The 72,089-nt window shown below is 39.2% G+C and overlaps 1 protein-coding gene across 1 annotated transcript; it reads left to right on the top strand.

Annotated features, from left to right (window-relative positions):
* Window positions 1–56,405: 56,405 nt before the first annotated feature.
* Window positions 56,406–71,796, top strand: DDX18 (DEAD-box helicase 18). Its single transcript, XM_052792692.1, has 14 exons — window positions 56,406–56,589; window positions 56,725–56,907; window positions 57,921–58,064; window positions 58,622–58,757; window positions 59,229–59,329; window positions 59,446–59,645; window positions 59,734–59,848; window positions 61,407–61,546; window positions 62,961–63,122; window positions 64,080–64,232; window positions 64,959–65,072; window positions 65,809–65,865; window positions 66,726–66,903; window positions 67,550–71,796. The coding sequence occupies exons 1-14, from the start codon at window positions 56,472–56,474 to the stop codon at window positions 67,690–67,692; spliced, it is 1,944 nt and encodes a 647-aa protein (XP_052648652.1). The 5' UTR covers window positions 56,406–56,471; the 3' UTR covers window positions 67,693–71,796.
* Window positions 71,797–72,089: the final 293 nt, after the last annotated feature.

Here is a 72,089-nt window from a genome sequence, read left to right as displayed (position 1 = left end):
AGTCTTCAAAGAAATCCCAAAGTCATGTACCAGCATTGCATGCAACTCTCACATGTATGAATATAAGTAAGTATTCAGGCTAAAGCTGTGAAATAAAAAGAAAGCTCCCTCCTTCCCCCCTGACAAAATTTCAAATATTCACAAAAACGGAACAAACAAATATAACCTAGTCTCTGCTGGCAAAAGAACTGCTCTCTCCTTAGTTATCCATCTCTTGCTCATCTTGTTGTTTGATGGAGTCCCCTCTCATCCTTCTTACTCAGATTCTTCTCGGTGGAATTCACCTTTGCCTTCTTGCTGCTATCACTGAATGGCTTCCCTAGCAAATCTCTTTTTGGTTCAGCACAGAAAAAAAATAAACATCATCTTCAGCTCCACAAGCTTGCAATTTAAAGTAACCTCCATGTATCTTGTATTACTTTCTGTATATTCAAAAATTGGCACTTCAAGCACCCTGCATTGTCACAAAGAGGTGCAGAGCAGTGTAAGCTACAGTGCCTCCATTTCACAGAGGTAGAAACACAGATGGACAGCTAAAGCACCTTCCCTATTAAGACCTGCTCTACTCCGTGTGTTCGTCTGTTCTCTCCTTACACCGCTTGAAGACACACATTATAAATTTACATAGTGCAATATAAAACCATTAAAACTATAAAACACAGGTATGTACCATATTTTTAAATGGAAGGCTTGATTTCCATTTTTCTTGTCTAATCAGGACTACTTTTTGCATATTAGAGTTTAATCCTACTTTTCTCAAAGCTAATTCAGTAGTAGGAAGATTAAGCAGTAACTAATGAAGGTGAAAACACACTTTTAACCTAAATGATGTAGTATGTCCAGTAAAACAATCACTCTTGGATGAATGCAAAAGAATTATTCAATAAACTGTATTACAAAGCCAAAAAAAACCCTCTTATAACTACCAAGAAGTTACTTCCTGTTTTATTTTGTGGTTTGGGTTTTTTCTTGTTCCTGAATTTTAATTTTGAGCAATAGCAAGGCAACCCATTTTTCCACCTAATTTATAACTGACAGCGTGACACACCTCTGTAGAAGCCTGCCTACTGAACATTCTCTTGGATTTTATCTTAAGGGGTTTTTTTCCCAAATGAAAGCAAGGCATAGCTAATGGTATAACATAGTTTTAACCAGTTGTCTAAAATTCTGCAATTTGTAGAAGCCTCACTGGATCCCAGAAGACAATAGTAACAGTCCCTCATATTCACTTTCTTTTAAATGAAAAAGCCATAGGAATCCTACTATTCTGCCATGGGATAGTGGAAGGCTTCTATGGTCAGTGCAGTATGCGGTTAGTGGAAAACATTACTTTGGAGTACATTGTCAGCACCCTGCAGGGGGAATTATATGTTCACAGCTGCCACTATGCCTAATTTCTGACATGCTGCATGGAAAGTTTACTCCACTGTGCCTTGAGACTGAACAATGAACAAGAGTGAATTTACATGTGCATATTTTTATTCTGTTTTGTAGAAATTGCAGTGTGATGCAATATTAATGGACACATCCACATACATGTTCAACTGGCTTATAGAAGTGTATAATCTCTTTGAAAACAAACCACAGTAAGTGTTAAAGCAATAGCTAAGGATTCAAGAGATACAGTCATACTTGTCTATCCAACGATGCACTAGATTTTCAACAGGAATCTAAGGAATTAAAAAGCTATTGCAGATGGGTTTGATTCTTGCCACTTTCTGTGCCTCAGTTCTGCTTCAATAAAATGAATATAATGTGACATCCTTCGTCTCCAGGACCTACAGAGAATTGCGATATCTCCATGGCTGCAATGGTATCTTCCTAGGTAGAGAGAAAGAAAATGTTTCATATCTAGCAAAGAGACCTCAATCCATTAAGACCTCTGCACACTCCCACATGAAACTCTTCTAATATCTCCCTTCCTTGGTTGTCATAGCAAAGGGCACAAGTTCAGTTTGGACAAACTGGACCTAAGTAGAATGAGGGGGTGGGAAGCTGAGGTGTGAATCAGTGGTGGTGAAAATTAATACTGAAGCATTGCAAAGTCAGCTAGTAAAACCAGTGATATTTCACTGTTCCCTTATGGATGCAATCAGTGCACAGCAAGGCCAAGCTTTGCTTACCCCTTGAAATAAGGAACTGTTGCACGTGCCTAAACAAGGTCTATAAATTACACAAAGGTTTCAGAAATGAAGAAAACTACCTGCAACTTACTGCTTGCACTCCCAAGGAACATAGCACAGAGAACCACGTGTTATGTAGCCACCTGCATGCTAACTTTCCTGTGTAGAAAAGCCATAACTAGCACTTCTAAAGGAAGTGCAGCAAGGACAAGCATTAAACACCCACAAAGACTTGGATTCAGTCATAGTACACAGACAGGGGGTTTTTGCACCTAAAAGGAATACTGAATCCCTGTATAAGAAAAGGACTAGGACTGAGTTTCTATAACCTAGATGCATATGGTAATGCAAAATTGGCTGACTGGGCCCAGTAGACAGTCTTGCTCCATTTGTAAGGAAGTGCGGATTATTTTGCTTCCCTTTTTTCTATCTGAAGATAGGACAGCCCTAAGACCCATGCTGGGATGAAATAATCACAGAAACTTTCTTCTCTGAAATTCAGAAAGATTATTTTTTTTTAAAAAAAGAGTTCTCAGGTATTTTGCTTGTCTGAAAAGTAAATAAATATGATTGAAAGCAAAGAAACGCATACTTTTGCACTTAATTACTATTTGTACAATACCCACTTATGACACATTTGTCATTAGGAAATTAAATTAGTTGTTCAACCTCACCAGTGAAATTCTACACTTGTGCATTCTGTGATTATAGCAATTTCAAATTAATGACATACTGATTCCTGGTTATTAACAATTTAACAGTTATGTGATTAGCATTTTCAATTAAGTAATAGAATTCATGAAGCTGATTAAGGCAGCAGCACTCTCCACTGTGCATGTGCTGTATCTACAAGCTTGAGTAATCACCTGCAACACTTAGGGAGGAGTTACAGGTTAAGGAATTAGCCTCTGGGCCACTTGCCTCATGTTGGTGATTTAAACCATATACTAGAATTTTAGTGAGGACTTTTTAAATTTGCCACAGACTTATAATTTATGGATCCCTAGTTATTACACGTAGATGCACGTCAAGCACAAAAAAAGCTACAGATACAGCAATTAAAAGAAAGGATTCATAATATGAATATCACTGCTTAGCCAAAATTTTAAATCCCTTAAATCCAAATAGCCTCAGGGGGCTGGATCTAGTCGGTTTGTTGTATTATGGCAAGCCTACAGTATCATGTTTCATGTTACATATTCTTTGTTAGTTCATTAAGGGATAAAATACACTGTGCCTCCTACAATAAATCTGGGGAATTAATCCTTACTTCTTATGAGCTTGAATGATGGTAACTTCTCTTCAAACATCATAGTAAAATTCCCAAGAGCGAATATGTCTTGTTTCAATACTGAGGACTCAATTTCTAGGACTTCACAAATCCGCGATCCCTAATGTATGTACTATGAATTCATATATTTTCTTACTACTCTCATACCGTATCAAAGCAAATTTTTTTGTGACATGTATGCCATGAACTTCCACTGGGCTATGGGAAGTCAATTTGATGATGTCAATCAGCCATTTTTATGGATAGCCAAAAACAAGCAAAGAAATACTAGCTCTGCTTCCTACACTAGACAGAGACTGATGACTAGAGCATATGCTGCATTGAAAAAACCCTGTAGGACTTTCAGAGAGGATCTGTAATCAAATAGGTCATTAGAGGCTAGATACTTATTTTAGACTTCATCAGTGATCTTTCTGTGCTTACATCAGATTTTACTTACCCATTATTTGCACTACTAGAGCCAGTACAGGTGAGGTCCGTTCACATGATATGACCATTTCAACATAAATACCAGGAATATTCACAGAGATATTGATCTTTGATTTAGCCCTGCCCCCATGTGGTCTCTCATGTACTTTTCTTTTATTAGAAGTACCACTACGAAATACTTAGTAAAGTCAAGATATTTCTTGCCACCTTCTTTTAATATATTCAGTTTTCCCCACCCATTTGTTCTACAGTTTCAGCTTGGTCTACCTACCACCTCCACGACTTCCCATTTCTCATTCTGTTTCAAGTCTTTCTAACTATGACTGGCAATTTCTAAGTAGATCCACGCAAATATTCCCATGATTTGTCTATGATGTATGACTGAGTCACTGCATTTTGATAACTCTCAGATTTGGATGAGCAGTGTTATCTGAGATAGCACTACAATTCAGAGGAAATGTAGCACAGTCAAAACACTGGACTGGAACAAGAAGTGGGACAAATTCTCAGGTCTGTTTCTGTGGATGAGCCCTGCTCTCAGGAATCTCCTTCCTCCGCCATGTACAAACAATATAAAGAAGTAGAGCCACAGTAATCCCACTAGCCTAGGAAATTCTGAATAATACTGGCCTGTAAAATTGAAAGTCTCCCACTTCGTACATTCTGTTGTCCTGACCTGCAGATTTTCACCAAAATCCAAATGGTGTTTGAAGTCATAGCATGAAACAGATGGGCACACTGTCCAGCATCAAGGCACTGTCTCTCCATGCACTCAGAGATCTTGCCAGATGGCACACTCCCAGCTTCATGCTTTTCTACCACATGAGACTCCACGTGGAAATGAAGAGAGGAAGGTTGCAAGATCTGTTTATACAAGCACAGAACAGAGACATACTTGTCCAAGGGATCCACAGCTGAGAAGAGAAAGGAAGTTATATGTAGATGAGAAATAATGCAAGTAAACACCATTTGTCTGTCTTACATTCCAGCATACAGACACATCCACCAATGAAATTAAGAGCAATTTACAGTGAAATAGAACAATTATTGACACATATGTCAAGAAGAATTATTCGTATTTGACACTCAAGGTTAGACTATGCAAAGGTTGCTCTTGTAGTGGAATTTATAGACCCTGAATCAGAACTTTCAAGTTACAGGTGGACATCTTCAGAAGACATGAAAGGCAAATGGGACAAGGGAGGACTCCTTATATAAGTCTGGAGAGGCTCTATGTTATGAAACTTGTTCTATACTCTAGTAGATTAGCCCCCTGTGTATAAAAGAATATTGTACCTGGACAAAACTGTTGTTCTCTGAAAAACTGTACATCTTTGATACATACTGCCAAGTTACAACCAATATCTGATGCTACTTTCTTCCCCAGCTGTTACACCAGATGTTTCCAGATAATGCCCATCCTTGGCTGACTATTACTACACGTCTTGATGGCACAAACACTTTTGAGAAGGTCTGACCTAAGAGAAGACTCTCCAAATACGGTATAGCATGAGGTCCCCTACTGTTTCTGCATTCAGAAACAACAATGTGAGAGGAACCTCAGGGCTGCAGATGCAGCTCTTTGAAGGCTAAGGCTGCATTTTCTTAAAATTGTCGCCCGGTGTGGATACAAACAGGAATAAACTTCAGATGAAATGGTTCAAGCTTGGCAAAATTCAGAGAATACGAGAATATGGTTTTGCAGCTAGAAACAGAGGGCAACACTACTAATAAGGGGTGTTTCCAGGCTGGTTCCAAATACAACTTAGAACACGTATTAATACCACATGTTTTCTTTTGTGTTCATTAGATGGCAGGAAATTAGAGAATGAAATAAACTTTGATGTTCTAAATTCTCTTTTTCACCTCATTTTTCAGGTTTGTATCAGCTGAAACTTTGGTGTCTTTTCTTAATAGTATGGTGTAGGAAGCACCGTTAATAGTTAGCAACATCTTATTTTGCCCCAAATTTTCCACCTGCCAGCAGCAAGTGAATTGGAACTGTGAATTTTGTTTTATCAGAGAATGGTTTTTTGTGTTTGCAGAATAGATGACTGGTTAGACTGAAGTTTAACAAAGAGGGATCCTGCTGATATACCCTAGTTGTGTTCTTTTCTTCACAAACTCATCAGGCAAAATATTGTATGATCTTACTCAACTCCAGTTCACTGCAACTCCTGAAGTTCAGTGCAGTTTCCCTACATTCAAAGACTGCATTCAGGCTTCTCTAACCCATTTTAAAGGGTTTTGATGTCATCACCTCTGAAGACACCATTCTTGCTATATCCTAGTCATATACCAACTGTACTTCTAAATAATGGTACAATGTGCTCATCAAAACAATTTATTTTTCTCAGAATATGCAGAATCTTTTTCCAGACACCCACCTGCAAACCACATTCCTGCCTTCTGTCCCATCCTCTTGACATCAATCAGCTCTAAAACTAAAAACCTAGAGATAAAAATGCTGCCTGTGAAGTTGGCCGACCTCCTACTCTGATCACTAAACAGAGGTCAATCTTTCCTTTTTACTTTCCTTTTTCCTGATAGCTCTGTAGTCCCATGCCCATGGATCTCTTTGGTGGTAGGATTCCACCTTCCCTGATTCTGCTTTATATCTTTGTAGAAAGATTCTACCCCCCATCCTCTGCTCCAGCTACTTCACACTGCTCTATCTCCAGTGGGCTCTTACAGTCAAGGATCCATGCATAAGCTTCTCTTCAGGGTCCATTTCTTCAGGAACATGGAGAATTCTTGATGGCTTGAAACAAGCAAAGCAGAAAATTTTCCCATATGGAATATATTCCTTTTCCCTTAAAGAAGTAGGCTATGTAATGCCCCTATATAACCCTAGTACCAGTCAGAAACAGTTATAAATAAGTACTTATGACTACAGATGCTGACTTCTGATGATAAACTACTTAATCATGAGCTAATGGCTCTCTTTCTTACAGTTAGTTATTCCAGTGCCAGAGTCTGCTGGCTCAAGTTGCCCTATATGCCCTTGTGTTAATTACTTTGACTAACTACAGGAATGACTTATTAAATTTACTGATTGCACTGTCCATAAACCAATATTTTCTAATTCTTCTACGTCAATAACCAGAGTACTGCTCTCTTTAGCACTGATAATTTTTCGTTGGCTTATATTGCCTTTGTTCAAATTCAGTAAAATTTCCCTTTGTTTACAGGGCCAGCACAGCACACTAAGATTCAGTAAGGTGTGCACATGTTTTCTTATAGCCCTCTCCAAGAGGCAATTTTTCTTCCAACTCCAAGGTTTTAACATTTGGCAATCAGTAAAATAGACAAATATTAGATAACTTTAATATTTAGATATACAGGACCTTATTCCATTTACATCTGCCAATGCCACTGAACCATTCTTACAATTTGCAGACATACTGTAACAGTTCAGGCATTATTAACAGTGCCATTTTCAATTTCTTTCAGGAACAAGTTAATGTTGTTATCATCACTGGGTATCAGTACCCCCACCCTGATCTGTCAATTGTGAAAGGAAGAACACTAGTGAAGAAGTCAGACACGTCCTCAGCATTACTAATTTTAATGCCAGTATATCTATTAGTCTGCCTATGTGTATCAGGAAAGAAATTCTTTCAGTCTGCTTCTTCTATATTATTTTTTCCATCCTCTCCCATCACTAACTAATTTCTAAAATTCCTGCTTATTCTCTTCAATTTACCACAGGTTATTGCATTTTAGTCTTCCAAGACCACAAATTTATACATCCTCTTTGCTTAGTGTGTCTCGAAGCAGACTAAAAATGTCACCCTTCTGCCAGGTGCATTAAACTTTGGTCTCTCAGGTCCAGAGTTGGTGACTACCTTTCTCCACTTTTAATTAGTATAATTACTTATCTCTGTGCTTCACCAGTTACTGCTGGCAGAATCCAGAGGAGGGAGTGGTACAGTATTGCTTCTATTACTACAAGGTAACAAAGGCAAGGTTTCACATTTATTTGAGAGACAATCTGAAATGGAACAGAACTCTAATTTCTGGTGTCTCTAATGCATTATCTTCCCTACATGTAATTCCCTTTAGCTCTTAAGATAGTCATCTTGAGTAAGAGTCTGTGTGGTAGCACAGCATAGACTGCTCAGTACAGGAGGATTAAGGGGTCATTAAACACCTTGGTACCCAGTTCTGGAGGGAACACAGCTTAATTAGGATAAGGACCCAAGGCTTTCTAAGGTACAGTAACTTCCCCAGATTGTTTTACAGCATTGCAGTATTGCCTAGAATTTCAGCAGAGCTCCAGTCCTCTCTCTAATACCCTTTGCAGTTCAATTCCCCCCATGCAGCATGCCACATGAGCTTTCAGAAGGCAGCACCTCATCGTACCTAAGTTGACAGAACATTTCCATGGCCAAATGACAGATTCTTAAGAGTCATTTACCTTTATTTGGAGTAAGGAATGTAAAGAAAAGGCAAAAAGTGAGGATTTCAGACCTTTCTCTGTATGATAAAAATGACAATACATTTTAAAAAGTTGTAAGGTTGTCTGTATTGAAAATATTTATACTGCATTTCAAACATGGGAGCCATTGTAGAAGAATAAAACCCAAGAGCAATTTACTACATTGCAGTTTTGTCACTGAGCTGCTATATTAGTAGGCACTGGAATATTATAGCTACGGTGTATCATCATGCAGCACAGAGTTTTGTGAGTTCATGGTGTTCTGGAAGTAAGCCAGGCAATAAAATAATGAGGGATTTGGATTTGAGTCAGAAATAAATTATCCTGAATATTAAAGAAGAAAGAGAGAAAGAAAGAAAGAAAAAGAAATATAATTGACCATGCCAGAATAAAAATCACAATGTTTTAGAAATTACTGGTCATTTGTCTAATACTGCAGCTAGAAAGACATTGAAGAACCTAAAACCAAATGGCCTTATTTTCAGAGATTCTGAGCATTCATTCATGCAGCTGGAGTGGTTTCTGCTCAGTTTATATGCTATTTCTTTCCTTGTAAAAGAAATAATTTCCCACACTACTGTCTGTCACCTCTCACAGTGTTATGACTACAAGCAGTCAAAACCTTATGATGAAACAGATTTCTGCTGGAAAAGAACAATTAGTTTAAAAAAAAAGCATATTTCATGGTGAAGGCTCAGGTTTTGCAAATTTTATAAAGCTTTTCTTCTGCAAACCTAGATCAGGCTTTTCAATTTTGGAGTAGATCCAACTCGTAAGCATTTATAATGCTTCACCCAAGGAACCAGAAGCCTTGTGAATCCCACTGTGAATCAAAGAATTCAGGGTCAAGGCAGTGCTTGGCATTTAATATGTCTAGTTCCTCTGTCACAAAACTGTGATCTTGAAAATTACAAGCTTTCCATTCTAAGATGGTGATATTAAACAAAATTTCAAAATTTCAGGCCTACCAAAATTTGTATTTGCAATTATGTAGTCACAAGATCCCGTTACTCAGTTTCACTGCTACTTTTTGGAGAGAGAGGTTTCAGCCAGAATGAGAAGAATCACATAGCTTTTGGTTATAATCTCTTGGAGATCACAGGGAACACATTTCATTTCACAAAATGAAATTTGCAGGGTATCAGTTATAAGCCTTTTTGTTCATGATTCTGGATTTCAACTCTGGACCAGACATAAAAAAGAACCCAAACCCCAAATTGTGGAAAGGAAGTTAAGACTCACAGCCGGCTTTAGACAGCAAGATCCTCAAGGACCACAGTTCCTTTATATTTCTGTAGAGCTCCTTGGGACCTCTTACTTGGATGCATAAAAATAACCATTAATATGTCAGAGCAGAGTTAGAGGACTCCCAAGACACATGTGTAAGCTGATTTGTAAGGAGCAGAAGATGTCTTCTGTATCTATTTTTCCTTTAAAGAGAAATCAACTTTTTAACAATCCACATTCAAAATAGTAAATTATGTGTTATGGAAATTATTGATTGATACATACTCCATTCATATTCCTTAAGTAAGCCCTTTCACTCAATTCCACTTCAAGAATGGGGAAAAAACTTTTCTTCATTTAAGCTATAAAGGATTGAGCAATGTTAGGACCACCTATGAGAAAAAGCAGAAAAACTGCTACCTCTTCCCCTAATCTACCTTGCCCAAAAGAATGAAAGGCCCATATCCTAACTTCCCTTCCAGACATTTTCTAAAGCTTGCTCTGCTTTACCTCCTCAACTATTTGATCAAAACTATTTGCTCAAAAAAAGCAAAGGTTATTGACTTCTAAAACCTTCTCTCTACAAATGGATCAATAAAGCCTCCAATAGCAAAAAGCAGCTCATCTCTCATTCCCATCACTGTCTTTGCATTTACATCCACTGAGAGTGATCAGAGAAACAGGGATCCTGCTGATCTTGTAAACTTCCCAGGACATGTGCTAGAGGGAATAGTGTGTGTGTGTGTATAGATACCTGTACATCAGAGGTCTCCAAAAACACAACACTAAAAAATTAGCTAATACATTGCCTAAGTAGCAGAAAAGAATGCCTTCTGTGTAAATTTTGTCAAAAAGTCCTCAGGATGCATTTCTAAAAGTGGTTTAAAATGTTATCTCTGGATTTCTTTTTTCCTGCTTCTCGGTAGTCAACATTGATTGGCTGGGCTTTATATAGCACTGTGCATGCAAACTAGTTATAAAATTGTTGTTAGCACTAGAAAATCACCTGCCGTTAAGCTGCATACTGTGGATGCAAATTTAGCATGCTCATAAATGGAAAGCTTGAGAGGACTACAGAATGTCCCTACAGCTACAGCTCAGAATATTAATCAGTTTGAAATATATTTAGACTGGATGAGCTGGGATTAATAACGTAGCAGAGATAATAGATCTTTCTTCTTTAGATAATCGATCCAGGTTCTACTTTATTACTGTTTTATAGCTGCGTGGTGGCCCGTGTGAAACAAATGGGAGGTTCTGAAGTTTCCTAGTGAACAGCTTTGCCCACATTTCAAGATGTCTCATCTCAAGCAGTATTTGTGGTGCCAGTTGAAAGGTGAAAGCCTGAGTGGGCAAAGGTAGTCCAGGGTGGCATTTTCAAAGGCTGGCTCAGGGCATTGGCTCAGACTCAGAAAGCCACTTTCTTCCCCTTGCCCACATCAGGGCTGGAGAGATCCTCACCAACTTACCCAGGGTTGCTCTTCCCCACCACCCCAGCATTGCCAAATTCTCCACTGAACATCAACATGGCTTCAGCAGGAAAGGCTAAGAGGAAGGGTACCTCCAGAATCCAGCGGTTACAGCGCTTTCTTGGAAAAAGGAGATGCAGACATAAAACATTTCTTTGCACGCAAAGGGCGATCTGCTAAGCCAGGTTTCCTGATATGTACGGTCCGTGCATGAGGTCGTGCCCTCTCCTCTCCCTTCTTGACTGGAAAGTGAGGTTACATACTAAGAGAAGGTCTAAGGTCCTGGGTGGTACAAAACACAATGCAGCGCTACAGCTGTGCTAGCTCCTATGAATCAACACAAACTATGGCAGTCTTGTCTCAGAAGGTTGAAATCCAGCTCCACCATCTTCTCCTATATTTTAGCTACGTGCTTCTCACATACTCTGCCTCTAATGCTTGTCTTATCCCACAGAAAGCCAATGCAACTCATTAAACATGAATGCTATTCATTAAGGCAGAAAGTAGAGTCTAATTTTTTTTTTTCTGAGTTTGATTTCTGTGGGTTTAGCAAGCAAAATGGTCTCAATAATAGGACCAGAAGATCACCAGCAATGGCAGAAGGGAAGCAGAGGAAGATACATTTTGGACTAAGAGGGTAGCTTAGCAGTCTCATGAAACCTTCCCCCAAATCCTTTTTTAGGTCTGAGTCCGAGACTAAAGACACCCAACTTCTCAGTGTCCATCTGGGGGTTAGGCAGCTCTCTAAGCAACACGGTCATACTTTATGGTCCCCCCTTCATGTGCTTAACTCAGCATTCCTGAATCTCCTGCAGGCACTACGCTATGCATTTTAACAGCAGCTTTGCCCATACCTGAGACTCGGATCTCTGCAGGCATTTACATGGATGCCTCCCACTGTTTTCAATTAAGAAGTCTAGAGCTTAAATACCTCTGAAAATTTGATCCTGTAAGTCCTCTTTTTGTAGCCTCAGCCCTTCAGGTTTTAGTTCCTGTGCCAGGAACTATCATTTTTAGTTACAAAAGGCTTACATTCAGACCTTATTGATGGCAAAAATACAAGATTTCAATTTCTGAGAAGTAATTTTGAAATATGAGATAAATATGCCACATCTCCTATGCAGCATGGTTTCCAACTTATTTTACTGCTATCAGCCTAAAATGAGATTTTATACAACCCAACCTAAAAATGGAAGTTTATCATAGAACTGTTGATAGACTCTTTGTAATATGTTATATGCTAATGCTTTTAAAAGTCCTTACTTGCAATCTAATTTAAAAAAAAGAAACAGAGAAGAATGAAACATGACCACTAATACAGTCTTTTCACTGTGAAAAGATCTTAGATTATTTCCACGTATATGCATTACCCAAGGGTAATTCACCTTTCAGTTGCTAGTAAAAAAACATGCTATCTTCATAAAAAAAATTGCCTCAAGGAACTTGACAAAAGTTGAACTCTTCCATTAATGAGATTTTAATGAGCTACCTAGTGAAGATGAGGGAATTACACAAGGATTTGGGTGGGTTTTTTTTCTGTTTTACAAGTCCTGTTGTATCACAATGGACCAAATACATCACCATAAGTAAAACTGTTGTTCTTCATGGTTTTGCAGTTGGGCTAAATTCGACCTAATACTTTTTTTTTGCAATTCTATAGTGCTAGTTACAAAAACACCTTTGTGCTTTCCTCTCAACAGCAAAAAGCTTTGTCATTCCAAACACTGAAAGTCAACCAGTGGATGTATCTTCCAGATGCCATGTTTTGCTAGTGTTGGCAAAACAACCTCAATGCAGGTTTTCATTCTTCATGAAAAATTTCAACAAAAAGCACAGCTTTGTCTTAACTTTGCATTTAGTTACAACACTTCAGCCTTTTGTCCCAGAAATCAGAAGGGATCTGCTTCTTACCTCCTCCCACTTCTGCCATCCCAAAATGTAAGCATATTTTGTCAATTTGCTGTCTTCTGAGGCTGACATTGGTAGGTTCAGCACATTCTGATGCATGGATCGGAAATGGCATGAAGAATCCTCATTCCTCCATGGTTTGGCCAATGTGTCTTGTTATCAGGATTATGATCATACAGATTTGGGTTCAGAAAAAAATCTTCCTTAAAATGGACTGACAAGGACCTCAGTATTGTGACAGGAGGAGGCAAGAAAAATGGAAAGGAAATTTTCTCCAGCACAGGGGTGGAAATCCATCACATTTATTTCCTTCCTACCACAAGAATAGGGCACTGGAGCTCCCTGCTTGCTGCTGGATAAGCCAGTAAAATATTTCACCCCAGCTGAAGTCTTTGGGCTTAGGATAGGAGTCAAGTAGCAGCCTGAGAAACAGGAAAAAATCAGATTTGATGCAATAATAGGTTCTCTGAGTTTCTGTGAAAGCTGGACTTGAATCATACAAACTTAACTTTATCAATCATATAAACTTAACTTTATCAGATGCCACCAAGCACAAGACTTGCAAACTGTGCTGTCAATGTTACTGTGTTGCATTTGACCCCAAAATATCTAAAAGCTCTGTTAATGTCCCTTTTTTCTGGAACAAAACTAAAATCTTCTTGCAATGAAGCGTAAGTAGTATTGAATATCTTTGACTAGAGAATTATTTTCCTCTTTATTCATGCCTTTTGATAAAGCTCATTTCTCTTAGCTATATTTACTAAGTTTATTAAAATAATCGGGCTACTGAGAATGGAAATGAGCAACAGTGAAAATCCTTGGTTTAAGAGAATTTTTATGCACATATACAGTATTATTCAGCTCTGCAATACTTACACGCTGGAAATATTATTTCAATTTTAAAAGGTTTTTGTCACGTGCTGATAAGGTTGTTACAATTGCATTATTAAATATTTTCAAGAAAAAAATCTGGATATAAGTAGAGACAGGTATACTGGGATATTTCTGGGTATTCAGAAATATCTGTTTCTGAAAATAGGTATTCTACTTGGTTTTTTGCTAAAGAAATTCTTTTTTTGGAACAACCAGTTGGTATCAGCCAAAGTACTGACTGAATATCATAAGTATGTAAATCAATAAGCACAGATGTAAAAAAAGTGTTATGATACATGTTTCAGAGACAATTTGCAACTGAACAATCCATGAATGCTGGGAAGACATCTGGCATATGCTGAAATATCAGGAGTAAGACAGGAAAAAATGCCATTTGAGTAAAAAGAAAATCAAAATTTTAAAAATTTCTTCTCTCTACTGTTAGCACACCTGTTTCACATAAGCTTATCACGACCTAGCACTACTTCTCATTCAAGTCTTTCATGTAGTGAGACGCTACAACATCTGTAAAAAAGGTGAATCTGCCTGTTAAGAATAAAATTTGAACCTGAGTAGACCTCCATGTATCATTGATATTGATGTCTGTAGTATCTCAGAGGACAAGAAGATGAAAAACTCAGCTTTGTTAAACTCCTCAGAAGAGTACACCGGGCTACACTTCCACAAAGTGTTTAGGCATGTACTGAAATTCATTGATGTCGGTGGGACTTAAACTTGTATTTAAACTTTGCTGAATAGGGATGATGAATTCAACAAGGCTTAGGAGTGGAGGAAGGACTGCCCATAAGAACTGAACAGCTGAAGTCAATTTAATGGTAATTTACCAGTTCTTGTCCCTCAGTAAACTTACACTGAAGTGAAACACAGGCAGTAGATCAACACAGCCAATGCCTGTTTTATACCATCTTCTGCCTATCTAAAAAAAAAAAAAAAAAATCATCAACCGATGCCATTTGTCACTCTCCATTCTACTTCCTAGATCTGTGTTTATAATTTAAAACAGCTCAAAAGAACTGAGGACACTCTAATCTCAGAAATTTCAGGTAATACTCATGATCTAGATTTTCTGATGTGGACTCCAAGTCATTATCAGTATGTTGGATATTTACTTATATATTAACTCCATTGGATGCTTATTCTGCACCATGCAGGTCTCTTTATCATAGTATTCTTGGACTTTCCAGTAGTATGTCAAGTGCTGTCACTAGCTTTCCTCTTCTCCAGCTCATTCTCTCCACACCCTCTCCTCAAGAAGAAAAATGTGCGGGAGTGGGCTGCTGTGGGTATTCCCACTGACTGTAAGCTACACAATAACAAATAATTCTTACTTGGCACCTATCACATCCCCCTTAAAAAAAAATGGGAATCCCAACACTCACCTCAGCTGCAGTAGGGAAAGAAATAATATTATATTTAAAAATCAAGGGAGAAGGAGAAAGCAACTTTTATTTAATCTAAGCTGGTTTTAGACAGTTAAAGTTTTACATACTTTTAATCCCAGATCCTCTCGTCTCCTGACCTAGCAAATTTTTAAGTTAAATAAATAAATGTTACCACAAAAGTAAAAGGACCCCACATACTAATTACACACATAATTTGTGAGGAAATTGAATTGCTGTGATCAGTGACAGGGGAAAACAATACAAGATACGGTATTTGTTCAGAACAAATATAAAAGTAAAAGCCAAAACCCTGCAAGAGTAACATTTCTCTTTGAACTCGTAGATTGCTTGTTTTAATTAGAAACTAACAGGCAGACAGAGCAGAAGCTGACCACCTCAAAGAGATCAGAAAGGACTTCTTCAGATCTTTTCAGGGAATATTTACAATTGCAAATCAGATCGTGGAACAAGCACAAAGGAGTAACGGTAACCTCCTCCAGCCTGAATAAAATCCAGCTCTGAGACAGTATTGAGGCTATTTTAGGTATCCTGATTTAATAACCTCTCTTACAACAAAAACAATGAAGAAGGTTTAGCTACTAACTTTTACTAGGTATCTTAATATATAACTTTCAGGGAAGTTTAGAAGTAAGGCAAGTGTTAGTTTCTTCATTTTCCTGAAGGCTACAGCACAGAGAGCAGCAGCCTGTTACCCAAGGTCAGGAGGGTCAGCAGCAGAGCTGGGACAGCAGTGCCCAGCTGAGAGTAATATTCAGAGGTCCCCTAACCCAGAAGGCAATCAGAAAACAGAGGTACCACTGCTCCTCGAGAACCAGTTTGCCCTGAAGAGCTATTTGCACCTCTGAAAACACTCTTGATCAGCAGATCTGGAGGCCATGCAGTGAGGAGCCAGAACCAAATAGCACATTTAAAGTTCTTATCCTGAGCACCTAAGAAAAAAATAAACCTCTTTCACTGCATCTCCATTTTACCTTTATACTCATCTACAGATGCACCTTCTTCACCATTGTCCACCTCATTCGGTGTATATGCATTATGCAAAAAAACAATAAAACCCAAGCATGGAAATAATTTTTCATGAACTACATAAAATCAACCCCTATTTAAGATGACACTACATTTCCAGTGTCTGGTTTCTCCACTCCCACACACATTACAGATAGCCTAAAATGGCACAGGGACTCTGTTGAGTATGATTTATTGCGTTGATTTATTGAACTGAGCAATGACAGAGCTCCCGCTTGACAAGTTTTCGTTTCTTCATGGCAAGTAATTAGCCTTCATATTGCCAAAGGGCTCTTCAGCTGCCCTGTCAATGCTGTTCCAACCTAATGAAAATACACAGTCTTATCATAGTAAGACATTTACATTATTCACATACTGCTTTCCAGTGGCCTCTCATTAGCTCCAACCTGCTTAACTTTGCTGGTTTATTTGCTGCAACAGAACAGAAAAATATGATGCTCAAGGAGGAAGGGATTCATTCAGCTGCAATCTTGCCTCACTGCTGGTTTAAAATAAGGTCTTCTGACACCCCCATGCCAATGATTTTAAAGAGAGCATGTGAGGATATATACCCCAGCACACATTTTTGGCTATATATTTACTCTTTAGCCTTCACAGAGCTGCATCTTGTCATTAAGCACAGCCCCAAATAACAGGTGAGTTATAATCCACACCTCATCACAGTCATAATCTCTCTCCTACCTCTTCCTCCTGACAGGTAGTTTACAGCTATCTGATCCTGATACCGAACTCGTCTCCTGCCAAGCTGCCAGCACTCTAGCCAGCAAACGAGATCTATAACCACATCCCTGCCTATTCCGTAACTACCTGGGGAGAGGATAACTGTCAGCGGTTCAACAACCTTGCTAACTCTTTCAGGCTGGGACCAAACCCTGCAGGCAGTCCAGCTGGGATGGAAAAGGAGCTGTGAGGGCAAGCTGTCCAAGCCACAGTGCTGCCAGATTTACAGGGAGGAAGATGGTCTGTTAAGCATTCCCATCAAATCCCACAAACAGTGCTTTGTCCAGTGTGGTATTAACATCCCACTGGAGATCTGCAAACTGTAAAGTGCCTCGACACCTTAGCACATATCATGCACAGACCTACCCAAACCAACTCTAATACAGCTAGTGCAGCTGCCAAGAGCAATTTTGTCTAGCAGCAAGATCTTCAGCAAGGCTGTACAAGACCACCTGGGACCACTGGTTAGGAAGACAGTCAGATTTGTGTGCAAGAAACGCATACAGTGAGAGTGAACAGACAAGCTGCCACAAAATATACATTCAGCTAAGCTCTCTTATAAACTTTCTAGAATGATACTACATCCTTTCAGAATTTTTTTAGCATTCCAATCCACAGATTAAGATTATACTAGAGCACAGCAAATCCTTTCATCCTTTGCCTCGGCTTTCTCTTGTCCTGTTTTCCCCACCTCGTGATAAACTTTGTTCCCGTTTCTGGGACAAGGAACTCTGTTCCTCATCCACACAGGAGTGGTCTTTCCATTGACTAGGACTCTGGACTGCCAGAGAGAGCAATTAGGAAGCAAAGCAGCATTATGAAGAAAACCTAATTTCTTCATCTGGAGTGGATGATGGAGAAATATGAATTTTACCTTGTAGACTTCAAAGCTGTCAATGAATTACTTAATACATAGCCAACAATTTCAGTCTACCACCAGCAAGTAGAAAAAAGAGGGATGAATCCTACGAGGAGACCAGCACCTGGCAAAGATACTTCTACAGAAAGCTGTTTTCTTTGCAGAAGCTATCTTGCTGACTGGCCAGTGGAGTATTTAGTGTGTTTGCATTCAAGAAGAAGCTAATTTGCATGTAGACTGCTGAAGCCTTACTTGGTTTATGCTAGATAACGGTCTAACCCTAGCTGGATGCAAAAGGGTAACATAGGGAATAAGGCCCCTTACAGCTGTGCTATTCTCCAGCCTTCCTCAGAACTTGCCTTCCCCAGGAGACATAAGGAGGGGAAAGCAAATCTCACTGCCCTCTGCTTAATTCTAACAGAGAAAGATAGTGAGGAAAAGGTGAAGCACACTTTCAGTCTCTGCTATCCCACTGGATTGCACAACTGAGAAATACAATTGGTAATATTCATGAACTGAGCCTATTGCTCCCAGCATGTTCCCCACCACAAATGAGAGAGAACAGAAAAAAGCATTGTTCCCTAAATCCCACGTTCTTCCCCACAGATCCTTTGGGCATGATAAAGACACATATAACGCCTAATTCTGGTTTTCTACTTCTGCCTTTCACCATCTGAGAAGGAATGCCTCATCATCAGGTTGCTTGTAACTCTTTTGTCCTATTTCAGCTTTCACGACAAACAATTCCCTGATGTAAAACTACTGTCCAGAAGAGCAAAGCCCAAATTGGATATGGCCTTCTGTCTGCCTGTGTTTATTTTTGCTGGTATTGCCTTTGATACTAACACTGTATCTTCCTTTCAATCTGCAAAGCACCTAGGACATTTTCTACTGCACACTTAAAAAATACGAAATACTCATAAAACATTGCTTGGGAAGCAGTGAGTAACAAAAACCGAGCTGTCCTACAGCCATGGATTATGACAAAAAAAATAAGCGTTGATTAAATTCATGCTATACAGTTTAAGTGTTGCTATTCCAACTGTGAACAACTAGATACTTCATCTTGAGCTTGCTTTTCAAGGCAATACTAATGCCTTAGGAGGGTCTTTAGTCATAGTTCCTTGCTTATTTCAGAAGTTTCCCCATGCCAGTGCTATTATGCATATAGGCACCTTGGCAACTGTGTCAGAAAGCAGATATTGGGCTTCTAATATTAAGGCCAAAGGCTGCAGATAAATAAGGTTGTGGTGACCCAAGGGAACATGCTATATTTCTTCCAATTGTTTTTTTCATTTTCAATCTGAATGTTCAGCAACAAAAGCCTACTGAAATTTCAGGGTAGGGGAAGGAAGAAGGGTGAGAGCAGAAAAGTAATCACTTTTTGTGGGCCTTTTTCAAGTCTCCTTAAGCCCTAAAGGAGATTCAGTGGTAAAGTCTTCGAAAGGAGCAAAAGTAGGTCCTGCTTTTCCACCTAAAAGAGTGAACAGGAAAAGAGAAATATGCTAAATTTGCCTAATACTTAAACCCTAAATATAAAAATGAAAAAAGCAAAGGCTGAAAGTTATGTGGAAAATAAAGTGCATTTGTAAGGATTTTAATGACAGAATAAAATCCACCTTCTCTTCTTCCCTTTGACCAACTTATTATCAATTTCATTTAAATCTTGCTGTGGGTTGTGTAAGCTTCTATGCCACTTCTTTAGGCAGTAAGGAGATTTCTTGTAGGCTGAGGGCTCTATGGCAGATAAAAAGGCTTCCCCAGGATGTGGGGCTTTTGCAATCTCATTGATCCCTTTTTGTCTCTCTATTCTGCTTTACCTTATGAGGCTTAGTTATGTTTCTGTCAACTCTGGCAGCCTTATCCCTCCAACTCCTTTTTTCGGTGGCATTTTGCTTTCCTTTATCTTTCCTTTCCTGAGAAGTCTCCCTTATACTTCATTACTTCCCCCTTTGGTCACATCTTTCTCAGTTCCCTATAGTGAGGGGTTGCTGTCATTCCCTGTTGCATGTAACCCATCCCCAGTCAATGCTGGCATCTTTCTTCTCACCATACATTCTACCATACAACTCAAAATCAGAGCTTCTTTGCAACAGTCCTGAATCTGGTTTCCCCATAGCACTTTCAAGTACTGCTTACCTGTGAAGAGATATCCTCAGAGATGACATTTCACGTACAGACAACTGATCTCTGAAAAGCTATTTGTACTCAGCCTGGTCCAAGAACTTGTGAAAGGAGGGTGATAAGCTATGTATTAGAGACTTCTTTTCAGTTCTGAATATTGTTCAGTAACTCTGAGACTAGAGGTCCAATTTGCAAAGGTGGGCTTCAACCAAGACACAGATGTGCAGATACAGATGCCAGCTTAAAGGTAATGGCAGTGCAGAAGATGAGCACTCTCTATTATTAGGTTTTGACAGTCTGGCACGGAGTCCTACAAGCTGCTGAGTTAATGAGTCATGAGCACAGGATGGGAACTAAGACATCCCTCAGGATAAAACTGATGCCCTTCAGGGACTGAACCAGAGATAGGAAGAAATGATTCTGAGTCAAGAACCGCAGATAATCAGCATCACTTAACACCTTCTTCCCACAGACTGTGGATCCTTTCTGACTATTTGGCCATTGTGAGTTACCAACTGTGTACATCGGAGATCTTTAAAAGTATACCTTTCTCAAGTATATTCAAGCAAAACATATTCCTCTATGGAGTTCTTAACTACAATCCTGTTTTCAGCTCACCAGTCTGTTACAGCCCTTTGTGCAAAACATGTGGGTCTAAGTAAAACAGAGGTTCTGTCTGCAGCAACAAAGCAAATACTAAAGCTCCTTCTTAATTCATGTAAGGCTTATACTGATCCAATTCTTATTACAGCATTGCCAAGTAACCAAATATTCTGCTTTTCCCTACTTTTCCTGGTCTTGCAGGTTTCCTCCCCTTTATGTTACAGTATTGAAACAGATTGAATTGTGCAGGCAAAACCACAATTGAGGACAAGGGGAAAAACCTCCAATGTTTTAATCTGTTTTAATGTTTTTCAACATTTTCCTTCTTTTTCTGTTTAAAACTCTGCCAAAAGCATTACTTAATAAAAAGAGTTTAAAAAAAATAAAAATTAAAAACATGATCCAGTGGCTTAGGTATCATTGAGATGCACACTTGTCTAACCCACGCAGTCCAGTGAAGGCGTCTCCCAAAATGCAATAGGAAGGATTTCTGCCTTACCAGATGCCTTGTACTTCTGCAATCATCTCACACACAGACACATAGCCCAAGAACTCTGAAAGGCAGAACAAAACCAGAATGGTATATCATAACAGCTTCAAGATGGTATTTGGAGTCATTTCTAATAAACAGACTTTTCACATCACTTTGTCACATCTAGATTAGATGTCCAGCCTGTGAGAGGTTTCAGATGCTATATACAACAAACACTTTCCATCATATGAAGAGATAGGACTAAAATGGCAAACTATCATATATCCAGAACACCAACCAGAAGAGCTAATGGAAAACGCACTTCTGTAGGAATAACTCCCTTATCCTCTCTATGGACCTGTCATAGAAAGTGTATTAGAGGAGTAAAAATGTGACAGACGGTAGTAACTCTTGCTGGATGACATTACTTGTAGCACTAACATGATTATGAGATTAAGAAAGTGTGGGGATAACATATCTTCTTTTTCTTGCAATATTTTTGTTTAATCACAGAAATTCCATTAGAAAAGGAAGAAAAACAGAGGATGAGTATGCTTCTCAGCAGTGTTTGGGTCACAAAGTAGGGAAATGATGATAATATCACATGCTTTTAAAAAAAAATGAGATATTAGAGATGCTGTCACAGAGATTAGATAAAGTGCACAAGAAATAGTGCAGCTAATTAATGCATTTAATCTGCATTGATAATGCCCATTTAATGTATATGCCAAGAGTCCTATTTGAAATGGCTGATGTGAAATCCTTACAGGAGTTAAACCAGAAGTTTCTGTGCCTGGATCTCCAAGTACTTCCAAGCAGAGTGAAAGTTATCACAGATGGTTAAAACACAGATGGGTGAAAGTGGAAATTACTGGCCTACATCAGACAGAATGACGGAAAGGGGACTTAAGTACCACTCTGAATATTTAAAAGTTCTACTATAGAAGGAAAAGACACAATCCCAGCATGCCACTAAACCTTGATGTCAGTATTCCTCTTCGAAGCTTATATGGCATATAAGCATTCTCTGGTACACTTTGACCACTCTTACCTGGTATATATAAACACTGACCGAGCTGTTTTTACAGCTATTGAAGATCCTTATATCCAACTAAGAATTTTGGCATTACCTATTCCAGTCCAAGACTTAAGAACAGAAACAAGATACATTAATAATACAGCACCAGATAAGATTTATATAATTTCAGAAAGATGAGCCAATCTCACTTGCATCTTCTCATAAGAGTCCCTTATATATTCAGAGAACCTTACTATCTCAGTAGAAACAAACTAGAGGAGATATTATATATTTATTACACCATTTATTAAAATAAATCATAATTAGTATGATATCATCTGTTGATTCTTGCTATCTGTTACAATGAGATGAAGAAACAAATAAAAAATGTCATTTTCATTAGATGTTTCTTCACTATAATATTCTAATCAGTACTCATTTCTTAACAAATGCAAGACAACCATATAGTTTTATGAAGTAAGCCTGGGAAATAATTACATCCTTAAATAAAATAAAAAAACAACTTATCCTCTGGTTGTCACAGGAAGGTGAGAAAGCACACAAAAAATACACATAGATCCAGCTGCTCCTATGCAGCTTCACAGACTCCTGCTTTTTGCAGGTCATTTTAACAACACACGTATGTGTCAAATCGAAAATGTCACTGCTTTGAAGTGCCAACAGGGAAAGGAGAAGTAACACTGGAACTGAAAAAACAGGGCCCATAAGGACATGTCAATTTATTATTTACAAAGCCAATTCTGGGTTTTCTTCTCTGATAAGGGCTTCAAATGTGATCTTTGGTAAGTCATTTTAAGACATATCTGAAGAAAGACTTTGGTTCCAAAGTCCTGCTTAATTTCCATTTGAGCAATGCAAATCCAAATTACAGTCCTGTCACGGATGGATTGACGCACTTCGCTCATAAAAGAGAAGTAGCAATATGTTTATTGATATAAAACAGCAATTTAATGAAGTTTGACAGTAAATGCAACAGTGGTTTAACAAGATTTGATGGCAAGGTTCAGTTGACATTTACTACATAGAGGACAGGGTCAGATGAAACTGTCAGGGAGGCCCTCCCATTGAGTCATAAGGTTCAGAAAGAACCCCCTTGCATTCTAAACTCCTTCCAAGGGGAGTTTAGGTGTGGCTGGATCCAGACTTAGTCCCAGACTTGGTCAACGGTTTATGTCTAAAGGATTATATGTGCACAATCAATCCTTGATATCACTTAGCTAAGATTTCAAAGTTTCAGCGTGCTTATTCCCAATTCACTTACTGACTATCTGATGCAATAAGGATTCTTTCAACCTTAAGGAGTAACCTTGAGAGACGTCCCTACTCAAGGGGAGATCCTGGCATGCAGCCTGCCGCCATGCAGGAGAGCTCAGCGGCCCCTGGGCTGTCCACTATTTATGGACTAAGATAATTGACTTATGGTCATATTTACATACCAACTACAGGGGTTAGTTTCTTCCAAATTTGGCTTGAGTCGGACATTGACCAACACTGTGGTTAGGTGGGTGCATTGTATTGTTATCCATCTCCCCCGAATTCACTTTGAGACAGATGCAGCCATCACAACCAGACGCATCCATTAGGATCTCCACTGGTGGTTATCGCTTGATCAGGGTTACAGGAAATACAGGGCTGGTTGTGGGAGGAGCACACTGCCACAAGTCCTCAGAATCACCACTCAGCTGCCACTCCACAGACTCTTAACATTTTTCCAAAGATAAACAACCTTTTTAAAATTTAATTTCCTGGGAGTGTTCAGAAACAACCTACTTCAGCTCGCCCTCCTCTAAACCACTGTCTGCAGTCCTTTTGCACAGATACATATAAATAGTATACATAGTCAAGGAAAAAGGCAGTAGAATACAGCTTTCTGCCCTTCTACAAAAGCACCAACACTGGGCTGGAGATCAACATTACTTTCTCTCTCTAGTGCAGTGTATCATTAATTTTGCCATAAAACATGAACTTGCATCTGCAGCTGACAGTGATTTTCTTCTTCCATCCCATTTCCCCCAGTAACTAGCACTCTAGTAGGTATTGTCTCTTCAGACAGTGGAGGTGTCAGTGGAGGTGTGAATTCATAGTTCCTATGGCCTGGCTCAGCTTTCTAACCAGTTAGCTGCTGGTTAAACAGAAGGCACCTTCTCCAACTGGATTTTGAATGACCTCTGCTCAGTTTTTGTAGCGCTATTCCAGGAGCAAGGCTGTGATCCTCAAGCAGAAGGAGCTGTCTCCCCATTGACCTCTGGCATCTTCTATAGCCCTTCTCCACCTTTCTTCTTCTTGGGAAATAATAAAGGCAACAGCGTCTCGTGTGCTCTCCTCTCCACCTGCTGAGCTCTGCGAGGAAGTGTCTGGCTTCCCTCATGGTTTTGATGGAGACAGTAGATGCCTGGTTTAGCTTAGATCACAACATCGTGGACTAAGTGATTAGCAGTAATTTTAAAGCCCCTGCAACCCAATGGCAAAGCTAAGCTAAACTGAACATAGCAGTACCTGCCTGGTTAGGCAAATATTACTCAGGACAAAACAACTGAATACACATAGGTACACGTGACTCTAAAATTCATAGAAGTATGTTGATTACCTTAAACTATTCATGTGACAACAAACTAGATTGTATAGCACAGCTAATACACACACATCTGAAAATATCTTCAGGAACAGTATTAAAGAAAAGGGGTCTAATCATAAAATGGGTTTAAGAAGAAAAAGATGAGAGCATCCACACGGAAAAAATGAGAGGTCAGGAACTGTATTATTTCACTACATGGGTTCCTGCACTACAAGATGCTGAATGGGTGAAGAAAGAAACTGTTGTTACTTTATTACCACACTTCATGCAGACATTCATGCAAAGATAGCCACAGCTTTACTGATCTCAGTAGTCACAACACAGCTTAAGATGGTGGGGAAAACAATGTTAGAAAGACAAAAGCATAGGGTCCAGCAAGAAAAAAGGTCATGGCTTTGCTCAGCTACAGCTGTCCTTTCTTTTGGTTGGACTGCAAGGTGTGTGTGAAGTATTGACATACAGAAGGAGAAGAACCTGTATATAGGCAGCTAACGTGGAAGACCTTAGCCTACAAGATTGTGTTGATGGACTAATCTTCAAAGGGTGGAATACGAAGATTCCCACTAACATAATAATAGCAATAATTAAGAACACAAAAAACTGAAATAGTGTAGGAAGAGAAGAAGGAATAGAGAAGGAAGAATACAGGCATGTTAATTCATGCCTGGCCTGTAACAGAAGGAACCCCATCTGAAAAGTTTAACTCCCAGGGGAAAAAAAACCAACCAACTTTAAACAAAAGTTTAAAAAGAAAGTGAAAAAGAAATGGCAATTTCACCTTCAGATGAAAGCTGCTAAGGGAAAAAGAAAGTACAGAATGTAAAAGGGTATTTTCTTTAAAAAAATACTTTACATCTTTCAATTCTTGTATTTCCCTTGGGGTTTGCATATTTCGGTCACATAGTTATCCAATTAAAATGAAAACTCTGCATTATCCTTTAGGCGAGGACAGCTGCCAGCTGCTAAGTTTTATAAAGTCTTTAATCTTGTCCATAAATATTTAACAAGAATTGGTTGGTACACAAGCCAAAGTAAAGTAAGAAATCAAAGGCATGAGCTCTGCAGTAACCTCTGTATTGTCTGAATGGAGATGAACTACTAGAACAAAATTATGACTTTTCTCTTTTTATGTTAAAATTATTATTAAAATACATGCAGGCAACTTTTCTGATCCTTTTCCCATTTTCTTCTCCTCATGTAATGTATAGAAGAGAAGCACAGAACTAAACAGATTTCAAAACTGAGATAAATCTCTCTTTTCCAAATGGAGTTTACAGCGCAGCAAAGTACCAATCTTTGCCATTTTATCCTATATGCCTTCCATGTTAATTAGTTGTTTTTCAAGCACAGCCTTCAAAAAAGGGTAACCACTTTTCATGATACATTGGATATATAGAGACTGTGTCTTCAATATCTGTAGGCAGAAATATACTTACAGGTGTAGTGTGACTACAGGCACAGCCCACAACTTGAGGTCTTTGCAACATCGGCACCAGCACACCCTCACACATGGCACGCTGTCTGAACCCTTTGGCAGCAGCAATGCACATAGCCTTCTCATTTAGACTGACGTCAGTTTGACAGCCAAGCTGGCAGCCTAAGTCACACGCAGGAGCAAGGAGGAGTCTTGTGCTGTTTCCATAGACTGCGTGCACAGGAACGTACCTGGGAGCAGGCAGCCTTCAAAGGCACATGTCTGAGGAAATCACCGGTGCAACAGCCCCACGCCAAGCCAGGGAAAACTGGCAGCTCTTGCTTGGACACAGGATATTCTAACAGGTGCTGAACTAAGGGACTCGTAGGCTTATATTTGTAAGGCTACATGCAGCCATAGCCTTGCATAACCCCATTTTTTCAGAAAGCAGAGGAATAGTCCTGTTGTCTATAAGGAAATGGTAATCAGTCCCTGCGCCCAATCCCAATGTTATATCTGCAAAGGATCAGCAGCAGGAGACGTGGCCTTGCCCTGCAGCAGTACATTCATGATAAGCACACAGCTAGTTACAGCACGTACAGCAGCAGCATTACAGCGTCATCATCTCTTGGGCTCAAGAGAATAAGCTCAGTGACAAGCTCCACATGTGGCCCTTGCATGGTTGGTTTCAGTTTTTCTCATGCCTCTGCTGACCACCAAACCTCATCCCCATGGCCTGGACCATCAGCTCCCCAGGATCCTACACCCATAGGACTAGGGAGCCCAGACACCATAAGGAACAAGCATGAAACAGCACCTTCTGAGTCCTTTATATCAGTGACGGACAATCCATGTCCAAGACAGAGAACGACAGCTGCCGGTTCACACTTACAGATAGCTTTTTTCAAAATGTTTGCAAACAGAACAACATATTCTGGTGCCCAAAGGGTTTTAGCCTGGTTTTACCTTCACTTCAAGGAATTACCTTAGTTTAATTTTTGTTTGGATTAAATACATACTGCTAAGTATAGTCAAACAGAGAAAAAGTCCTTTAGCACAGCCTTAAAAAATAGAATTAACGAGACCAATTTCTTGCCCATTTGATTGCCAGGCCTGTAGAAACTCAGAGCTGAGAGACAGCACAGTGAGCAGTCTCAGTCTAATAAACAAATACACAATGGAAAGCACTGCTCTTAATCCTAGCAGTGTGACAGTGGCTCTTTAAATATCATACTACTCCAACAGGCAGAATATTGAAAAATGTAAGCACAAGCTCTCCAAGCACACACTACCCAAGAAGAGGATCAGCCAGATGACCTAATGACTCTTAGAATCATAGAATGGTTTGGGTTGGAAGGACTCTTCTCTACTTCTGTGACAAAAATAGGTTATCTTTGTCAGCTGAGCCCAGCTCAGGTGAGTCTGAGAGATGCTTTTAAATTGATTGTTTTTTACTAAGGCAGCCACAGCAGAATTAAAAAAAAAAAATCATTTTAATTTCCAGAAAGATCATATCACTTATAACAACATAAAGTAACTATCTGTGTCAGGATGTCAACCTTGATGTAAACAGACAGTTAGATATTGGAACTGCACTCAGTAAACTAAAGCTGCATATGCTATGAATTGGTTATAAGGCACTCCTTGGCACAATGGAGCAAAGCACATGCTAGAGCTTAATCCTTCTGCTTTCTGAATCAATAGAAATATTCTTCTCAATTTAACAGGATGGGATGAAAACACTAAAATCAGCTTCACAGAAATGGCAGAGTGAATTGTGAGGGATGCTGGAGATGAACTCAGATGAAAGGGGTTATTGCCAGGACCTTTGTGAGTGTCAAGCGCTTTACAGAACTTTGCATTTTCAGTTTTAATCTGAAACCTGGAAATAAAGGAACCTGACTTTTCAAAGGAAGATCTTTGGCAATGTTGTTAAAGCGAGCGGTTGGGGAAAGAGAGACAAAAGAAAAGGGTTCTTGTGAGATTTCTGGAAATTAAAACCTTGACATATTCAAAATCACTAGTCATTAATGAAAAATACAACTCATTCTCCCAGCTCTGTCACTAGTGAGTCAAGTAAGCTTGGAAAATTATGGTCAGAAGTACAGGTGACAGCAAGTCTCTCTGAAGTTAGTGAAAGCTGCAGAGACTAAACGCTCTGGAAAAAGTCAGGTCACTAATATCCCTGCACCAAAATTTCACATATATTTAAATGTAATTCTGAGGCAGTATTGACTCATCTTTTTCTTCTTCAAGTAATCAAAATAAGGCCTTCAAATACTTCCATGAAAAAAATGCTTTAAATTCCTCTGAAGACAGGCTCCAAGTACAACGCCAGTGGCATATCCCACCCAATCTGTGATTAAGATGCTATTTGAACTTTGGATCCAGACTTAAGAGGTATTTGTCCTGAGTTCTGTTAGCCCTGACAGATTAGAGCACAGTCCTTCGCAGGACTGTGAATAATTGAACAAAGGAATTCACTGCTATGGTCAAGGTGAGCAGAACTTGATAAATATTTTCATGGAAGAACTCATCCTCATAAGAAAATTTTATAGCACAGATTCATCTCTGACAGGTATTAATTATAGATGAGGGAGCTCAATGCAAAGATAAGCTAGGGAGGATAGGTACTATGAAAGCCTCAGAAAATCTGCACTTAGCCTAGCGAGCAAAGCCACTTTTGTCAAAGAAGAGCTCCTCAGGCTCACAAGCCCTTAGGGCAGAGCTAATTAAAGTTCAGAAAGAGCAGCAAGAAGTGATGAGCGTGACAACTCCCCTGATGGAGGAAACAATCCAGGGGAAACCAGTGGGAGGCTGAGCGTAAACACCCTGAGGTGAGATGTGTCAAAGCTAGGGAAGGCCATACGAAAACCAGTGACATCTGGGTGAGAAGAGCTGGAGTAAGCAGGAGGCAGTCCCATATTTTGCAGTAAGAGGCAGAGGAAAGCAGTAAATGACGTATTTTTTTCCACTCAGTACAAACTTAACTTTTCTTCAACAAAAGCACAAGCAGTTTGTGTGCTGAAGGACAGAATGACTAACTGAGCCCAACCTTTGGACTAAACCTCTATGTCCAAATGTTTAGTCCTTGAGCCAGAATTAGATGTACAGAGTGATACAATACTATTAGATGAAGCCACGCCTCCTGGCAGAAATGCTATGAGCAGATGAAAACACATGCAATTCAGCTGTAAAGACTACCAGGGACACATGGTTGCTATGAGATGAAACGTGGCCCACAACTGCTGTGGGACAGGGAGGAGAGGGGGAGCACTCCACATCACATCATGTCCAAAGTAGTAAATTGTTCAGCAGAGCAAAATAAGACTGGCAGAAGAGAGAGCAACATCTTGCTTGTATGCATCCAGCTAGCGATGCACCACCAAGAAGCTCTGGTGAGAGGCACAAACAACATCACTTTCCCAATTTGGATCTCCCCTGTGGACAGCACACATAAGATGTAGCACAAGACATATAAACAACCTGAAGTGCAGGACATATTGCAGTTCTATTTTTACCTGATGCTACATTGGAAAAGATTGCTATTAAGCTAGTAGAAACTTCTAAAGCAGCACCAACTGCCTTTAACTGATACTATTACTTTAACTGATTCCTTCAGCAAATAGCCAGCAATAGCCTTTATTTCCTAGGTTACTTCCCCACAACAGTAATCGAATTCTTGTTAACAATTTTCAGTCGTGGAGGAAATCTGAACAAACTAATCTCTGATAAAGCACCTCTGTTCACAGCTGTGCAATCTGAAGTATTTCTGAGGGAGAGACATATTAAGCCTTGAAATTCTTCCATTTATTATCCTCATGCCAATGAGAAAATGGAACATTTTAATTGAGTTTTGAAAGAGTGTTTGCAAACTGCTGACCTAGAAGGAAAGCCCTGTAAATCATTTGCCATAGATTTCTTACAGGACTAGTGAGAAACCTGATATGAAGCAAAACAGCCGTCTGCCACAGCACCGATGAGTGAGTAGTGCATACAGATCAAGTTAAATGCTGTTTTTCACAAGCCTCAGCCAGAGCTACAGGTAGCTTTGATTCAGGAGCAAAAGAAACATTTTGCACCACAGCATCATGCACCATTTCAACTTTCCTTTAAAAGGAAAAAACAGGAAAACATAAACCGAGGAAAATAGGAAAATATAAACAGATACAGATCATCTGGTTTATACTGCTTGCCTCTCAGCAGAGCACAGAGGTAGAAACTCAAGTTGCTTTAGCAACTATCTGCCTGTTCTCTAATTTGGGGGAACTCTACACAAGTTATCATAAAACTTAGATATAGAGTACATAGGCTCATCTCATTCTGATAAATGATTCAGCATAATTCAACTCACTAGAACGTACACAGCGCAGCACAACACCATTAGGTGGTAGACATATATCTGCGCTAATGCTAACTATCAGTAATAAATGATTTGGCTTTGATTCTAAGACTGGATATCTGATAATGAAATGTGCTACTAAGCTCAGAGACACTTACAGCTGCAGAGGAACTCACACCACAGTTACCAGGAAGGAAAAATATGGAATTATATAACCCACATTCTTACACTTCCAGACCAGGAGATTACATTCCGGATTATCTTGACAGGCTGGATTGCAATACTTGATATTTTGAGCAGAGTGTACTTGTGTCAAATAATTGTTCTATCATAAAATGAAAGACACATTTATCAGTGAGAGACAGGTGTGAAGCAGAGATCAAACACACAGAAGCATCTCTGTGCAGTCTCCCATAGTGGTAACTTCACATGTTAAAATATTTTAGAAGTTTGACCTGGTGCCAAAGGACACAGAAATGGCCGAGGTACTCAATGACTTCTCCACCTTGGTCTTTCACTCGTAAAGCTTGCCATCAGCAATCCCAGGTCCATGAGACCTGTAGGAAAGTCTGGAGCAAGGAAGACTTACCATTCATGGAGGAGGATCAGGTTAGGGAACATTTAAACAGATTGGACTTACATAAATCCATGCAACCTGATGGTGTGTATTCACAAGTGCTGAGAGAGATGGACAGTGTCATTGCAAGGCCATTCTCAATAATGAAAGATCATGGCGATCGGGGGAGGTTCCTGAGCACTAGAAGAGAGCAAACATCACTTCTACCTTCAAGAATGGCAAGGAGGATCCAAGGAACTACAGGCCAGATGGCCTGAGTTCAGTCACTGGGAAGATGATAGGACAAATTCTCCCAGAGGTCCTTTACCTAGGTCAGAAAGGTGATTTGGAGTAATTGGTATGGATTTATGAAAGGGAAATCACGCCTGACCAACCTGATAGCCTTCTACAATGACAAGACCAGCTTGGTGATGACAGTAAAATCTGTTTATCTCTACTTTATTATGACTTTCAGCACTGTCTACCACAGCATTATCACTGACAAATGAAGTACAGGCCAGATAAGTGGACAATGAGGTGGACTGAAAACAGGCTGAATTTCTGGGCTCAAAGGGTTGTGATCAGCAGCATAAAGTCCAATTGGAGACCATTCCAGTGTTTGAATCTTCATTAATGATCTAGATGATGGGGCAGATCAGGAAGGCATCATCAGGAAGTTTGCAGAGGATACAAAACTGGGAGTGGTTGATAGAGGTTGATAGTGGTTGGAGGGACCTCAGCAGGGCTGAAAAATGGACAGAATAATGTTGGACTTCAGAAAGTTCAACAAAGGGAAATGCAAAGTCCTGCACCTGGGAGGAAATCACCCAATACACTAGTTCAGTCTGGGAACAACTGGCTGGAAAACAGCTTTGCAGAAAAGGACCTGGGAGTCCTGATAGACAAGTTGAACATGAGTAAGCAATGTGCCCTTGCAGCAAAGAAGACCAAAGGCATCCTGGGCTGCATTACAAACAGTGTCACCAGAAGGTCAAGGGAAGTGATGCTTCCCCTCTACTCAGCCCTGATGAGACACATCTGGAGTCCTGTGTCCAGCTCTGGGTTCTCCAGGGCAAGACGGACATGCACATACGGGAGTGAGTCCAGCAAAACATCACAAAGATTACTACGGGCTTTCAGCATACAAGTAGAGGCTGGGAGAGCTGGGACTGTACAGGCTGGAGAAGGGAAGGCTCGGGGTGATCTCATCAATGTCTATTAATACCTGATGGGGGAAGTTAAGAAAATGGAGTCAGACTCTTCTCAGCAGTGACCAGTGACCAGACAAGAGGCAATGGGCACAAACTGAAATATGGCAAATTCCATATAAACATAAGAAAAAGCTTTTTCACTGGGAGGGTAGTCACACTCTGGAACAGTTTTCCCAGAGAGGTTGTAGAGTGTCTATCCTTGCAGCTATTCCAAACCTGACTGGACAGGATCCTGAGCAATCTGCTCTAGCTGACCCGGCTTTTAGAAGGGGAGCTGGACCAGATTATTTCCAGAGTGTCCTGGTTTCAGCTGGGATAGAGTTAACTGTCTTCCTAGTAGCTGGTACAGTGCTATGTTTTGAGTTCAGTATGTGAAGAATGTTGATAACACTGATGTTTTCAGTTGTTGCTCAGTAGTGTTTAGACTAATGTCAAGGATTTTTCAGCTTTTCATGCCCAGCCAGCGAGAAAGCTGGAGGGGCACAAGAAGTTGGCACAGGACACAGCCAGGGCACCTGACCCAAACTGGCCAACGGTGTATTCCATACCGTGTGACGTCCCATCTAGTATAGGAACAGGGAAGTGGGGGCAGGGATTCGCCGCTCGGGGGACTGGCTGGGTGTCGGTCGGCGGGCGGTGAGCAATTGCACTGCGCATCATTTGTACATTCCAATCCTTTCATTATTGCTGTTGTCATTTTATTAGTGTTATCATTATCATTATTAGTTTCTTCTTTTCTGTTCCATTAAACGGTTCTTATCTCAACCCATGGGTTTTGCTTCTTTTCCCGATTTTCTCCCCCATCCCACTGGGTGGGGGGGAGTGAGTGAGCGGCTGCGTGGTGTTTAGTTGCTGGCTGGGGTTAAACCACGACACAGAGGTACCTTCCAACCTCAACCATTCTGGGATTATGTGAATTTACCATTTGGGTTAATTGCCTACATACCGTTCAGTGGGGTAATTCAACAAAATTGCGAGAAGTCTATTATTTAATCTAAAAAAATGTATGTATTGCACTAGGCAGGACACATTTGATGCTGTGTTTGACAGCTGCAGTTAGGGAAATGGTTTTAAAGTATACTTTATATTGCAGTGCGTAAGTGTGACTGCTCCTACTGTCTAGGTACCATTATTAGACAGGAGTACCTGAAAGAATGGATGCCATTGCTCTTTCCAAAGTAGTGTATCCATGAAAAAGACCAACCTCTTTGGTAATGCACAAAGAAATCGTAACTCATATTTTATATATTTTAAAGCTTTCATAATTCAAAGATACTAGCACTTACATGTTATTGACTATACTTACAACTCCTAAGTCCTGGGACTTGTTTCTCAGAGGCAAGGATCACCTTTTTTCCCCTCTAATACATCTATACTTTTTATTGAAGAAGAGCTATTTCACCCACAGGCACCCACTTGTAGTCTGTTGCTGCTTAATAGCAATCACTGCCTCTCTGTTTTTTCTCTTAGCTTTAGTATAATCTCAACAGCAATTCTGTACTGATTAATCCTACCTAAATTTAGTGTACATATGTCTCAAAGCACAAATATTGAATTTCAAAACACCACTCTCCATTCTGATACTTACTGCCTCCGTTTCCCTTCTGAATCTGCTTGTCTCATCTATAAACTTCTTTGGAGCAAGAAGCGTTTCAACCAAGGCACACAGGTGCTATCCTGACAGAAACAGTAGGAAATATGAACAATAAATCTCTCTCACTGCATGCTGAAAGAAGGTCTTGGCTTCTCTCTGTATGTGCATCTTCAGAAAACAGATTGAGATTATTGAACACGGGAAGACTTTGCCTCTTTGAGACAAACATGGTGAGGAGGGAATATAATCAAGTCAGACTTGAATAAATACATTAAAAAAACCAAAACAAAATAAAACAAAGCCACATTTTCCCTAGAGAATTCAGTATCATGACTAGCCTTCTCCATAGATTTTCTCCCAGTCAGAATTATTAAACGCTGCTGTGTTGCCAACTTAGCTGGCCAATAATGAGTGGCTGGGGTTGGACTTAATGTGGTCTCATCAGCATTCAGTAGCACTACATCATACTGCAGCAAAGAGAAGACAGAATGGGGGAGGGAAAGGAGATAAAAGGAAAGAAGGATTAAGACAAATATTATTTCTTAAATTACACAGTAGTTTTTCATGCTAAAGGATATCCCCTTCCAGACTTCATGCGAAGTAAAGAAATTGGCATAGTATGTAGCGAAGACACTAGTATGATTATATTTATTTTTGGTGGTTACATTTTGGCAGGAATTTTGGCAGCCTTACTCCACACAGATATGTGGACAAATCATTCACTCTGTAAACAGGCCTCCATTACAGCCAGAACAAGATCTACTATTATTCTCCTCTTCTTTCTCTATGCTCCTGAGACAACACCATTTTTGCTTGAACAAAGAATACGTAGGGTATCTGAGGTCTTAACAACATCCCAAGGCCAGATCTTTTTTGGTGCTAATGGCGACAGGGGACAGTAGACCAACAGCAGTGCATATCAGCTGACTGTCCTTATTTGCACAGATCCACCTGGAATTTGTGACTGACACATGCAGCTCACACTGAAGCCTGTGATACTAGAGTATCACTGCTATCAGTATTCATTCTACGTGCAGCAAACTGACTTGCTTTTCTGTGCTGCAGTCACACCTTCCAGTGATGCTGTACAAATGTCACTGGTCTCTGCTAGAAAGCACCTATGGCCCTAGTAGAGGATTTTTAGAAAGTATTTAGTATGTGTGGATTGTCCGGCTCATAGTTCACAAATGAGTTTCACCATGTCTAGTGCACACAGGCGACTCACGGTGGGTTACAAAAGTGACCCAGCCTTGGTCACTTGAGGCCCTGTCTCTCTGCAGAGATGACTCACGGGGAGCTGTGTAGACAGCTTAGCCCTGGGTTGTCTGATAAACCCTAAAGTAAACAGGGCAGTGGCTGCACCATTCAAAGAACCAGAACCTGAACTGAGCCTTGAAATCCCTTAGCAAATAGTATGCCCTGAGTCTCAATCCAACCACTGTTCAGTTGCTGAGGAAGCAAGGTAAAAAAAAAAAAAAAAAAACCAAACCTAAAACCTGGAGGGTTTCAGCTTCAGTTTCAAATGACAACCTTGTGTATTCAAACAATCACAGACCAACAAAGGAAAGATAAGGGAAAAGTCCACTCAGATATACATAATCCATTTAGGCCTATATCATAATCCACTCAGACGTAGTCATACACACCATTCCACAAGTCAGGGGATAAAAACTCTAAGATTCAGGTTGGAAAGGGGGGAAGTCACTTCTCCAACTATACAGTTGGCTTGCGAAGGAAACACACACACACGCCCCCTCCCCCCCCACCCTTGATCGGGACGCCGGTTGGGGTAACTTCCCTGGGATTGAGAGCCCTTACCTGGAGGGGTAAGTGAATATTGTTTATGCTTTAAGTTTGTAAATGCATTTGTGGTTGTCTGTGAATCGCTTGTGGTTGTAATAATGTACTACTCTTGCCTTAAAAAATTGCAATAGTGCATTCCTCCATTGTATCTGTAAAACCTGCAATAGTGGCCTGTTAAGTCTGTAAGTGAAGTTCAAATACGTTGTTTGCTTGAACCTTGCAGTTAAGTCTGCAAGTGAAGTGCAAGTCATTTGCTTGAACCTTGCAGTTAAGTCCTTTTCCGTCACAGTATGCTTGTTACTAAAATTGTCTCCAAGTTCTACAAACCTGTATTATGCATGGCAATGAGGCCATGTTTGTTGGAGGATTATATATATATTTTTATGTATTTGTATTATATATTTGTTGGAGGATTATATATATATTTTTTCACTCTTAAAGCACCCCTTTTTCCAACTTGGGCCAAAAAAATTGGTAGTTTATGCCTTTAATGAAGCACTAATTTTCAAGCAATAATCCACCTTGCTTAGCATGGGGCTTGGACTGTCTCCAAGCACAATCCCCAGGAGGGACTGTCACCCTATCTCCCCACGCTTTTCTGGCATTCCCATTATCCAGAGCCTTCCCAGTCCCACGCTGACCAGCTACATTGGCTGCTTGGGGAGAATGCAGTCACAATCTTAGTTTCATCTCCACAGACTCACACAAAATTTGGTAGGAGGGAGTAACAGTACAATTTCTTCTTAAGGATTTATGACAAGTGCATGCACTGCAGAAGAAAGCAGAAAGGGGGAACTGTAATGAAGATACAGGTATAGATACAAGTTTCAACTTGTACTTTCACATAGTGTTACTGCAAAAAGAAAAATCTCTTCCATTTAAGTCTCCTTTCCCACTAACATTGCTGGATGTATCAACAGATTCACTTTCAGACTTTGTCACTTAGCAATATATAAACAGATCTGCAGCTGATTTATTCTACCTGTTTCAGAGACCCTGCCTAAAATTTTATAAAATATTATTCCAGCAGTTTGCAGCAAATCTATTGAAAGGGACCATAGATTTCTGATTCCCATTTGTATTGAACATCAATAACTACTAGGCATAAAACAAGAGAAGGAGATTTGTTATTAAAATGGAAGGTCAGGAGCCCATATATCTGTGTTATATTTCTGGGTTGAGTCTAGGTGCCTGTGGGTCCAAGTATATAATTTCATATTTGTGTATCTAGCTGTCTTTGTAAAATGAGGTATTTAATTTGCAGAATGCTTGCAAAGGTAAGGTACCATTTATAAAGGACCTGAAGTCTTCAGGTGGAAGGGCAGTCTGGCATCACCGGGCTAACATTAAGTATCCATTATGTTCAATAGAAACCAAGCAAAATGGGAGCTATTAGGAACAAAGTCTAGCACACAGCAATTAGTCAAGGCCAATACAGTTGCTCCGATTCCTTTCCTTTTGTAAGTCCCTTCTGCACACTGAATAAGGTGGGTACCCTGTAGAGAACTAAAGTAGGATGTTATAATTTAAGACACTGGACATATAGTTAATGTTGCATGGCCAACCATAAATCTGGCATTTTTCAGCCTCAAAATACTTGATGTTGCAACCTAAGTAACAGTCTTAATGAACTGCATTGCTCCAAATAAGAAGTAGACTGTTAATCTAGACAAGCATCACTTTGAAGTGGGAAGAAATATAAATAACATAACTTCATATTTAAGTTTTACCTGGTCCCAAGCTTACATTCCCATAGTCAATTTGTCAGTCATTCTATGGACACATCTGCTATGCCATGACAGTCTGGCTGCATTTGCTTGAAGCCGCTTCTGAATTCAGAGGGTACAACTGAGCCCTGAAAGACTCCCAGACCCTTGGTCAAACAAGCATTTACCAAGGAGCTAAAATGGATATAACAATTCTTTCCCCCCCACATGGTGCCTTTGCATCACCTCTGACTTTGCTTCTTCCCTAGAAGCAGCCCTTGAACACCGATGCTGGCACCTACATCCTATATCACACCCAAGCCATTAGCACCTGGAAAAGTCCCAGAGACTTCATTTAATTCTTATTTGAACTAAACCATGTCTTTCTGTGAAAGAATAGTCTTTCTATCTAGAAAGGCAGAGAGATCTAAACCTTATACTGACTCTTTATTTCTTGTAGGATATTATCATCAAGGGGGAAGGCTGTGTAGGTCAGATGAGGTGCCCAGTTTCACCTGTGTAATACCCTCGCTGTCAGTGTATTTGCACAGCTGTGACTTAGCAAATGGGTCTAATGCTGAAGAGACACAGGGAAAGAAGTGTTTTTCTTTGTGGTACTGGCTGAGCAAACCTTGCAGGCACTCTGCTAACAGAGTAAAAAATCATTCAAAGCTGTCTTTTGTCACACTAGTCAGTGAGTATTATTCTTTGAGTGCAGCCTTGTTGAGAAGGAAGAAGCTATCCTTACATAGATACTTTTTGATCTACAAATGCATTTTAAGGTAGAGGTATGTATTTTAAAGTGAGAACACAGAGACCAGTCAGAGAAGAAAGAAATGCAGCATGTGCTAGAATAAAACCAGCAATGGCAAAAAAAAAAAAAGACTATGATGAAATACTTTCTTTTACAGCATGGATATCCAGCATGCCCTTCACAAAGCCTTGAGGGCTGACCCAGACCCTGCTGAAATGAACAGCAGACTTCCACATAGAATATTGCTAGTTGCACCCTAACTTGACTGCAGATATTTATACACTTCTTGCAACAGACACAGTATTTTGTACCTACTGACAATCAGCCACCATCATTACCCAGCCTGTGGGTGGCCGACTGCTTTTCCATTATATATGTAAAATACGTAGAACTAACTAGGCTGTGATCTGGCTGCTTTCACTTATCTGTTTATCCTTGTGCCAGTGCTGTATGACTGACGTTAGACAAACAACAGTGTAGGATCTTTCCTAAGAGTGTTCTTTGCCAGGTCTCTTCATTACAATGGTGCAGCTGGACTCCCCGTGGTCCACAAGAATACGTACATAGGAATGCCCCTGCAGGTCTCCAGAATAGGCTATACCCAGCCTTGTCTTTTAGTTTCACTCTCACAGATGTTAAAATAAGCATTTCAGCTTTTTACTCTAGAGTCACACCAATCAGACAGGCATCCCTCCTGAGGCAGGAGGTGTGAGTGGTAGAAAGCCTTTTTAACCTATGATGTTGGCATTATATATATATTCTTCCTCAAGTTAAATCCAGAAACTGAAGAAATGGCTGGAAAAGTATAGCTGCACTGAGCAGACAGATTGACCTTCATTTTACAGAGTCATATTCCCAGTCCAGTCCAGCCCAGTCTTTATCTCCCTAGAAGAGTCACCACAGTGTCAAGGATAAAAAGATCACTGGAGTTCCAATCTGCAATATGCAATTTTGTAGTGCACCAAAAGCATCTATACAGACAACACACATAATGTGTGGAAAAATACTACTAGCTGTTAATTCTGTTCATAGCTATACTAGTAGTTAGCAGAGTTTCTTCTAGAACTAGCATATTTTAAAGTTTTCTCTAGAAATAGAGTGCTAGAGCGGGATCACACTGAGAAACAAGGTAAGTTCAGCCATTTTCCAAAAAAAGGTTTCGATTTTAAAAAGTAGATTCAACACTAAAATAAACTGAAATAAGTTTTCTGCAATTTTGAACATGATATTTACAAAAATGTACTAGTGTACTCTTTTTTCCACAAGAAGCAGTTGATATGTGCCAAAATTTCCATGCCAATAGAGACAGCATTTCATGTGTCATTTCAGTGCCTTCATTTTGGGGTTTTCAGCTTGTGACAATTTAATGAAACTTACTCCTTTTCAAAGCAAATATTGCTGTCAGATGGACACTTATCAATCAAAGCACCAACTAGCTCTTTTCGTTGGAAAACATGAGTCTATTTTTTTATGGTAAGAACTGAGCTGTACAGGAAAATGGCTGTATCAGTTGCCCCACTCTAACAAAATGTGTAATTTCTTACAAAAAAGACTTGATGAAAACACGCCATCTATGATGAGGTGTATGAAGGGTGATGGCACAGTAAGGGGAGAGGTGCACATCTGTCTCTCCCCCGTGCCAAGATGCAATGGGAGCATTCTGACTCCTTCCACCCAATGCACTCTGCCATGCATTAAAGGTCTATGGGGGGACTCAGGCTGCCTCTGCAGCCTCTTTAGGGTCTGTGTATTTTTCATTTCTTAGTCAAAAATTAATTCTTAAGCTTGTTTCTGCAAATACAGCCAAATCTAAAAGGGGATCAACAGACTACCTATTTGAGAAATTAAGTGTAATTTTTCAAATTTAAAAAGGAATACATATGCAACATAAATATGAAGCCAGAGGGTGCTCTTTTTATTTACAATGTCCTGATTAAGGCTGGTTTCTATGGCAGCAGAAAAGAAGGTTTTTGTTTTTTCCTGTACACACACCCCCCAGAGGAACTATTCAGCTACTGAATTTAGGAAGATTCACTTAGCTTATTAAAAATACTTTTTCTTCTTTGATGATACGCCAAAAGTGATAAAAGATCAGCTACTTCTATCATATCCCACTTTAAACATTTCCTTCAATGTATCTGCAACTGTATTTTCTTATTGCTGTTCTGAGTTTCAAAAGAGGCATTTAGAAATACAGCAAGGGCATTTGATTATTCAGCACCAGCTGAGGTCAGAAAATCACACTGATTAGTGATATTAAGCTGAGGAGAGTCAAAAATTAATTATAACTTTACATCAGACCTTTACAAGCAGGTAGCTCTAGGTTCATAAGAATGACATTAGGTTTTGGATAAACAGCTATAAAGGTGAAGATAATTTCTCCTATTAAAAGTATGTGCATTTACAATTTCTATTTTTATATCTGATAGCAAAAACTATAATCACCAATTCATTGTGCAGATATGGAAAGTTCTGTTCTAACAAGTTTGGGTTAGGTAAAATGTTGCGGAAACAAGAAATACAGTCCATTTTAATTTACCATCTCACAGCCATGCATTAGTAGGCAAGTTCAAAGGCTCAAAGACTGTGGTCTCTTTACATTGCCTGTGGAAGACTAATATACTCTGAAATGGCACAATATGTAGATCTGTGGTAAAAAAAACCGTACAGCCTGGCATTCAACAGTGGTGAACAACTACAAGGGCAGATTTGGGATATCAGCTCAGGATTATTTAGACTGTTAGGCACTTGGAAATTGATCTTATTTCCACTGAAGTCAACAATTTCACTTCTGTTCACATCCATGGTAGAGATTTGACACTTTGACTAAATAATTTCCCTGTTGGTTGATAGTTTTTTACAGTAAAATATGTCAAGCTGCACAGCTTCCCAGCACCAGAGGTATGTGTATATAACCAACATCTGGTCAAACTTGTCCTCAGTCCAAACTACTACTGTGTCCACATTGTGTGGACACAATTTTGGTTTAAGTCTGCATAATCCCTTGATGTGTACTGAGACAAGACACGGAGAAAAACTGGATCCCTCGTGTCCCTTGGCACAAGTCTGAATACATCAATATCCAGTGTGGATAGGACAGATACGCTACATTTAACCTGGCTGCTACCACATATATCCCACTTGCTCTTGCAGCAGTGCTCATGGCTGAGGTCAAGAAGACTTACCACCTACTAGGTCTTTCCTGGGACCCTTTTGTTTGCACATGAGCAAATATTGCAAGGACTCCTACACTCCAAGCAAGTGCATGCTATAGGCAACAATTTACATTCATAGTATATGCACAGCTCTAATTTTACCTTCCTTTCAGGTGTTTGCATGGCAGACTCCCTTAAATTCACAAGAGAAGCAGCTTTGATGTAGTGAAGATTATCTGTGCAGATCCATCCCACTCTTTGTAGGACCTCTTCCATTTTCTCTGTAGCACCAGCCTACCTTCTGGAACACAGCAAGTAAATAAAGGCCATATAATTTCTTTGGTGTTTTCAGGAGGATTCAGTCACAGAAAAATGTTAGCATTAGCATGGTGTCAAGTCAAATAACACTGTTTTATGGAATTTGCATCCTGTATTCATAATTCTTTGCAAACCTGACCTCATAACCTTCAGTTCTGATGTCACAAATATTTACACAGATAAGCAGTTTCTGGGATAATCCGGTTTTGCTCAAAATGCAAAATCCCACACATGGAACACAATTCAGCTCTCTAAATGTCTGTGTAAACAAATGCTGCTTAATTTGGAGCACTACCTTTACCACACCACTATACTTAACACTTAGCATTTCTTTTTCATTCCAGGATGCCACACTGTTGAACTGTGCTCCGTGTTTGTTTCAAGAACCCAGCACAGAGCGGGAGGGATTTGGTCCAGATCCTGCCATCACACACCTTGTTTCACTGACCCGAATGCAAGCTGCATTGAGCCTGATAGGTACGTCTTCCACTGAGAAATTCTAGTGGGCAAAGAGTTTTGCTTCATTGTCCTATGAAGACTTTCAGTTCTGCAACTGCTTCAATGCAAGACTCTCTAGGTACAGAGAAGAGTGGCACCTCACTCCCATTGACTGCAGTATAAATTACACTTCATTCCTTTACAAATCTCTCTCTTCTCTTTCTCAGATGGAAACTGTCCAATTTCTACTGGAGGGAGGAGAAAAAAAAATGTGTTAAAAAGGCAGCAAAGTGTATGGTGATTGCTTTTTTCCCTATCTAGTGCACACTGTCCCAAAGATGTTCTCCTCAAGTCAGATGAAACTGAATAATATATTTTAATATCACTGCAGGATAAGTTTGACCTTTAAATATTAATACTTAAATATTAATGAAATAGCAAGAGGAAAGCAGACTGACAGGTGTAATACAAGTCAGACAAAATAGCACAGTAAAATTATATGCTGCATTGAAATTCTCATTAGTGATAATGAGATATGCACATATAATCCATGATCTGAAAATGTACTCCAGAAAATCCAGGTAGAATAAATGATCAGAAAATTTTGCTAAGAGTAATTATTCTTATTTTATAACTTTGGGGGCAATTCTTTAAGAGAGGAAAAGTCAGACACCTGTACTTATGCAAGTAAGTGGACTTCTTTCTTTAAATTGGACCCTTATTGGATTTGTTTCCTAAAATATTTTACCCAAGGGTCTATTTCCATTCCAACAGTATAGGAAAACCTTAATCTTTACACAGTTCTTCATATTAGCTCACTAGTCTGTTCTTTATTAATCAAAGTGTATCTCTCAAACACACCCTGAGTACTGCTTATACCACTAAAGCTGTCTGAGAACAGTAGAAAATTACATGCTGAAATTATAAACATTTTCCCATTAAGAGCAATACAACAAGATAGAGATGTAATTTTGAAGTAGGATCAGTTCTTCATTCAGAACCCTCACTGCAACATAAAAAGGCAAAATCACAGAAGTCAGGTAGATACACTGGGAGACACTTTCAAATCACTCACACTTAAAATCATGTGTGCAAATCTACAATATGGTTTTGAAAAACATGACTCAAAGAATCTGTCTTAAAACCAATGAAAGCAAGACATTAATAATGAAGGAGAGTTTAACAGATCCACAGCTGCTGCCTCACAGGTCTGTGTCTGCTAAAGCTGTGCTGTTTAATGGAAAGATAATATAATGTTGGAAATTATGTAATTAAAAAAAATATTTACAATTAGTTTGTTTATCCTTTTTAAGGTAGTTAACTATCTAGAAGGTGTAAAGCTGTAAAAGGTGTAAATGTGTAGAAATGCATCATGGAGGTGAGGTTTAACTTCCCTGGAAGAAGTAAATATTCTACACTAAAATCAGGCTGGCTAGGGAATTCAATTTGTTATATCTACCAGTGTCTCTCAGCATCACCTGCAGGGCCAGACTTATTCAATGCTTTATCTTCTTCTGTCAGAGAAAAAAAGTGACTAACACTAATTCTATGGCACAGCACACACGACTACTTTTGCAGGTAAATTCTTATCCCGAGCAATCAGACTCCAGAGAAAGTCTCATAGAGACCAACAAATAGCTGTACAACCTCAGCCAACGTGAAAGTACTGCAAGATCATGAATGTAGAATACAACTGAAAATGCTATTTTCACAGGGCATGTATATTCTGAGGAGGCCAAAATCTGTGCATGTCCTAAGTCTGAGCTGCCAGCATAGCAAGTTTTATTTTAAATAACACCTGTGCCACCTACTCCATCCTTACCGAGCTTTCAATAGCCCTTCCAATACTTACATCCTCACCACCTCACCTGCACTATGCACAATTCCATGGCTCAACACACAGTCCAACAAAGTGTCCTGCCAGCTCCTTACTCTCCCTGATGATTTCTCTTGACTTTATTTTGACAGAATCCTGTAACAGGCTCATGAAATTCAGAGAGAACAACTGAGGGAGCTGAGACATAGCATCCAGCTTATCCCAGACACTACACTGCCCAAACCCATGTGAGATATGGGCCTGGATGAGGCAGCCTCTAAGCACAGGGAACATGATTGACCTCATGCCAAAGACATGTCCACTGTTCTTATTAAGCACCACTCATCAGCAGTGATGCTCATTGTCCTTCTGATGTGAGATGATCAACCAGGAGCCATTAATTTCAGGATGTAACAGGGCTCTTGAGAAAACACAAGCTTATATTTGAGGATCCATAATATGTAGATGGTGGCAACTGAAATGTGTCATGTGTTTGGATGTGAGACATTGCATTTTGGCATCATCAAAGGACTGTCCCACTTCTGTTGTCAGGGTTAGTGAGGGAATGTGGTCTTTCAGAAGAGCACACTCAGGGGACTCCAGGGCATAGCAAAACCAAATCTTCTTGTTGAAGTTGACTACAATTTTTTTTTAATCAAAGTTCAGTTCTATGGCACTTGAAATAGTATTTTTACAACAGAAATTTTGCTCCACATTCGGTATCTAGACAGAAGACATTTTTTGAGTGCTTACGCTTGCTGGGGTGTCAAGGCTTAGAGCCTAAGAAGTCACACAGAGATATGCTTCATTCATCAAAACCTGCTGCATATTTGCAAAGTGTATATATGTCTTATGCTCCAGGTCTCCATGTGCATCCTTGCTTTATTTTTCTTGAAATGTACAAATCCCAGCTCAGGATATATTTTTTTTGGCATTTTGCCATCTAAATCAGTTAGGCATCTCTTGTTTTTCTTGCTTTCTTTTGTGAAATTACATAATTACAGATTAATGCATTTTTCCATTCAAGGTTGAAGTAATTCAGGCTTCATTTAAAGGCCTAAATTGCCCCTTTACACACTACAGAGTGAGTACATTTGCTCTCTGCCTGGAGCTTACCTATACTGATTTGCTGCCTCCTTTTCTTTGTCTTTGATTATCTTAATTCCTTATGGACATGGATGGGAAAGGGTAAAACATACTATTAATCCAAAGGATGGGCATTATATAGAAGCAATGTCATTCTGAAACTAGAACAAAATAAAAATCCTATCCATTTCACTCAATCTTACTTTAAAAACTTTTTTTCATTCTGTACCCTCCAGAAGAAGAATGAAGGCATAGGCACAAAAACTGCTGCAAAGCAAGCTGAATACCAGAACTCCCTCATGTTTTGTGCGGAGAGGGCTGAGGTAGGACAGGCTTTCTGAGAGACCAAGGGCTTACCAGAAGGACACAGGAACAGCTCTAAGCCAGACCCTGTAGCTGACAGTAACCAGGAGCTTTGATTCCCTACATACCCTCGACCTGGGGCAAAAAATTATTGTTATCATGGATAAGCAAGCATAAGTAATTACTGAACTCTCTACAAAAGGGTATGAGGAACCCTCTAGGGAGGCAGAGCATTTCAACTCAACCGGGTCACACTTAAAGCCTACAAACCCAGATAAACATCCAGCACTATTTCCAAAACTGCACTTAAGGACCTTGCCTATGTTGAGAGCCTATTCACTCTGTACTCCCAACAGTCAATGAAGAGAGACAGACACCACTATGGAGCTCATGTGACATTTGAACTGCTTCTTGAAGTGAGTGCTTTAACACAGGACCTCTGTTAATGTCCATAGTCAGATGGCAGGAATGTGAGCGTGAATGATTTATTTCAATCATGCATGTTGTCTGTGGCAGAGGTAGAAGCTCCACGTGTATTTTCTGACTCCCAGTTCCATAACTGAGTGACACTGAAATAATTTGGGGTTATACGATTAATGTTGTTTCTTTACACCTGCCAATTTACATAAGCATGTTTTAAGCTGTCAGAGTATGGGGGAGAGTAGAAACTAGACTATATGCCATGGCTGAACAGTGTTTCAATCACCAAATGCTTCCTTTCTTTACTAGTACATATCCTCTAATAAGGCTCTGTTAATTCCCTTCAAGAAAATTCCAATGTCTGATGTGCTGTTGCATGCTTGGTAAATGACCTGTGTTTTACCATTATGTAAGTAAAGACGGAACATCTCTCTTTGCACGACTCAATGATTTAATAATTATTAATGAGACATTATGCCTTTAAACATTCCTGGCAGATGATTAAGTGCGAGCTAAATGTTTAACGTAGCTTTTAGAGGCTTGTATTATGATACTGCATAGCAAGTGAAACTTCATATACACAGCTAAGGTAAATTCCATTATAGCTACCTGGGAATTGTTGCTGAGGTTTTGTGAAGCAGACAAAATAACAAACTTTGGTCAATATATTCAGTGTCATTTGTATATCAAGCAGTTTTGCCACCCCAAGGAGTTTTGCACTGTCAATGTATCCATGTTCCAAACCTGTATCCAGATACTTCTTACCATGTACACGATTCTCACCTGCAGAATCCTGGCACGCAAGTCCAAAGACATTTGCCTTCTGCTAGATGTGAACAGCTCATCTTCCTGCATGCCAAGTTAAAAATAGAGCTCTGCTGTGAGAACCAGTCATCTGCAGTATGTCTACAGGCATGAATGCTCAGGAAAACAGTGGCAAGACATTGAGTAACGTGCATCAAACTGAACATGGTGAGCTGCAGAAGAAAGGTTGACGATCTTTACACACAAATGTGACAGGGAGGTCTGTTATCACTAGCTTAAAAAACCAAAAACCTTTCCCTTACAATACTGACAAATATGACAAGTGAGAATATAACTGGATGTTTGGAACAATTTATTGTTTTCCTCCTTTGCTTGGTTCTGCAGTAAGCTCAGGTAGCAACTGGAATACTTAATAAACATTAGCTACCTTCTACATCTCCTCATCTTACTCAGCATTGCCTAAAAGAATTTATTTGTTTTATTATTGTTATTATTGCTATTAGTCAGTGAGGGGTTGTTTAAGGCAGTTTGAAATGGTTGGAAGGTACGAAGCAAGAATTTGCCCCAACAGAAGACAAAGCATTAGTCCAAACAATGTATAAGCCTGATGTGGTCATGAATAATATGTGCTCTTGGTCTCTATACACTTACAATTCCCAAGCACCTTACTGCAATTTAAGGGAAGGAGTGGTAACACTGAGAAGCAGCTTTAGGAGTCCAAAAGCCATGATGACTATGGAGATGAAAGATTATTAGTTTGTTAGAATTAAATCTATCACTTGGTTCTAGTAAATAATTGAAGGCAGATCATGGTTTTCCTAAGCTCTGTTTGAGTTGGACTGTGACAAAAAGGACAAAGAGTCAATTCAAACCACTTTTATGCTCTCCCATCTCAGAGTTTCTGGTGCTTACTCTACAGAAAAACATACAGAAAAGTAAGAAGTTTTTGTTCATGCTTGCAGCCAACAGCTTGAAAGAAACTGATATGTAATACTGCCATGCAGAAATTATTTCTCCAGTAAGAATAGACAATCACATATCTTAGTACAATGGTATCCCACTGGGTTATAAGCTGATGTGACACTGCCTTTTGTCAGGTTACATTAACAGAGACCAAAAGCACCACAGCCAGTTAAAAACATCTTGATCCCCCGTGGAGGCTCTGAGTTGTCCAAGAATGGTGACAGATACTTTAAAGCGCAAACTAACAGAGAGATAGGCTAGGTCATACAGTCTCTGGATTACTATGTTTTTAATGATTAAACATACATGAATGAATTGTGTTTTGTTTCTAAGGTAGTTTTCTCTGAAATAGCCTGCCTTCAGATGAAGTACACAGTCCTAGGAAGGCTGGCTAGTCATTGACTTCTCCTGTGTGTTACCAGAGAACAGAGAACTGTAGTTCAGGTATGTTGAAATAGCCAGGTAAGAAAACTGCACTAAGGCCAATCTGAAGACTGGGAAGACCACAATTCCCCCTAGATTTATGTGATTGTTCAAGATCTGACAGCTGAAAGAAAAGGCTCTGGAAGATACCAGAGGGGTGAAAGCATGCCATGATTTGCTGTGCCAACAAGACAAGAAGTGTGGCTCTTCCTTCACTTCATTTTAATTTTTTGCCTATTGTGGGGCACAAGAACAGAAATTGTAGTCACCAGTAGAATTTATCTCTGATCCATTAAGAAAGACTGCCATCTCCCGGTTTCTTCAACAACAGTCTTCCTCGGGAAAAAAAAGTTGGTTTAGTTAAAGCTTATGGCTGATCATAAAGTCATGCTTGCTCTGAACCTTTAAGGGAAAATGTCACTGATAATAAAGGACAGGCAAGTGAAAGTTGGAAAGGCTAATGCATTATGACTACACTATATAGATTAAGCCAACGTGTGCAATAATTATAGCTATCACAGCTTGACACAGTTTATAAAGGCTTGAACTGTAAAAGCTCAGAGTCCAGTAATACAAGCTATTGAGCATTCTCTTATAGAGCACTGACTGTCCAAGGTCCCACTGAGTTTCAATCAAAAAAAGCAGTATTACATAACAGAATAAGAATTAACCATTCTCATTCTCAGGAATATTAAAACTCCTTTAAATGGCAATCTGAAAGGGTCTTAAAAGTAAAAGTAACTTACACTGGTCTTAAGGACATGCAGAATTATGTAAAGCAGAAGAGTAGTGTAAAACTATGGATGTAGGAGCATACTAATAATATTGGGCAAGGGAGGGGTGAGCCACTTCAAGAAAATCACTAGTAAGTGTATTCCTAACTGCATCTTGCAGAAAATGTGAGAATGAGCTTATCTGATACGTTCTTGAAAGTATTCTGTTATTCACTATGGGCTAACAGCACACTGAGGTAGAGGTATCACAGATTATTTGACATGCTCTGTGTTCACTATTTAGTATCCTCCTCTGTCCAGGTTGATGAGAGTCTGGACCCTAAGATGTATACCTTGTAACAAAATAGTATTTTACTATCATTTGTATATTTAAATTTTGGTGGTTAACAGCAATACACTTTTGTTTAATTAATATTACAATAGCGCCCAGAGCTCCCTGATACATACAGGCCTTCTCTGTTATAGGTCCCATACAAACATATTTTTTAAATTAGTCCTTGCTTTAAGGGCTTGCTGTCTAAACACAAACAGGCAGTGGGAGTAAAGAAATATGGCTATCCTCATCTTACAGATTAAGATATTCTCACTGTATGGATGAGATACATGAAATGAGAATGATCACTTAAGGTAACAGGAGCATCTACAACACAACAAGGCATTGAGTTCTGTCCTCACAAGTCCCAGATGTCTTCACTGCAAAATCTTTTTTATTATTTTATACAGGAAGGAAACAAACATTTAAAGCATAAATGTAATTTTGAACATAGGCATGCTGTCCATATTACTGAAATCGGGGGCCTGAGCTTAAGAGGTTTAATATTTAAGGTATCCATTCCTCATCCATAACCAGAAGAATGCTAATACCATTGTTTAAACAATGCTTTGTTTAATTCAAGATTTTCAACCCCTTCTTCCTTGAAGGGAGTATTGTGCATTATTTAGAGTAAAGGTAAAAGGAATTTCAAACTGTTACATAAAGAAAATATTATTCTTCAGCACAAAAATGTTTACACATTTTAGGAAGAAACATAACAATTTAACTATGTGACATCTGAAAGTTTTTCACAATACTTGCCATTGCATCCTTCTATAAGCTTTTAGACTTTTAGGTAAGTGTATGAAAGTGAATGAGACTGAAGAAAACTCAGAAAAATACTGCACTCTGTTCTCCATCATCTTGTCACTAACAGTGTAAGAAACATAGGGCTACTATTCAAGGAAGTAAAATCTGACTTCGAATTTCAGGAACCTACTTTAAGACAACAATTTTAAAAAATCCTAAATGACATGATAGAATTGAATTAGAAATATTCAGCAAGGTGTAGAAAATTTTGTAGTGAAACAATGTTCCGTGATAGGTAAATGGAGGAACACATATGATGGACAACTTAAAAAATAAATAAATAAAAAGTAACCCAAATCCTTAATTTTCTTTCCTCTTCAACTAATGGCATTTTTGTGTTGGAGCTATCTCACAGCTAGGGTGACATCTTGTGTTCATTCCGTACACAGAATGCCACAGATCTGTCTCCATCCAGCTGCCATGCACCCAGAAGCTCTATCCCTCCCCTTCAAATTTTATCTTCAAAATAGTTGCAAAGAACTTTAGCTGACCCTATATATTTCACTTACTGTCTCAGATTTCATACTCTCTTTGAGTTTAATTGTGACTTTATATTATTTGAACAGAGCCATTTTAAATGAAGATGTGTAAATGATAAGGCAATATAAGAAGACACACTCCTTCTGAAAAAGAGACGGTAATATATTTACCAGGACACTCCTTCTGAAAAGGAGACGGTAATATATTTACTAGGATTCTTTAAATTAATGAGGGCACTGTAAAAGGAAAGCCTTTTATGCCTGAGAAAATGATTTTAAAGATTATGAACCTGTCAGTCTGTAAGTTATAAGCTAGCTGGTACACCTGCAGTTTGATTAGTCTGTTAATTAATCACTTGATCCTACTTGTAGCCTTTGCAGTATTTTGAAAAACCTTCACTAAGTTTTTAAAAACAGGGAAATATTACAAAATGGATCTTCATATGTAAAAAAAGAATATCATGAATTTAAATGCTATCTCAATAAAAGCAACTATACCTTACTGTCATGTGCAAAACAGGCTATTTATCAACACTTACTAGGGATGGTGGAACAGTTGAAACAAACAGCTGTAAACAGCCTCCTAAAATAGAACAGAAAATGCTTGATTATTATTTCATCCAATTCAGAAAAGCAGTTTCTGAGTACCCCAAAAATATTTTGTAAGTTTAAATTACAAATGTTAGAAACAACTTCTTCTGCATTGCTAAAATACAATAAAATAGAACATAAACTATTCAGCTGTGTGTGCCATGCATGCTTTTACACTACAGTTATCCTCATGGTACCCTCCTGCCTGCCAGTAGCACATTGCAAATTGTGCACTTCTCTTGTATTGTGTATTACTTGTTCTCTCATTGCCTCTGTGAGGATAAAAATGTGTATAGCACCTTGTTTTCCTAGAGGATTTTTTTGTTTGCAGTGTGTAGGTGTTAACTATAAAATGACTATATATTTCTCTTCGAAATGGCAAAGTTTTCTTAAAAAAAAAAAAAAAAAAAAAGAGTTATGCAATTATAACAGAAAATCCTACTGTGACGACTGTGACAAACTAAAGGGAAGTGATCCTTCCCTCTACTCAGCACTGGTGAGACACATGTGGAGTACTGTGTCCAGCTCTGGGCTCCCCAATATAAGGACATGGACATACTGAAGTGAGTTCAGCAAATGGACACAAAGATGATAAAGGGATTGGAGCACCTGGCGTCCAAGGAGAAACTGAGAAAGCTGGGACTGTTCAGCCTGGAGAAGAGAAGGTTCAATGTGTATCAATACCTGATAGGAGGGAGTAAAGAAGACAGAGTCTTCTGTGGAGTCTCCATCCCTGGAGACACTCAAAACCTGAGTGAAGAGCAACCTGTTTGGTTGATCCTGCCTGAGCATGGGAGTTGGACTAGGCAATCCCCAGAGGTGCCTTGCAACCTCAACCATTCTGTGATTCTACAATTGCAACTGTCTTCTTCATTTCAGAGAGATTTAAGCAATATTTTAGATAAACTGGGCCCTAGTGATGATGTATTTTGGAGATGAGGACCAAAATACTGACCTTAGCATAAATTTCTGTGGCAAACCAATGCATAATTCCTCTTACTGCAGGGAAGAACTACAGCATTTTATACTAGGTGGCATTTCCTAAACACTGAAGATTTTTTGCTTATAAATGTCACATAATCTAGCCATAGTCACATTCTATATAGCTCACCTCAGTTTAATTAAGCTAATTTCACACAATTAGCTGATCACCTTGGTAGTAGCAGAGTTAATGATGTAGTCACAGATGGTAACGAATACAGACAGACAGGTATTACCTGCAAATGGCTAGCCTCTGAGTCCAGCTGCTAATGTGGTTGCACTCCTTTGCTAGAAAAGGACACAAAGTAATTGATCTTTGTGGGTTTCCAGCCATTAAGGATCATGTGGAGTAGGCATGCAGATGATCATCACTATCTGTTGGATGCATCGCTTCAGGAAGGGCCCAGACTAGTACAGTAACCTGGACTCCTGGCATCCAGCTCATGAGACACACCAGGATTTCATGATCAACCATGCTAAACTCTGCAGACAGGTCTAAAAGAGTGAGATTAGACTTTGGTCTTCTATGTGTATAAAAGAGGAGATCATTCATTAGAACAATTAAAATGGTTTCAGTTCCTTACCCTGGCATGATCCAGATTATTCCAACTCTAGAATATTGGCTTCCCCTTAATGAACCAATAAGAGCAATGGTGATGGCCTAACACTTTGAGATACTAAACTGCTTCTCAGAAACACCTGAGCAGTTGTAAGTTCCAGAAAATCCATGAGAACTAGGCAAAATCTACAAGGTGTCCTATGAAATGCAGTTCAACTCATCTCTACTTTCTCATCGTAGCTGCAGATCTGCACTGGATTTGATTTGAAACACATTCAGGTGAATGTCCATCTGCAGTTATGATTGATACACTGAATAGCTTCAGTTGTAAAATACAGGGTAAATGAGAAATTTCCTAAAAAACTCACAAATGTGATTTGAATCCTGCTGTATTCCACACACTACACAAAGTGTTGATGCCGCCAGTTGTAACTGAGGCAATACCTCCATATGACACAAGGGAGGCGTTATTTGAAAGCAGTATTAAACAAAAACCCTAAAGACCGGTGGTTATGATAGCCTACCTTGCTTTCTCCAAACACAGATATCTTACTCTCCTTGTCTTAAACTCAAAGCCATACTTTAAATTCCCTCACAGATTCAGTGATATTCAATGATACCCTACGGAGATATGACTTGCACCAGCAATTTCTAACCCCCGTTAACATTAACGTGTTCTATAAATCAAGTCATTTGTTCTCTGTGTGATATATCTGGATATATCTGTATCTACACCATTTACATCAGTTCAGGAGTGGGTAACTTTTCTCTGCCAAAGTCCAGATTTCAGAATTATATGACTCAACTAAATTAGAAAAATCAATTATTTCTGCAGATACATTTGTATCCATCACTTGCATACATATACAGATTTTTTTCTTACATAAGTTAGACCCATTTGAAAAAAAACTTATATCTATCTTGATACTTGATCTTAAACCAAGTCCCTATCCAGAACTTATTACTGTCTGACAGATAAATTTGATCCAACAGGGAAAATTATAATCTGTTAAAAATGAAGGCAACTCTCAAATGTTTTCCAGTTTCTGGCTGTAAGCAATAAAAGCTCTAGTTTTCTAGTTCAAAACTTTTAGCTTAATGGTACAGATGTTCATAAATTACATAAGTGGTGGTTTTTTTCATGTCCAACCTAAGACATCAAAAGAGCATTTTTTCAGAGATTCTGCTTTCTGAAAATAAAACCTGTCTGCCTTAATTCAGCTGTGTACCACAACTCTAGTATCCAAAAATGACTACACACTTTTGTTTCATGACCTTTTCTGTATGGGATTTTGATACCTTTTGTATAAATTACCACCATCTACCTGAAATGATACAACCAAAATCAATGACTACTTTTGTGTTACATTGTTAATCAACACAAGTTAGTTAAAGGTAAGCAGGAGCAAAGATTTTTAATTTGGCTTTAATGATGAATTGATTCTGGGAGACAAAATACTGACATTGGCAGCCCATTAAAAAAATTCATCTTCAGAGATAAATTCAGAGTATCTAATATGGACTTATTCAGCTCTATAAAGGCTTTGCTAACCTAAAGTATGGTTCCCTATAAACCTTTCTGCAAGATCATATGTAGAGAATTTGAGACATTTTGACAACAACTCAATAACCATTTGAGAATATCCTATTGTTAGTAACGATTGCCTGATAAGTCAAGCAATTAGGAATGAATCTATTGGACAGAAATGAGACATGTACCAGGGGCAATTCATATGATATCTAAGAAATGTCAAACTTCAGAGAAAAACTATTAACATGACTTAGTGGTTTAAACTACTGTCTACTGTCTAAACCTGTCACAATAAAATTACCATTATTGCCTTCTGAGTCTTCTTTTTTGTGACTTTCCACAATTGCAGCTTGAAGAAAAAACAAGACAAAAAGAAAGAAGCTCATAAAACATTTTTTGAAATTTCCAGAGAAGCACACTTCTTTCCTAACTCTAAGCAACATCTTTTACAAGATACTGCGACAAAGCAATATTGGAGCACATGATACTTTGCCACCTAATGAAATCTGGAATTTCTGAATTCCTATACATAATGCCATGACACCTGTTTACACAGATGCAAGATCATCATTTATCTACAAACACAACAAAGTTTTCCTTGTGTGCCACACTGGTAATAGCCAATTGACATAGCCAATATATTCTGCTCAGTGGGATCTAACATAGCTTCTCAGGACAGTTTATCAATTTCGGCCTCGTGCCACACTAATGCAATTTCACGAAGACTTGCCAAGTCAGCCAGGACCCAACATGGGCACTGAGGTGATCTCTTTATTTAGGGTTTTACCAGACCAGGGTTTCCAGGTTCTAATTCTTGGCAGAGCTGGAGGTGTGATGACATGGGTGAAAGCAAAATAGCAATGGTCCTGGCACTACTGGTTAAGATAGGAACATGTGGACCATGGCATGTCCAAAGGACATAATTTTCTCCTCCCTCAATGTAAGTATTAGTGTCAGCTCCCTCCTGCCCAGATTTTTAATTCACTCTATCTGCACAATGACCATATTCCAGAAAGGAGCACCATCTGGGTTAAATCTGGATCCAAAGAGTAAACCTAGTCACATACGTATAAATCAGCACAGATTAGGAAGAGCAAACCCATATCTACTTAAAAACATATTCTGCAGACACAATATAAGGTAGTCAGGAAAAAAATATGTCCAGAACCTAAATTCACTGAGTTGCAGTAAGGAACTTTTACCTGCTTAAAATTCAGCCTTGAACTGATTTCCCCTGGAGTTTTGTACCAAAAGCATTTCTCGCTGAGGATGGTTCAGTTTATTTTCAAATGCAGCTGATGGGGATGGTGGTTATACTTTCAACTTAGTAAGCCAGTGGCCAGACCTGTTATCCAGTCCGTGAAAGTCAGGACAAGATCACATGGTTCATATTCTGAAGTTCTGGTAAAACAAATTTAATTCTTATCCTGGTGATCCACATGACCTCTGCAAGACAACAATTACAGATAGTGAAAAATACCTTTTGCTTCATCTCTTAACATCAGTAGCTTTTTTAAAAAAATGTTATATGCAACAAACACTTCGAAATTAATATAGTCATAGTTCTGCAGCTTATTCTGCGCTACAGCAAGGCATTGCAAGCTGAACCTTACACAATTTGTAGTCATTCAGATTTCTAACAACAGGGTGGTTACTGGTTTAAGATAGCACAACAATCCGCTGTAAATTCCTGTACTGCTTGTGCCATCTGCTGGTCAAGAAGCATCTGAAGGGCGCTGCATTTCGGCCTGCAGGAATCACTCTTTGGAAGAGGATGCAGAGCCAAAAAGCAGGAGGACACTGGATGGAAAGGTCATGTTGCCCATCACCAGAATCGAGGTGCAGCTGGGAGCTCCAGCTGGCCAGCTGGAAAGCGCTCCCTAATAGAGCTCCAGGAAACCATGGTCTGGAAATGACGGGCTCCCACATTTGGCCTGCTCGCTAACACTGCCAAGCCGGTGAAAATCCCGGGGATTTCCATGTTCTTTGCACCCATCAGGAGGAACAGAGAGCGGACCAGGTGGCTACCAAAGATGCGGGACTTCAGGGAAGGTGCAGCTGTGTCCCTTCTCCCCAGGGTCGGGGCTGGGGATTCTGCAAGCCTGAAAGTTTCACCCGCTTTAGGGCTGGAAGTCGGCATCAGGGTTTGCACCGCTGCGTGCTGCGTCCCCCGCGGATGCCAGCGGAGCGAACGGCCGGCGGGGATGGCGGCTTTCAGCCGCTGCCTGCAGTCCGGCAGCACCGCGGGGCACACGGCGGCGTCTCCAGCCCCGCCGGCCCGCACGCGAGAGGACAGGACACGCGGGGTGTCCCCAAAACCGCCTCTCCCGCAGGCGCTAAATTTGGAACCGCGCAGCTGGATGCCCGGGAGCGTTTTCTGCTCCCGCCGGAGTTAAACACCCGTAGCCGTGAGCGGAGGCAATGCCACCGGGCACACGGGTCCTGTGGGGCAGGGGGTGTCCGCGGCGCAGACGCCGACTCCCTTCCTCGGGGTAGAAGGGGGCGTTTTCCGCCCCCGCTCTCTGAGCTACAGGACAGCGGGGACGACGGCCCCCCCCAGCCGCCTCCGGGGCGGGGACCCAAGCACGGCCTCCCGGCGAGGCGCGGCCCCCGCCCGGCTGCGCGGCGCTGTCTCCGCCGGGCCGCCGGAGGCCGCTGCGGGCCGCCCGTCAGGCCTGGCGGGCCGGGGCGGGGGGTTCCGGCGGGGCCCGGATGCGCCGCGCCGAGGCGAGCCGAGCCGAGCCGAGGCGAGCCGAGGCGCCGTCCCCACGTGTGGCGGGGTGAGCGGAGGGAGGCGGCGGAGATGTCGGTGTCGGTGGCCGCGGGCAACCTGCCCATGCGGCTGCTCCGCAGGAAGATCCACAAGCGCAACCTGAAGCTGCGGCAGCGCAACCTGAAGCTGCGGGAGGCCGAGGGGGCAGGTACGGCGGCGCCGGGCCGGGGCCGGGCGGGCGGCCCTGCGGAGCCTCTCCCCCGCCGAGCGCTTGCGCAGCGGTCTCTGACTTTGTGGTTTTTTCCCCCCCTCTCTCTCGGAAACGTGTCTCCGCGCCGTGCAGTGCCTGCGCCGGGCGAGGCGGCATCGCAGGGCCCCCCGGAGGAGGAGGCGGAGGCGGCCCCTGAGGTAGAGGCGGCGGCGGCCGGAGCGGCCTCGGAGGCTGCAGATGCTGCCGGTCCCCGCGGCGGGGAGGAGAAGAAGAGGAAGAAGAAAAAGAGGAAAGCGGTGGCGAATGCGGGTGGTGGTACGTTATCTCAACAAACACAGCGCGGCTCCCAGGGCTGAGTTGGTCTCGGAGAGCCCACCGGGCGCCTGCCTTCCTTCTCCGCCTTGTCGGAGAGGATTTGTGGGCTGGACTGGGAGAAGTACCGTGTGTTGGTCTGGTGTACCTCTTAAAGCCCTGGAGGCCTTCCGTATTACCTGTTTCCTTATTCCAGCTGCAACAGTTGAACCCTGATATGTACTAAACCCATAGCAACTAATTTAATTGTTGCATAGGATTCTGCTTTCTAACGTTAAGTTTGGATGTTTTGCTTGTTTGTTATACAAATACCTATACTGTCTTTCAAAGTAGAGCTTTGACAGATAGATGGTTTCTGAACGTCCAGCCACTACATCTTTTTAGCAACGCATCCAGCCTTTGGCAACATCTCTATATTATGAAACTAAAGTATACTGGGAAACTACCACAAAAAATTGCATCCTGCAAACATTGCTAGATTTTTATACGTGTATATATATATGCGCACGCATGTATATTTTTATATATATTTGAATCTTCCATCTTTTATGTGTTTGATCTTGGTGATACTTCCCATGGTTATGGAAGTAAACAGGTTTTTTCATGCAGTTGTCTGAGGATTCAGGTACTTAGAACAGAACAGACATTACAGTTCACGTGACCTGAGCACAAACCATGTTGGAAACTTGATGCCTGCATTACAGACAGGAAAGAATTTTGTAACTTGTTCCTCATTTCCACAGAAAATTTCATATAGCATACGTTAAGCTTCGCTGCTGTACGGTGCGAAGTAGACTGTGTGTAAGGAACTTCTGAATTTTTTGCTCTCTGCTTCAGAAAGTTCCACAGAAACCTTGCCTCCCCTTCTCCTGCCCCCCGCGCCCACCCCATGAAAAAAGCATGCTGTTTGTACGTGGATTACAGACTAAAGAAAATCACTCTGTGGAACAACTTTTAATGATGAACATGTCCTTCATATCTCTAACTGACTTGTCTTCTGTAAAATGACGCTCTAGATGCACAAACTAAAAAAGCAAAAAGTGAAGAAGATGAATCTGTGGGGGTAGAAGATGAAGATGAGCAGGATTCTGGAGAGAAAGAAGTGGAAGAGGAGGAGGGGGAGGAGGATGAAGTGCCCAGTTTACCACTAGGTGTAACAGGTATCTCATGTTCTCTTTTTCATACATGTGCAGAAAGCCAAGGTCTAACGCTTTCTTTCAAAGCAAGTTGCATTTTTCAAATTAGCTTTATAAGCCAGGTGTTTGAATATAGGTGACATGACACTGGCAACTGTACAGCTGTTACTCAGTTACTGTTGTTTGAAGTTTTTATTAGGTACACGCTCCTGTTAGTCTTAAAATTACTAGTGAAAAACTGTTTTAAAACATATATGCACACATATGCTTAACTGTAGAGGAAAAAGTCAATGAAGAGCAAGATGGAGGTATACAACTAGTAAATCTGGCAGGAGAAGCGGTGCATTCGTGTTCATTTTTAACAGCTCTGTGTAGTATTCGTAGGAACACATTCATACACAGTATTTTGTCAATGTCTTGGCATTTTGTGGTAGAAAGGAATAAGAAAAAGTTCTTTGATTTTTTTTTTTCATCTAGGTCAATTTTAGCTGGGTAATCTCAGAGGATAGATGGCATTGAATAGTTTGAACATGAAACTAAATAAGTTTGAATATTTTTTTTATTTTTCCCCCTCACTTCAGGTGCTTTTGAAGACAATTCTTTCACTTCCCTGGCTGGTGTGGTCAGTGAGAATACATTGAAAGGCATAAATGACATGGGGTTTACGCACATGACCGAAATTCAGCATAAAAGTATTAAGCCGCTTCTGGAAGGCAGGTAAGAAATCAGTCTTTTTAATCACTGTATTGACCTTAATACAGTTGTGTAAATTTTGCTAGCAAGCTAAATACATGAAATGTGATTTTCTGCAGCTAAACTTTTTTTTTAAAATGTGTTCTCATATGTTTTACATATTTTGTTTATAGACATTAATACAAGTTAACAAAGTATGTCTGTGTTGCCTGTGAACAAATATTAGGGTAAGCTCATGGTAGCTGTTTTGCATTCAGCTTTGAAAGCAGGGGAGTCTGTTTTCTCAGAGTCTCAAAGACACTGTCTCACATCTGTTACTAGAGACATAGTGACACATTGCTGTGGACCGCATCTGCCACCAAGCTCTTAATACTAACTCTACTGGTTTCCTTTAAGCCATGTTATGTTTTTATGTTGTCAACATTGTACAAAATAGGATTGTTCTTTTTTCTGTACGATCAACTAAATACTTCTTTTTCTAACCACTGCATACAGGGATATTTTAGCAGCCGCAAAAACAGGCAGTGGCAAAACACTTGCGTTTCTTATTCCTGCAGTAGAGCTCATCTACAAGCTAAAATTCATGCCTAGAAATGGTAAGGCTCTTCGTTTCACAGTTTAATTTTACTGTGGTGCAGCCATTGAGGGATGTGGTGAGGAGAGGGATTGGATGAGTTTTAACTTAGTCTTGTCTGATTGGTGTGTTTTTTAGGAACGGGTGTTATTATTCTTTCTCCTACTCGAGAGCTTGCTATGCAAACCTACGGAGTTCTTAAAGAACTTATGAATCATCATGTTCACACCTATGGTCTGATAATGGGGGGTAGTAACAGATCAGCAGAAGCACAGAAACTTGGAAATGGAATCAACATCATTGTAGCAACACCAGGAAGACTGCTTGATCATATGCAGGTAGATAAAATATTGATGCCTAATCTGTGTTACTGAAACATAATAAAACTCCTGTCCCTGTCTGACTCTGAATTTGTTAATCTTCTAGAACACTCCAGGTTTCATGTATAAGAACTTGCAGTGTTTGGTAATTGATGAGGCGGATCGTATCTTGGAGGTTGGATTTGAAGAAGAAATGAAACAGATCATAAAACTTCTACCAAGTAAGGAAAGAAAAAAAATCTGTCTTTCCTGAAAATCGCTTGACTAACATTATGTCTTCTTTATGACTCAATTATAAGAGAAGTCATTAATTTTTATAGTTCTGTAAATGCACTTCAGAGTGATTGTCTTACTCTGTTCTTTTTTCCTGATAGCTAGTATATATTACTTTAACATCATTTATATGAAGGACAGAGTTTTCATATGCACTTTAGGGCTATAATTCTGTTCATATAAGATCCTTTTAGTTTAACGTCTATGTTCTCTCATTCATCTTCCTCTGCCCATTTATTTCCTGCAATTCATTATTTCCTAATAAGGCTTAAATATAAGGAAAAAGGTCTTCTGACTTGTAGTTTGAATTTTCTTCATACCTCAAAGAACCGTATCTTAAGGAAGTTTAAGTGTTTACCTTAAAATTTTCTTTCCCTCACTTTTCATTTAGCTATTCTTCATAATTGATGTGTTAAACACATTCTCAGAGTTAACAAGGCTCTCCCTTTAACTTTCAAAATGTAGAAAACCTCCCCCATGGAAATAGTATATAAAAAAATCGGTGATAAATATTTTGAGGTTCCACATCTTAAATATTGAAATTCAGATCTGCGTGTTTAAAATGCAGATACATAAATCTGATAAATAACATCCTGTGAAGAATATTAATGAACAGTGCTAAAAATGGAAAGAGAAGCAAGAGTGGGAAAATTACATGGTTTTTGTGAAGTGGAAAATGATAGATAAAAGAAATTTTTACTTTGCATGAGTTCAATTTGGGTTTTGTCCCATTAGGAAAGAAATTATGTTTTAAAACAGACACTTCAAAATAGACAAAAAATAAAATTCAAAAATGGTGGCACCAGTTCTTCAGCAAGAACAACTGCTACTGTTCTTGCAGTTGTGAAATGGAACAGCCTAAGTATGCATTTTCCACGTACTCGTGTAACAAGAAAATGTTACAGGATGAGGATATATTTTTGAGCTGAGAGGTGATAGGCAGGCAAGAGATTTCCTACACCTGCTCTAAGACCATGGAAGTCACTGAGGCTCAGTACAGACATACTGCCACGTGACTAAATAACACGCACGTTTGTGTATTTTTTAGACTGACTATGCAAGACAAACATTTACAATGCTCTCTAGTTTTTGTAAGTTTTTTCTTGCACAATCTCTAGCACGATTTTTTTTTAAAACATTTTAATATTCATGCAAATGAAATCAATTTATAGTTAGAATTACAAGGTTGGTCTCCATTTAAATCATTGTTTTGTGTCTAAATTGGACTGCAAATGATTATTAACATTTTTCCAGAGAGAAAGAATATTGTGTTTTGATAGCTGTTAGGATTTTGGGGGTGGGGGCAGCCTAAGTAAGCATCCTGTACAATCCATAATACAATTGCACCTCTTTTTGTTTGTCAGTAGCAGTACGTTTGAATTAGAATTTAATTTAAAAAAATAGAAGACTTGCTCAGGGAAGTTTGCAGCTAGAGATTTTATGGACTTGCTATTTGAATTCTCCTTTAAAAAATGAGGCTGTCTTTCCAAATAAATATTTTTTCAGAGCGCAGACAGACGATGCTTTTTTCTGCTACACAAACCAGAAAGGTTGAAGATCTGGCAAAGATATCTCTGAAGAAAGAGCCACTATATGTTGGGGTTGATGATAACAAGGAGACAGCAACAGTAGATGGTCTTGAACAGGTAAAACACAAATGTTATTAAAAGGGGTATGATCTGTGAACATATCAAAGCCTATGTGTTTTTAACTGGGTTGTACAAACACTGTCTTAAATGGTGTTTACCATCCTAATGGGCAAAAGCTATCAGTTGCCTGAAGTGCTTTATTCAGTCTGCTGACTATAGGAAGTTATATGCATCTAGTCAATGTTTGCAGGACAGAGGATATAAAACCTCATGAAATAGTAATACAGTTACTTACACTTGTCTATTCCTATCTATGTTACATACCTAAGCTCCAGTTGTCTTTCTAACTGTATTTTCCACGTTACTGACTAGACATATATATACTTCAGATATATTTCATTGTTCCTGCTTCAGATAATAGCTAACTGGAGTTGCACAGCAGTTTCTGTGTTTGTGTAGTTGACATGATTAGTGTTGTTATAAAATTACTAGTAGCTGTGTATTACATTAAAAGAGTAAACCAGTAGCAAGAATTCCATAAAATAAAATTCTTGAAATAATAAAAAAATGCTAAGAACCCTATGCATTTTTTTCATGCCTAATGTCAGTAATTCAGAGTTACTGAAATGAATTTTTATTGTATAAACTAATTACTTTTCACTGAACTTAAATAAGTTTGAAGAATTAATTAAAAATTACTTCTTCATATTTCAAGTTAGTACAGTAAGTTTCTTGCCAAGTTAGGATCATAGAATCATTTAGGTTGGAAAAGACCTTCAAGATCATCGAGTCCAACCATCATCCATGCCCACTAAACCATGTTCTGGAGTACCCCGTCTACTCGCTTTTTGAATATCTCCAGGGATGGTGACTCAACCACTTCCCTGGGCAGCCCATTCCAATGTTTGACAACCCTCTCAGTACAAAAATTTTTCCTAATATCTAACCTAAATCTCCCTTGCCTCAACTTGAGGCCATTTCCTCTTGTCCTATCTCCAGCCACCTGACAGAAGAGACCAGCACCCACCTCACTACAGCCCCTTTCAGGTAGTTGTAGAGAGCGATAAGGTCTCCCCTCAGCCTCCTCTTTTCTAGACTAAACAGCCCCAGCTCCCTCAGCCGCTCCTCATAAGACTTGTGCTCCAGGCCCCTCACCAACCTGGTTGCCCTTCTCTGGACACACTCCAGCACCTCAATGTCTTTCTTGTAGTGAGGGGCCCAAAACTGAACACAGTACTTGAGGTGCGGCCTCACCAGTGCCGAGTACAGGGGAAGTTCATCATCTTTAGGAGTTTCATATACCAAGGTGAGGGACAGACAGTAAATCAAATGGTTTGGCCCAATATACCTGGAAAAATTAACTATTTGGCATATTTGTTTCACAACACAATGCTTCCCTGATTTAATTGTATTGCTGAAACAAAAGTTTGTTCCATACTACTTTATTAAACAATATTTAAAAATTTTCCAGGGGTATGTAGTGTGTCCATCAGAAAAAAGATTCCTTTTGCTCTTCACATTCCTCAAGAAGAACCGGAAGAAGAAACTAATGGTATTTTTTTCTTCATGTATGTCAGTGAAGTACCATTATGAATTACTCAACTATATTGATCTGCCTGTTTTGGCCATTCATGTAAGTATTTTATTCATTAATTTATTTTTAATTAATCTGATAGTACCTCTAAGTTGTTACTGACCTTGCATTTGCCTTGTTTATTTCAGTCCAGTTTCTAATAAACAGACACTCTGCTCACAAAACTGATGATGATCTTGATTAGTCTGTAGAAGAAGGAGATAAAACAAAGACTATGTAATAACAACACTTCAAGATTGTTAATCTTGCTATTTTCCAAACCAGGGCTGAACTCTGATACTAATTAATGCTCTGTGTGTAGAAAGCTTTTTGTTTACTTCCAAGGGGGTTGCCTTTCACAAGCATTAAAACTCAATTTGTGGAGCAAAGCTATTGTCAGAGGAATCCAAACACTGATCCCTGACACATTGGGTGCTTTTTTTAAGGCCAGGGTGATGTTTGGTTGTACTATGCCAATTCTTGCCATTTGGATGAATATTTTAAATTTTTTGTCAAAACCATAAAATGCATAGTTTAGGAGAAAGAATTGACTGAAAGTTTATGAAACAGTTGTAACTGACCACAAATGCCTTTTTTTTTTTTTTTTTTTTTTGTTCTTTTGGGTATTTTTTTGCTATACTTCAATAGAACTGTTACAAGTATGGGTTTTGTTTGGTTGGTTTTTTTAACCTGTAATCTATCTAATATATTGCTAGACTTGCAAATGTCCTTTTTCTGAACTTCAGGCATTTATGCAGTCCTCCTGAAAAGAATACTCACGCAACCAAATTTTTAATGCTTTGGAAGATACAGTGTAACCTCTGAGAGATACCACTTCATGTAGTCCATGATATGGAAGGATGCCCCAAACTAGTTTATATTTTCTGCAGTGATATAATACGTGAAATGGGAAATAGATTTAAGCTTACAAGTTGGCAGTTTTTCGTTGGTTTTGGGGGTTTTTTTGTTGTTGTTGTTAGTTGGTATTTCATCCTTAATGTGTTTGTTTCCTTTTAGGGCAAGCAGAAACAAACCAAACGTACTACAACATTTTTCCAGTTCTGTAATGCAGAATCTGGAATACTGTTGTGCACTGATGTAGCTGCCAGAGGATTGGATATTCCTGAAGTTGACTGGATTGTCCAGTATGACCCTCCAGATGATCCAAAAGTAAGTTAAAGAAATAGAGGAACTTCACAGCAACAAACTAAATTCTAGCAAACAAGCTTGCACAGAAAAGCTGAAGCTGCTGCTTGACAGAGGTCAAGATTCAGCCATGTTCATATATAGCAACTGATTGCTTCCACTTCCCTTCACCAGCTCCTAGGAAATGCTGCACCTAGCTGAGACCTTCGTTAGCTTTTTAAGAGTTGCTTTTTAAAACATTATTCTTTGTGCTGTTAAATTAATTTAAAATCTTATCAGCTGAACAACAAAACACTTTTCAGGAGGAGTATGAATTTATATATGCACCCCTGAATCCCTAACAGGTTTTCCAGTGGAAATACTATTTTTACTTAAATACCAGTATTCGTATTTGAATAAACATCCAGTGTAAACAAGCAAAACTCAAAAAACTCAGAAGTTTTGACAAATATACACAGCAAATATACCAAAAGCAAAGTTTAATTTTCAGTTACAGTAGACTACATTTTTTTTCTTCAGTAAAAGGTAAAATACTTTTAGCCAGGTGTTCTGTCTCAGCCTAATTACGCTTTGCATTGTCCGCACTTGGTTTCCCTCATCCATGTGTCAGTACTAAGAAAAAGTCTTAAAAAATAATGGATGATGCATTACACCATATTAATGTTAAATTGGGGGGGGGGGGTGAAGCTGCTTGATTATTACATATTTGAAAGACTGATTGGACTTGCTGTTTCTTATTCTTTCCAAAAGGAATATATTCATCGTGTCGGTAGAACTGCCAGAGGCATAAATGGTAGAGGACACGCTCTGCTCATTTTACGACCAGAAGAACTGGGCTTTCTTCGTTACCTAAAACAAGCCAGGGTAAACTTATGTCTGGATTTATTTTTTTATTATTATTTTTCCTGTGCAACAGGTTTTTAAAGGCAAAAACTGTAATGATTAATCAAACATTTTAATTTTTTAAGCAAAAAGCATTCTGTTGCTTAGAAAATATTTAACTGAACACCTGACTTTAAAGTCAGCAGCATAAAAGTCGATACTGAGTGTATTTATAGTTGCTTTGCAACTGTGCAACTTGTGTTATTAAAAAATAAATAAATTTCCTGTGAGCTTTCTGTGGAAGGATACTGGGAGTTTGACCATCCAGAGGAAATTAAAACCCAGATGCTGCTTCTGCAGTTTTTATTTTTTCTTTTCAAAGATTCAATTGCATTTTGTTCAATTCCAAAAGAAGTGTAGCCACCTTCTAAATATAATCATTTTACTGTGACAGAACTGCATGTCGTTTCTTGGTTGCTCTCTTGATGGGCTTGTTTACAGAGTTTTGCCACTTGTAACAAAAGTGGTATAGCTTCTAAAGCAAAAGCTAAAGTGGTAAAAGTGTCATACTGGCATCTTAATTACTCTAGCTTAAAGGAAGTGATGATACTGGCATATTGATGTAAAGGCACTTTACAGATACAGCTGTGATATTTAAAAAGGAATCTTCTGTTATCTAGTGGGTCATCTTCTATTTGTCTTGGGTCTTAAACACATTTGCTATTTACACAGTATAAATAATTTTGATATTTTCTTTTTTTTTTTTTTTTTTTTTAAGGTACCACTAAGTGAATTTGAATTTTCCTGGTCAAAAATTTCAGACATCCAGTCTCAGGTATGAAATGACTTCATACTACAGCTACTCTGAATATCTGTATAATAATTTACATGGAGACTGTTAGTCTATAACAACTGCAGTTTAAAAATGTGTGTGCTTGTTTGGAAAAGTTCCAGTAGGTAAGTACTGTGCAGTAAATCCTCCTGCCTTGTTGTCCTTTGATGACAGTAAAACGATAAAAAGTTTAGAAATTAAAGATGAATTTTAATATCTAGTACTAAATTGTCATCATGATATGGTATGAATTTGCTTGTAAGAATTGTTTTTTCACATTACATTGCAAAACCTCAGTGATATAAACCTGCTTTCAGTTTTTGAACAGAATGTTCTTGTCTGGCATAGCAAATGGGGTTTTGGTAGCTGTAAAATGTCTCAGTCTACAGTAGTGCATCTGTATTTTTGTCTTAGAATTAATACTGCTTATTTTACAATGCATTTGCACCACAATAGATAAGACTATGTAAAGAATTACATGGAATGGTACAGTTTAGATGTCTGCCTTAAAAGTATGCTGTTGTTGTCCATTAATTCTCAATACACATAGTTGGTGTGGCTGCAGTTGTATACTCCTTCTTGATTGGGATAACCCAATTTAATATTTCTGTAAATTTTCATATTGCTGTGGCTTTGTACTGTAATTCAGCTTCAGGCTTTTTTGTCCCTCTATTTGTTTATAAAAGCACTCTAATATATGTATGTGCACTCTACTGACACAGGGCAATTTTGCTGAAGTGAATAGTGAATGCCACTACAACTCAACAGTAAATAATCTACTTGAATATAATTTATACAGTTCTTACAGCTATAATTGGATGTGTGTCTTTTGTCGTTTGTTTGGGGTTTTTTCCCTCCAACAGCTGGAAAAACTGATTGAGAAGAACTACTTCCTTCACAAGTCAGCCCAGGAAGCATACAAAGCCTACATTAGAGCTTATGATTCCCATTCTCTGAAGCAGATCTATAATGTCAATAACTTGGATCTTCCCAAAGTCAGCCTTTCATTTGGTTTTAAAATTCCTCCCTTTGTTGACCTCAGTATCCTTTTACTGCAGTATTTCAAAGCTGAATTTCTGTGATATAAATGTTAAATGCGACTTACTGAAGTTCCTATGCTACTTCAAATTCTGATTATTATTATTTTTTGCTATTAATCACATAAATGCATCATGCTCCAGCAATAGGTTATCAAAGAAAATGTTAAATAGCAAATACTAAAACTGCAAAAATTGCCTACAAACATCTATAGTTTAATGTATGTACATGCTGTACGTGCTTCAGTTGCTGTGGGGTAGCAGATGCTGGAATGCATATGTGTTCTAGAGTGCTGTTCTCCATGCAAAATTATTTTCATTGAAAGGTATGTGCGTAAGTTTAATAATCATGGAATATTGAAATAGAGGGAGAAGAGCGTGAAATAGAAGACTCTGTCTAGATTACTGTCAAACTTGACAGTGGATGGAATTTGAAGCAGTAGTACTTCGGCCAACTTAGTTGGACAACTGGAGGAAGAAGAGCATTATTTAGAACCATAGGCACAAAGTTCTAGTTTTGTCTGCAGTTATGCAACTGAGTTTTTTGTATAATGCTGCTATTTTTTCCTCAAATTAATAACCCTTACAATACCTAAAAAGCAACATTTCAAAGTATTCCTTTTTAAGTTCTTTAACCAATAAAATTCCAGATGTGAACAGCAACCATGGCAGAAGACTACAGAAAAGAGGTGGAGGTGGGGGATTTGGTTACCAGAAATCGAAGAACATCCACAAAGCTAAAATCTTCAAACACATTAGCAAGAAATCAGACAGTCGGCAGTTTTCTCGTTAATCATAAATTCATTAAAATGGCTTGTGGCACTGGAACAGACTACCGTGATCAAAACCATCTGGCAGTTACTTCTAATTTAAACTGCTCTGTTCACGTTTTTAGGGGTCTTTATGGGGTTTTTTGTGGGAACATCTTTTATCTTTCAGTTCAGGAAGACTCTTTGGAAGGGAGACTAAAGATAGAAAGGGAGAATATGGCCAGCTAATTTTGCCATACTTGTTGTAAGGAAGAAGATAGTTGAATATGATTATCTTAAGTCAATACTACAGAGTTTTTTATTAAAGAAAGAAAAAATACTTTTAGATTTTTAGAAGAATTTGCTTTACATGTACCCTTTTTTCTATGCACACCTCTGAAAATTGTTGGAATATACAACGCAAGGACAGATTATAGTGTGAGATGAAAAAAAAACTTTGCTCACATGAATCATTGCAAGGGTTTTTAGTGCTACAGAACTCTGCTTGTCCATCAAATATGCTGAAGAATATAGGAAGATTCCTTTAGAACAGAACATACCTATGAATAATTAAGGTTGTATGAGCTTGTGATTAATTTTAGTCATGGTATCTGTATAACACATACAGTGTCCAAGATTTAAAAAAAAAAAAAAAAATCTTTTATAGCACATCTGGGATATGCTTAATACTGTTTCTTTTAATGTTGTGATAAAATGGCAGCATTCTAGTGAAATGTTTGGTGTTCCTTCCTGTTCTCTTTAAATCTGAATTTATCCATCTGGTAACTTCTAGTGTATGCTCTTATGAATATGCAAAGAAAATTAAGAAAAGCAGATTACATAAATTGAAGCACTTGGCCCAGATAATGTTTTTTTTAAAATGCTCCATAACCTTGATGCAGTGAGAATTTTTGCAGTTGTATCTTGTAAATTAAAAAAGTGAATTGCTTTTTAGTCTCAGTTTATCAGATCAGTGGTGGGCAAACTCAAAGATACTGTCACAGGATTTAGGGGGTGGAGAGACTCAATAAATGAAAAAGAGAAATGGGGTATAAATATACTGGAAGGATATTTTGAGGGAGAAATATAAAAGACTGAAATGAAAGAGGGCAGAATACACATTGCAAACAGAACAAACATGGAGACTAAGTACAAAAAGAATACACGAGTTGGGCAAAAGTAGAGTAACTATATTACATATATTTTTTTCAGATCTCTACCATTGTAGAAGTAGGTAACTATTCTTAGGAGGCTACAATGGCGGTGGGCAATAGTGTTTCAAAAATTTATATCCATCAATGCAGGGAAAGACTAAAATGTCACAGATTCCAGAAATCTGGGCCAGGTATGACTACACCTTTTAATTTACATCTAAAATGTAACCCAGGACCAATTATGAATACAAAAGTATATGTAGTTATTCTAGTATAAAATGGACCGTTATTCCGTAGGTCTTTAGAAGTAGCATGTCAGATTTAAAACTTTCATATGCACATTGAAGTATTGCAGAAAAGCACTGGTGAACGAACTTTCCACCCTTTGAGAAATCAGATCATATTTTGGGGGAAAATAGTATGACCATTCTGTTGCTAGTGCTTCCACCATTCAGAACTGAGTGTTGCCTTTTTTCCCCCGTTTTGTGAAAGAGCTGACTTTAAGTCCTAATGGACTTTCAAGACTCTTGATTAACACTGGTCAGATATTAAGAACTTCTGATATGTCAAAATATTTAGGTTAATTTTGTTACTAGGATTTGAATGTCTTACGCTTCCAGGGTTGCAATGAAAAAGGAAAATCCGCTCTGAAAGGTAAGCAATACTAAGTACGTGATGCCTGGCTCATTGAGTTCTAATCTTTGATTCCAGGTTTGCTTATGTATTATAAATAATACACGTCAAAGTAGTTCTCATGTCTGTTTATTAACAGCACATTCTAAGAATTATCTCTCAGATCTACATCATCATGCAGTTGAAGGGTTCTGTCTAAACCTGCAAGCTGTGCAGTTACGGTATGGGAATTAACTTACATTGTAGTGAAATTAACTCTGAGGGACTCATTAGATGAATGCAAAATTAATTACTTGGAAAGAGATGTAAGCAAAGCAAAGCAGTAAACCACTGTAAAGATCAGAGCATGGTTATGTGGGCACAAGCAGTGTGAATGAAGTAGTGTGGAGTATTCATTTGGAACAGGAAAAAAGCTGAGATGATGGGCACAGTCAGTGACCACCTGTGTGACCATGTGCTGCTTAGCCAGAACTGGTTGGGCTTAAAAGCGCATCAGAATTCCTGCCACTTCTCTATGTAGGCAAAAATCTGCTTCACAGAGAACTGCTTTTTTCTGTTGCTCCTTGTCGTTCTGGGAACAGAAGGCTGACTGCTTTCTCAGCAGCTAGACAACCTCCAGTTCCACCTAGTTTTTTTCTTTGGGAAAGTTGAGGCACTGTCAATTTCTAAAGTCTGATATGAGGACAACTGAAAAATAGGGGTTTGGCACAAGACTGCACAACTCCTCCCTGGTATATTTGGTTTGCATTTTCTTATATATCAAGAATATGTAACAAATCTTTGAAATAATTTCATCTAGGAGACGAAAAGACTGGATGGTATTGCTCTAGAGTAGTACTAGCTTACCCTAAAAAAAAAAAGTTCACACTGTTACTTAAACATTATAGATGTATAATGGCTGCACAGTCTGTAGTAACTACATAGTCTACTATTTTACACTCTAATTTCCTGATTAAGCAGAAGAGAAATTCCCGAGCTGAGACTAAGTGGGAATTGAAAGGGAAAGGCTTCAGCTTCCTGGATTGTGTAGATGCAGTTACCTTTCTCTTTGTTTATGGAATCATAAATGAAAAATAATTTCTGATGAAATATCTGTGTGTATCAGGCAGCATCTATTCTACTATGGTATTGCAAGAAGTTTAAAAGATTGTCAAACTGATTGGAAATCTAACGTTTCCTTTGCAACTTACCCTGTTATCAATCTTGTGAGCAGTTAATAGACCTCAGCCATCAGACTCTCAAGGCTTGTCTCATAACAGTGACTGATGGGTTGGGGACTAATATTGTATGCCTTGAGAAATTGCCTTCTTTCTCTGAGAACCTTGACAAAGAAATTGGACTCTTTAAACCACTTAAGGGGGTGATCAAAACTGTCCTGCTTGAACTGGAAGATTTTTTTGACAGTTCTTGGAACAGGCCCATAAAGGAAAATTCCATTGCTGAGCTACTGCTCATAATCATAAAAAATCTTGTCATGATATGAGTTTCCTCTGCTCATAACGCTGCCGAGTTATAGACAAGCACAAGACTAGTCAGAAAGTGTTGTCATCAAATTTTTCAGGATGAATGTCACAGGTAGAGGGCATGTTTATTGACAGTGTAGAGCAAGAATACTTGAGAACTGGATAAGATATTATCTGTTTAGGTCTGCTGTAAATAAGTATGTTTATATTTTGGCAGTAATTAGCCTTTTTGTTTCATGTATGAGTTGATGACTCAATTTAAGTTAGCTACCAAAGCTTTAGATACTCTAATGATTTGCTTTCAAGCCAGTAATCTAAGGCTCAGGGGAAACAAACTCTCACAGGAAGGGTGAAAAGGACTATGTGATTAAAAAAAATATTTTTTTTTTAGTAGAGTTCTCTAGTTTCTTCACACTGTGAAGGAAGGCAGGGTACTGACAGGATACAGCACAGGTCTGTGACTTACCACTGTCCTGTTTAGGAGATAGTTGCCCAGTCACTTCAAACCCCCAGAACTTACAAGGGATTTTGCAGAGATCTAAAAACCTAGCAACTAGAAAAGAGCCAGTTACTAGCCCTTAAAAGGTGGGTTGGTTGGGGGGGGGGGGGGTCAGACTAAAATAACAATGCTGAAAGAAGCCTAGAATCAACTGGCTAGGCATGCAGAATAAAATCTGTCTCTGCTCTTGACTTCTGCTCTACTAGCTTGATTTCCCCAGGATTTTAGCTGCTTGGCTTGACAGGAGAATTCATGCAACTGTTTCTGATGCTTTTGTTTGCTCTAGATTTATAGAAGATGTTGAGTCGTGAAAATAAAAATCCAGCCTCTCAAACTGGAATGCTCTTTGCTTCTAAAAAATTTGCTGGCTTGCATCAAAGTCATAAATACTATAATGTTGCTTGTGTCAAATCTCTTTATTGCACAGCCACATGAGGAAGAGATTACCTTTTTTTTCTCCTCTTAGCCACCACGATAAACTTTTGATACGGAGTTGTGAGGAGAGGTAGAGGAAGGATGCCATTAAGAGAATGGAAGACAAATGGAAAATCGGGGTGCTGTCTAGACACACAGTCACTTTGTTATATCGGTGTCATCCAGCTTAAGAACTGCATTCACCTTTCAAAAAAAAATCTGAGCATACTCTACAATAGCAGTCCATCTTACAAAAATGTTTGGGAAGGTACAACACT

This window comes from Harpia harpyja, chromosome 7 (assembly GCF_026419915.1).
Source record: "Harpia harpyja isolate bHarHar1 chromosome 7, bHarHar1 primary haplotype, whole genome shotgun sequence".
NCBI lineage: Eukaryota > Metazoa > Chordata > Aves > Accipitriformes > Accipitridae > Harpia > Harpia harpyja.
This window is presented reverse-complemented; position numbering and strand designations above follow the sequence as displayed.

Bases quoted from the DNA above. Each gene is read 5' to 3' on its own strand.
- DDX18 (XM_052792692.1), top strand. From the start codon at position 56,472: ATGTCGGTGTCGGTGGCCGCGGGCAACCTGCCCATGCGGCTGCTCCGC. The intron at 58,758-59,228 runs GTAAGAAATCAG...CACTGCATACAG, and splicing joins AAGCCGCTTCTGGAAGGCAG to GGATATTTTAGCAGCCGCAA. The intron at 59,330-59,445 runs GTAAGGCTCTTC...TGTGTTTTTTAG, and splicing joins AAAATTCATGCCTAGAAATG to GAACGGGTGTTATTATTCTT.